This window comes from Eleginops maclovinus, chromosome 9, assembly GCF_036324505.1.
Source record: "Eleginops maclovinus isolate JMC-PN-2008 ecotype Puerto Natales chromosome 9, JC_Emac_rtc_rv5, whole genome shotgun sequence".
Taxonomy (NCBI): Eukaryota; Metazoa; Chordata; class Actinopteri; order Perciformes; family Eleginopidae; genus Eleginops; species Eleginops maclovinus.
This window is the reverse complement of record NC_086357.1, coordinates 23622984-23692097: the sequence shown is the minus strand read 5'-3', so window position 1 is coordinate 23692097 and position 69114 is coordinate 23622984. Positions and strand designations below refer to the sequence as shown.

The 69114-nt window shown below is 41.4% G+C and overlaps 7 protein-coding genes across 12 annotated transcripts; 1 reads left to right on the top strand and 6 right to left on the bottom strand.

The window, feature by feature from the left end:
• Positions 1-13104: 13104 nt before the first annotated feature.
• LOC134869583 (transmembrane protein 275-like) lies at positions 13105-15666 on the bottom strand. Of its 2 annotated transcripts, none has more exons than XM_063891337.1 (2): positions 14727-15666; positions 13105-14387 (listed from the first exon to the last, which is right to left on the bottom strand). In XM_063891337.1, the coding sequence occupies exon 2, from the start codon at positions 14292-14294 to the stop codon at positions 13695-13697; it is 600 nt and encodes a 199-aa protein (XP_063747407.1). In that variant the 5' UTR covers positions 14295-14387; positions 14727-15666; the 3' UTR covers positions 13105-13694. The 2 variants fall into 2 exon arrangements, with proteins under 2 accessions (XP_063747407.1, XP_063747408.1); XM_063891338.1 differs by having other exon boundaries at positions 13105-14318.
• Positions 15667-15871: 205 nt separating this feature from the next.
• On the bottom strand, positions 15872-23615 carry mknk1 (MAPK interacting serine/threonine kinase 1). Its single transcript, XM_063891329.1, has 14 exons — positions 23428-23615; positions 22737-22839; positions 22136-22238; positions 21908-22006; positions 21728-21825; positions 21108-21187; positions 20944-21017; positions 20723-20827; positions 20566-20621; positions 20377-20472; positions 19761-19955; positions 19044-19208; positions 18845-18888; positions 15872-18505 (listed from the first exon to the last, which is right to left on the bottom strand). The coding sequence occupies exons 1-14, from the start codon at positions 23490-23492 to the stop codon at positions 18286-18288; spliced, it is 1503 nt and encodes a 500-aa protein (XP_063747399.1). The 5' UTR covers positions 23493-23615; the 3' UTR covers positions 15872-18285.
• A 437-nt stretch (positions 23616-24052) lies between these two features.
• On the bottom strand, positions 24053-29309 carry mob3c (MOB kinase activator 3C). The gene is made up of 4 exons (XM_063891336.1): positions 29023-29309; positions 26594-27170; positions 25123-25325; positions 24053-24485 (listed from the first exon to the last, which is right to left on the bottom strand). Exons 2-4 carry the CDS (start codon positions 27009-27011, stop codon positions 24456-24458), a joined length of 651 nt encoding a protein of 216 aa, XP_063747406.1. The 5' UTR covers positions 27012-27170; positions 29023-29309; the 3' UTR covers positions 24053-24455.
• Positions 29310-32988: 3679 nt separating this feature from the next.
• On the top strand, positions 32989-47210 carry elovl1b (ELOVL fatty acid elongase 1b). 5 transcript variants are annotated; one of them, XM_063891331.1, is made up of 10 exons: positions 33080-33117; positions 36545-36660; positions 41296-41380; positions 44882-44984; positions 45067-45257; positions 45344-45424; positions 45514-45570; positions 45661-45766; positions 46093-46229; positions 46398-47210. In XM_063891331.1, the coding sequence occupies exons 4-10, from the start codon at positions 44915-44917 to the stop codon at positions 46689-46691; spliced, it is 936 nt and encodes a 311-aa protein (XP_063747401.1). In that variant the 5' UTR covers positions 33080-33117; positions 36545-36660; positions 41296-41380; positions 44882-44914; the 3' UTR covers positions 46692-47210. The 5 variants fall into 5 exon arrangements, with proteins under 5 accessions (XP_063747402.1, XP_063747400.1, XP_063747403.1 ...); XM_063891330.1 differs by lacking the exon at positions 36545-36660 and having other exon boundaries at positions 33010-33117; XM_063891333.1 differs by lacking the exon at positions 41296-41380 and having other exon boundaries at positions 33053-33117.
• A 1850-nt stretch (positions 47211-49060) lies between these two features.
• On the bottom strand, positions 49061-58401 carry zfyve9b (zinc finger, FYVE domain containing 9b). The gene is made up of 16 exons (XM_063890665.1): positions 58219-58401; positions 56144-56850; positions 55953-56052; positions 55677-55873; positions 55489-55600; positions 54265-54387; positions 53945-54100; positions 53096-53320; positions 52931-53013; positions 52749-52853; positions 52509-52659; positions 51901-51981; positions 51489-51651; positions 50823-50928; positions 50555-50734; positions 49061-49719 (listed from the first exon to the last, which is right to left on the bottom strand). Exons 1-16 carry the CDS (start codon positions 58280-58282, stop codon positions 49558-49560), a joined length of 2715 nt encoding a protein of 904 aa, XP_063746735.1. The 5' UTR covers positions 58283-58401; the 3' UTR covers positions 49061-49557.
• A 228-nt stretch (positions 58402-58629) lies between these two features.
• Positions 58630-62540, bottom strand: btf3l4 (basic transcription factor 3-like 4). The gene is made up of 6 exons (XM_063892259.1): positions 62414-62540; positions 61907-61968; positions 60657-60770; positions 60224-60425; positions 59175-59234; positions 58630-58986 (listed from the first exon to the last, which is right to left on the bottom strand). The coding sequence occupies exons 2-6, from the start codon at positions 61958-61960 to the stop codon at positions 58940-58942; spliced, it is 477 nt and encodes a 158-aa protein (XP_063748329.1). The 5' UTR covers positions 61961-61968; positions 62414-62540; the 3' UTR covers positions 58630-58939.
• A 1473-nt stretch (positions 62541-64013) lies between these two features.
• Positions 64014-66997, bottom strand: ptgfr (prostaglandin F receptor (FP)). Its single transcript, XM_063892069.1, has 2 exons — positions 66203-66997; positions 64014-64328 (listed from the first exon to the last, which is right to left on the bottom strand). Exons 1-2 carry the CDS (start codon positions 66995-66997, stop codon positions 64014-64016), a joined length of 1110 nt encoding a protein of 369 aa, XP_063748139.1.
• Between the last annotated feature and the right edge of the window lie 2117 nt (positions 66998-69114).

Genomic DNA, 69114 nt, shown 5'->3' with positions numbered 1-69114 from the left:
GAGGGGACTTTACTGCCAATGTGGATGTACAATAGGCAAAATCTTTATCAGATTTACTTTTTAGGTTTCTAAAAAAAATGTGGTGTTGCTGAAATATGCCAAGCATACAGATCTAAAGGTGACCCTTAACTTAGTGAGAACATTTGTAAGGATAAACAGCCAAAATATTACATTTCTGCCCCATTTGTCCGTCTCCCTGCATTTAATTAAGTGTTATTATTGTGTTGATATGTGGTGAGCTTTTCTGTGATTTGCCTGTGTTTTAATCTTTATATTTTACATTGTGTGATGAGTAACTGTGGTAATTCATTGTCAAGTGAGGCTTTTATGGCACAACCTGCAGCTACTATATTATCATACTTCCATCTGTTATAATTATCACTCCTTCAAAAGAACATCAATCCTGGTGTGTGTGTGAGCTCAGAAGAACGTATGAGAAAAAAGGTGCAAGAATAGGACAAAGAAATGACACAATTTAACCTACAGTATTATGTCTGGGCAAAAGCAACAGCTTGCAAAGAAATCTCTGAAATGGACCGTATCAGAAAGGTTTTCTTTTTGATCATAATGTTCAAAATCCCTCAATTAGAAAGTAAAGAGCACACCAGAGTTTCTGCAGACATGGAATTGGATACCTAATTTATGAGAAATACAGTTTTCAAATGAATTTCTTTATCTCTGTTATTTTTGTTTGACATTTACCTGTTTATTATTTATTAACAGCACAGTGCAGCAGAGGAAATCACGGAGAAGCAGGCACACACATGTTTAGGATTCAACACGTTGTTGAAGACAAATAAATACTATCAAAGGAAACAATGAAAAATATTACTTGTCAATGTATCGGGGGCTCAGAAGTTCCTCAGAGTGACACCTAAACTCCTCTTTTCAGAAACAACGCAAACACTCACACAGAAACAATTCAGTTCAGAAGGAAGTGATGATAAGAGTGGGAGCAGGCGACCTCGATGTGCATCTCACAGTTGAATTCCCCCAGGGTAGAGGGGCTCATCGCCCCTTCTTGTTCCCCCCATCAGCTACACACACACACACACACACACACACACACCCCAGCAATACACACACAGTCTGGGAATGCTGGGGGAAATAGCCCTCATTTATTATTGCCACACTCCCTCGTCTCGTCCCCCTCGGTTCAGCGGGTGCGCCGCCAAAGCACGTCTTCCACCGCCAATGTCACACAATTACCTCTTAACTGCTCAAACAAATAGAGCGACCCAGAGAGTGACATCAAATCAAAACTGTCACAGGTGATTGAGTCTAGTCATCAAGGCAGCCCGCCCGCTACCTGTCAGGAGAGTGAGGGAATGAAGGGAAGAGGGAGAATGTGATAGCAGCTTTATAATAGACCCCTAATAATGTATAAACAGCCCCTCTCTTTTTTCTTCCACTCATATTAAAGTTGGGCACAGAGTGCACGATGCCCTCCTTTTTCAGCCGCTCCGTTCCCTCTCGGGACTCAGGACGAGAGGAATGGCTGTGAATGGAGTAATGATAGGGAAAATGATAGAGGGGAGATTGAAATTTCCATCCTCTGTGAACCATGCCGGCTCTGCTCCTGGAAAGACATTGGCTGCTAATGGGGTTAGATCACACGCATGAGAGTTTGAGTCCTGAGTGATGTTAGCCGGCGATACTACGAAGACAAGAAAACATCACTTTGAAAGAGGGAAACTCCCTAAAGGTTTGGGCATAGAGTCCCCAGTCCCCAACAGGAAGTCACCGATGGATCCAGACCATGTTTTCATGTTTGATTCAGAGGACACAGATAGGCGAATGTCACATCTGAGAAAAAGGAGAAATAAAGAGTGAGAGGGTTGAGCAACAGCAAGCCAAGGGGACATTAGGGACAATGATGATGTTGTCAGTGTCTGATGTAAATTGGAGAATGACACAGTCAACAGACACGGCTGGATGCTCACCCGAGCCATGACACTGACAAATGGAATATTTCAAAGGACTTAATCAGAGGAAATGGGGTTTGGTCTGCAGGTGACACGAGTCCCGCTCCAGCGCTCACAAAAAGAAAACTGATTGCCTGCCACGAAACCCCCAACAACTCTCCATTTCTCCAGCGTACGTCTGTCTCTGAGTCTCACCGTTCCCCTGTCCCCACTCGCCTCAGTCACTCCAGTACAAGTGGAGGGGTTCACCATGAGCATGTAGCTCGATTAGACTCAATCAGAGATGTAGCTGTGAATGCTGTGCCATTAAAGATGATGCAGAACTGCTTCAATGGACTCTGTAGTTCTGTAAGGTTCTTCAGAGCTATAGTCTGTGTTGTTTTTGTTGTTTTGGGACTGCATGAGACTCGATTTAAGCGAGAATCAAGGAAGAATAATCTCTCTGTGAGGCTATGCTTAGGCCCAGAAGTGCTTTGAGCTTAATGCCAATGTCAACAGGCTCACAATGTCAATACCAAAATAAATGTTTCCCATGTTAGCATGCTAAAATGTTCCTATTAGCTCTAAAAACAGCAGAGGATTATGGGATTGTCTGTATTCCACAACAAACCAAAGTAATGGTCAGAGGTTTTGACATGATGATGGTTTTAGATTAAACATTTGGAGAAAAACTACGGCGGCTGAATTGATCCTGAGGAGGAGATGCATTTCTGTACCCGATTGAATGCCAAAACAACCAACAGTTGTATTGTTCACAATCAGAAATTTGAACATGATAGAGGCGATAGAGGAAGTGTCAGTGGATCTTCAATGTTTTTATGATTCTTCTTAGTTTGTCTCAAATTGTGTGGCAGAAAATCCAGTAGATAAACATTTTACTGAATAAGTGAAAACTAAAACAAGCTATGGCGCAACAACTCTTAAACAGAGGATCCCTAAAGTCATTACAATTACTCCTCTATTACTTGAATCTCTGTACAATATTCCATGACAATCCATCCATATTTGTTGAGCTATTTCAGTCTGGAGCCAAGCCATTCCTAGAGCCATGCCTTTAACATGGCTAGAAGTGACTGTGCAGAAGTACTGTAAAGTCAGAACAGATCCACATATATTGTTGTATACTGACATGTACTTTAGAGCACAATGCTAACAGTGTAATAAAGCATGCACAACATCATTGTGTCCCACACACTGCTCGTCTCACTGCGCCGCAGGACACCACACACAGGTAGATCTTCAGTGATAGATCACCCTGCATATTACCCTAGAGAGGTGGGGGCGTCCTGTTCATTGAGAAAGACCAAAAGAGCAGGGGGACAACATTAGCAACAAGAGATGAAGAAATGAATAGAAAACCTCTAGGAAAAACTTTCTGAAGGCTAAGTCTTGAACAGTTAAGTTCTAAAAGATCTTAGAGTTCGGGGACAACAAGCCAAGCAAAACTCTCCTGCTGGTAATTAGCCTGGTTTAAAACAGCCCCCCTGAAAGTAGCAGCAAAACCCCCAAAAACTGAAATCCATCTCCTAACACCTTTGTTTCCGGGCCCGGGCATGGCAGTGCCACCAGAAGCTGGAGGTGATTTGATGCCTGAAGTCCAGTAGCCCCACGCCGGGTATGAATCACAGCAAGGGGCCGCTGCCCTGTCACAGCGGCTGCAGATCAATGATAATTACCACCTTGACACGAGTACGCTTATTACTGAACAGGATCAGGGACAGGGGCCCGGGCTGTGGTGGCCGTAGGGCCCGATCGATACTCCAGGAATAATGGCTCTCTGGGGCCCTAGATTGGACTTTGCCACTAAACAAGCCATTACAGCCACACGCATGACAGCTTAGGTCTAGATATGCGTCCTAACTCTCCTTGTCCTGGAGGCCTCTCTCTTAGAGCCCGCCTCACTATGGCTCCCACATGCCTCAGTACTCAATCTTGTCAGGGACCGTTATGGGCAGGCGAGACACATGCCTCTGGCTTTGAGACGTGTTAACCAGAAGTGAGTGATTGGGGGGAGCATGCTGCTACAACACAATGTGCTCCTGTGCAACACGCCGGTGAAAAGGGGCCTTGCAATGTGACCTGATGATTGCCACCGAGTGTAGAGATCAAACACAGCCGCAGCGGTGTGTGTACACATGAACATTCACACACAAACAACACACAAAAGCGACGCATCAACGCGTCTAAGCGATGCTGATCCGTCTATGGCAGCCCTCATCTTCTTTTCTCTTTGATTTTTTACCATTTCCCTCCTCCAGATCCCTTGTTTTTTTCCCCTCTCCTTTTTTAATCCGGTCATACCTGTAATCGGGCTCTGCGACAGGAAACTTCAGAGAATCAATTAGTCCTCGCCTCATCCGGGAGCCAAGACGATTCCTCTCGACTTGAGCCGCAAACTCCTTCTATCAGGAGTCATTCTGCCTGCCTAACACCCAGACTCCTCTCTCCTGAGCCCGGATAGGTTTGACTCTAAGCCTCTAAAACGTTGACAACCCAAAGCGCCTTTCTCTCGGCAAGCCCTAACCGCCTGCCTCACCCCGGCCTCTTCTCCTCTTTCTCACCGTCGTTGCTGCTAAATAAAGAAGGATTTGTTTTTCCCTCCACGGCAGAACTGTGATAATGATGCCCCGTTACGGCGTTTCATCCTCAATTTAATAAACAGTCCCTTTAAAAAAGAATTCAAACTATGCTAAAACTCGATAAGAGAGGACATAAGAGAAGCTGGTGACTCCGGGCCTTCCTTTGTCCCGGCGAAAGTTAGCCACTGAAGAGGCAGCTTTGTGGACGCTGTTGTTTTTAAATGCCGCCACATGGCACAAAAGGAAATGCAAACCTGGGACTCTTCAGCCGGCTACAGCGGGCCCTCGAGTGGAGACTGGAACAAACAGAACATTGAGGGGTCAGATTTAATCCCCCCGCCCCTGCCTTTTGTATTCAGATTAAAGACTAAGGAGGATTTGCAGGAGCCGGGAGTCTCTTGTTAAAAGACTGTGTTCTCCACTTAACCTGCAATTTACCTGTCACTTAAGCCTGCTGCAGAGATCATCCACACCTCTGCCAGTGAAAGGGGCTGTTATTTTTCCCTCTAAAGAAAGGCTTTATGTTCACTCGAGCATAATGAATTCCCTGACAGATGCTGATTAAAGCAGCAGCAGTTTGTGAGAGATACTTAACACTTTGGAAATAAACAGGAGGAAGATTTTAAACACACACACACACACACACACACACACACACACACAGACACACACACGGATACTTCTAATAAACCAGAAATCACTGCTCGGCCAGTAGATGATGAGGTTGAACTCGGTGTGTATTCTCCAGAGTGCCGTGAAGGAGATGCCTGCAGGACACGGAGCCGAAACACATATTGTGAAGCTTGTTGATTTGATTTGTATTTACCAACCCTCCTCATCTGCTCTACTGACAAATCTCACCAGGAAAACCTGACGTTCTTTTTCCCTCCGTAACCCTCTCACAGAGGCCGGACGTGATTCATGTCTCCCAAACCAAAGTCAGGGGATGAATGAAACTGCCGCCATCATTTCATCCTCTCCTGCGAGTTGTCTTGCCCTCCGCTGGACGGCCATAACGTGGCTTTAAATCTTCCTCCTGAAAAGTCCACAGTGGCAGTAAAGTGGACCATTCGTTTTCACAGCACAGCCATAAGGAGTAATGGGAGTGATGTTGAGACATTATCAGTCACTCAGTGCCTGCCAAAGCTCTGTGAGCTGCCCCTAAAAAAAAAAGCATGTGCAGATGCCCACCACAACTCTTGATGGAGCTTTACACAAGTCTTTGATACGTTCCTTAATCTCCACTAAACTATCCCACTGGTTTTAACACCCTTACGTATTAGCCTATGTCTTATAACTTAAGAGTTTATCGTTATGCGCTAAATTTAGACGGCCTTTTCTTAAGACTCAAGGCAGCTTGGAAGCTGTGTGCATACAGCGTGCAAAATTATAAACCTCCTGAAACGTTCATTGTTTTAGGACTCAGCACCTTGACTGGCCATTGAGCCGTAACAGATTAAAGCAGTTTGCAAGGACAATCATCTGGATGGTGGAGATAATGTTTCACTTTGTTTGTGTGGACATTCAAACCGAAGGAAAGCGAAAGTCTTTCAGTAAGCCCAAAGTTAAGGGCAGGACCAAAAACAGGATCTGCTCAAACCCTCGTCTTGATTTCTTTGTGTTAAAGAAGATCACTTTCATCTGTGCTTTTATTTTTAGCCCATTTCCCCCTTCTTCTTTCTACTGTTCCCTTCTTTACTTCATCCCTTTTTTCCCCCCTCTGTCCTCCCTGGTACCCGTGAGAGTTGCTGTCGCTTTTCTGGAGGAACCCACCTGTCCGCCTGCACATCAAACCCATCCCCGGTGGGCTTCTGTGTTAAATTCCAAACTTAAAACCCATTACTGAGCTATCAGCCCGCTCATAATGCTGTCTAACGACCTCATTTCCCTAAGTGTTAGCCCTGTCAGTCACCAGAGGCCCTGTCAGCAGCCGCCGCTCGTGTCCGAGGGTCCCGGCTGCTCCGAGGCATCACCGCCACCTCGACTCAGCCCGTCCTCATCAAAAACAGGATACACCGCTCGATCTCTGCAAACATGTCAAGGCAAAGTGACTGGGGACACAGGGGGTAAGAGACTTTGGAATGAAAGTGCCGGGTATTTCATTTACCATATCCACTCTATTAGTCAGAGCGGCACAGTCAATCAGGGGCCCGTTCTGATACGAAGAGGAGTCAGGGGAGAGAGAATTGGGACACGGCAAGATGGCTGACGGTCACGGGGTTGGCTATTCCAGCTCAGCCCAAATCAGGAGTTGGCGTATATAAAATGGATTATTACCGTCCGGACCCAAAACGCTTGTCCTTGTTAACCGAGGAGCGGGGAACTGAGCATGTGCGGGGAGGAAAGTGACGAAGGGTTCGAACCTGAATGTGTGTGTGAGTATATTCGTGCCTGTGTGTGTGTGTGTCACCCCCCCCCCTCCCCCCCCCAGGTCTCCCAGCGTACCTTTCTGTGAAATCATTTGGTAAATATGGAAAGGGGCCCCTAGGCCACACAGGCCCGGCCCCTCTTTAGGAGTGGATAATTGACTCCTTTTGCCTCCGTGATAATTCATTGCTTGCATATGCCAGCTAATACATCAGCTGAAAACTGCCATGGCCCTCATCTCCCTTGACACACATACACACACCTACCAGCAGCACCCAGAGGAATGAGCGACTGTGGAGAGCATAAAAAATGGGAATGACAAATGGGAGCACTTCTAGATCTATGAATGAATTATGTCTCCTAAATACCTTGAGCAGAGGCAACTGTCAGCCGGCGTCTATACTAATCTGGGACAAAATATGACCAGCTCCGCATTAAAAAGGAGGGAGCAGGGCTGCTAGAGAATGAGGCGAGAAATGAACGAGCAATCAGGCCATTAAAATGTGCTGTCTGATTCAGCTTTGGTGGACATTTGCACATTTATCATGAGATGGATATATCCTCCCTCCTTTTGTCATTTTAATACGGCTCCCTCCATTGAAATAGATTAGGATTATTCCAACAGGACAGAGATATCATTTGTTTTACAATAGCCGAGTCAGCACTCACAACAGTCATTAGGAATTACATCAAGCGGGGCCGCTTTTTTGAGGGACGCTTTGCAAACTGAAAAGAAGGATAAAATTAATGGCACTTCACTTCAGGAGGTTGGATGTTAAACGCCTGTTCTCGCCGAGACGGAAAGACAAATGGCTCATACGAGACGCCGGGGCAAACCAAATATGAGCCGGGCCTGTGAGCGGGGAGTTCGGCGTGCATGAAACACACCGGGTCACTCACCTGGTGATGATTATATTCACAGAGGAGGTCAAAGACACTGTCACCTTGCTATTGTTCTATCTTCTGAATATCTGGGAGTGAGGTGTATTACCTGTGGGAAATGTCTTTTTCAGGCGGCGGTTCAGAGCCGACCTGGCTGTGGCTCCGGGGCCGCAGGAGGATCGCTGCTTCCCTCTGAAACACAGGGAGCTGCAGGCAGGAGGAGGAAGCAAGGACGCTGGAGCCGGGCACTTTGAGGAGTTATAGGCTGCGCTGCATTCAAGGTCCAAACACCTAGGATGAGGGGAAAGTATAAAATTGAGACAAGTAATAAAAGACATACGCATTACGTTTTAGTGCTTTAAGGTCACACAGGAAAATTTGAATTAAGAGGTTGGACAATGACTAGGAAAGTCTGAATGAGAAAGCCATTATTCTTCCCACAGTGGGGAAATGTACAGCAGATAACCTAGATATAAATGAAAAAGAATAGCCTTGAAAATTAAATCTCAAAATTAAAGATGTTGAAATCCGTAGCGCTGAGCATTTTGAAAGACCTTTTGCATAAACATTCTCATTCAAATTAGTTCCAGGCATGTGTTAAGACACATAAAAACAGAATTCCCCCCTACTGAAAAATACATCTAGGGTTTACAAATATTCTCATTTCAAAAGTTGAAGTCCAGATGCTTACTACTTTACTGGTAAGTTATTTCTCATTGTGTATGTAGATCGAAGGTTTTAACATACAAAGATAAGGGCTGTTTTAACAACATAGGGACGTGGAGCAAAACATACTTTCATTATGAAACAAAAACACAAACGTGAATCAGTTTGTGTTGATGTGATTAGGCCTACTCGTGCAAAGTGCATGTTGGCTCCCAAACAAGTGTAGAAATCAGTTTTTAAGAGCAGAGAAGCTTTCCTCCTTCAGTAGAGGAACTTGAAAACATCCCTCTAGTGTTCAGTGACACTCAAAGAACATGTTGGGGGACTTTACAGTTTTAATGTACATTTGACTATTTAATGCAACAGCCTAGACTGAGACGTTCTCTAACTCTTATAGATCAGGGGTGTCCAAACTTTTTTCACTGAGGGCCACATACAGAAAAACATACAAAGGGATGGGCCCCTCACTAGAGGTGAGCTATATTGCCTCATAATTGAAGTTATACATTTGAAAAATCAATAAAATGTAGGTCAATTATGCTTTGAGCCTATATAACAGCTCTTCATAGGGTTTCATTTATTTAGTTTGTAGTTCCTTAAAAGAGGAGCTTCAGATTGCTTAAAATAAAGAGAAATATGAAGGGTATGTTTCTTATCAACTTAGATTTGTTAGAGCATTTTTTGAACTTTAATTGACTGAATTTATTGGAAATTGGGCTTATCAACACATGAATCCTACTGTGTATTATATGTTTACATATATATTTAAGAAGTACACTATAAGACAAGCCGTATTCCATTATACTTTCTGAACTTGCGAAGGGCCAGTTAAAAATGCCCGCGGTCCACATTTGAACCCCGGGCCATATTTGGACACCCCTGTTATAGATTGTCTCATTTATATCAATGAGGGTCGACTCCATATTGGAATATCTCAGTGTAACGCAGAACAAACAAAACTGCAGCACAAACATCTGCGTGCACAATGACCCGAGTGGTTCAGCCTCATCTTTAAACAGATCACAGAACAGGTGCAATAAAAACTGAACACAATGCAGTTTATGAAAGAACTGGTGGACTGCATTAGTTTTAGCGAGGCGTGGGCCTACTTTGCAAACTGCAGGTGAGTGGGCTTTGTTGTTAGGGCGGCCACATGACGGCAGTTTTCATTATGGGTTAAAGTTTGAAACTTTTCGAGAGTAATGTACTTAATTTCGTCTTAATTTCAGATGTGGTGTGATTTAATGTCATATAAGCCAAAGACTTAATCAAAACAAGTGTCTTTACCTCGACATGAACACGACCATCGTCACCTGGTGTGGAAACACTGTGAATGGCGATACTGCCCTCTAGTGGCAAAACCCGGTAATGGAGACAGTGAAATACTTCAATACATAAATGTTTTTCCTGTTGTAATAATCTTTACTGGTTTCTTTTTTAAATGTGTCTAAGATGTAGAGAATAACCTGAGTGTTAATGCAACTTTCACTGTGTTGAAATTATTAATATTTATATTAAATACAGACTCAAAATGAGTGAAAACAAGAGGATGATACTTAACATGACAAGTTTCTTAACTGATATCCTGTTTTCTTGACTGAGTTATGTTTAAAGTGCCATGCTACAAGATGATATATGTTTGATCAACATTAAAGCAGAAGTGGAATGGAATAAAATAGATGTAGTTTAACTGAGTATTTTTATCTGACAGTTTTAGTTACTTTACAGATTCATAGTATAAGCTAATAAAAAATACAACTCAAATGATAAATATTTTTACTGTAGATTCACTTATTCAGCAGCAGTATATTTAAAGTAATTCAAATAAGCTCCACATTTACCTGCTGGCATAAACACATGAATGCATCAATAACCATAGTCCAGTCATTTCATATCGTTCTGCAAGTACTTTTACTTTTGATACTTAAATTATATTTTGATTAGTTACCTAATTTAGATTTTGAAACTGGAACAGAGTATGTTCACAATTAAGTATTGATGCTTTTACCTAAGTATGAAATCTGAGTACCTTTGCTTAAAAATACTCCATTAGTAGTAGATTTGAATTCACTACTACTGCTATCTTCTTTCCACCAGGTGGAGTTATAAGACTAAGTAACCCAATCTCTGTCTATGGAGCTATATTCTTTTATATGAAGCTACTGAATATTATAATATGTATTATATTATTGTAATAAAAGTGTCAGCTGAAGTGTAATAATTTATTTAGCTGTTGCATGTGATTCCAGTTCATTGTACGCTCTCTGAACACGCTCCTCGTTCTGATGGCAGCTATTTGCATAAAAGTAAAAGAGCCAGCCGCAGCCCTTTGTGATTCATTCAGCTCTCAGTGACACTGATGTGATAATGAGCCCTCAGCCTCACTGTCATTATTAAACTCACAAATCATTACTTTAATGAGTGGGGTGGGTTAAAAAAAAAAAAGAGTGCCTCGCAAATTACAGCTATTTTATGTATTTGTCAGTTATCAATGGCAGTTTTCTCCTAGTCATCATGGAATCTTTACTATAAGGAACAATAAGCAAGATACTGGTGAGGCTCCACACGGTGAAATAGATTCAAGGGATTCTGTCTTCTCTTCAGGAAACATGAAAACACACAATACTTATTTTGTTGTTATTACAATGCATTTGCTATGCCATTGCTCAGATCAAGAACCGTTTTCAAAGTGGCCATATTATGCTTTTGGGGTTTCCCTTTCCTGTAGTGTATTATATAGGTTTTAGTGCATGTAAATGGTCTGCAAAGGGTATACAGTGTAAGATTATTATTGGTAGAAAAAGGTAAAAGATTTTAAGAGCGCTTCATTTGTGTAATTACCATCATGTCTTATCTTTTATGCAAACAAGAAACAGAAATATATACAAAATCATTTGGCTTAAAGTCTAATATAGTGTAGTTATCAAGAATCCTTTCGTTTATAAGATGATATAATTGTCCATGTCCATCATAGCGATATAGTGAATGGATCTGACGGCACTAAAAGTCATATTCAAATCCCATAAATGAGATTGACAACCATCGATGACACCTATTTAATTGGCTGATAACACTCAAACCAGATGACCACAGTAAATCATAACTGGACAACAGAGATCATGTAATGGCTGCTAATTACAGTATATCTCCTGACAGAATTAATATTCAACATCAGTCAGAATCAGAATCCCTTTTTTCGTCCCACAGAGGGGACATTTTCATTTGTACAGCAGAAAGAGCCAAAGACAGCTTAATGTTACACAAAGATACAAAAACATATACAAGAATCACACGATTTACAAAATACACAAAAATAGACCTCTGAAACCATTCTGAGTATAGCAGCCAGATATATACTGCACAGTTATTAACACAACAAGGAGGTATTATAGTCATTGTTGTTATATGTGTGGGGGTCTACCGGGGGCCATGATGGTTATACAATCTGACCGCTGCAGGAAGGAAGGACCTGCGGTATCTCTCCGTGAGACACCGCGGGTGCAGCAGCCTGTCGCTGAAGGAGCTGCACATTGCGGACAGGGTGTCCTGAAGGGGGTGGGACACATTGTCCAGCAGGGAGAACAGCTTGGCTGCCATTCTCCAGTGTCCAGAGGACTCCCCAGGACAGAGCTGGCCTTCCTTTGACACTCCCTGGTCCTCGCGTACTATGAACGGTGAGGTAGTCCAGGATCCAGGAGGTGAGCTGATGATCCACCCGCGAGAGCTGCAGCTTGTCTCCCAGGAGCAGGGGCTGGATGATGTTGAAGGCCCTGGAGAAATCAAAGAACATGATCCTCACAGTGCCCCCAGCCTTCTCCAAGTGCCGGCCGGTAGCTGTTGAAGTCCTTGGGGTGAGAGGTCTTTGGCACTTGTACCACACAGGACGTCTTCCACAGTAGTGGTACCCTCCCTTGCTTCAGGCTCAGGTTGAACAGAAACTCCACAATCCCACACAGCTGGTCTGCACAGGATTTGAGGAGCTCTCTGTGTAAACCAGCCCTGCACTAAATTAATTTCACTTATCCATAATTCGGAGCAGCATGACCTCATTAAAAGTTACTGAAATGAGGTCAGGTTATCAAGACATGTCATCCTCTCTTATAGAAACACTACCAGTCATATGTCTAAGTCTCTGGTTAACCGCAGACATCCACACCGCCTGCTTGCAGCCAGTCTTATAGCAATAATAGCAGGCAGTGTCTGTCCTGTTATCTTTTCCAGTGGGTGTGTTGTCTGCGGGGATCACACTGTGTGTCTTTCTGTGTTTCTGGACATCAGTTATATAATGATGAGTAATCAGGGATCTCGCCTGCGCCAGCAGCTGTTGGTTCAGATGCCAAGTGATGTGCAACGTGTCAGGAAGGAGCTGTTTGCACTGCCGCATCTGGCTTTTCTTAGATAACAAATGCATTATCTCTGCATGACGTGCATCTTCCTTACGTTGCCTGACTTGCATGTGCTATTGCGTGTTTTATGGTGTTGTTAGGGTGCATCCTACACAAAGGGTCTTATCAACTTCTTTAAAGGGTCCCTGTTTTTCTAGAGAAACCTTTGTGATTTTAGCCTTTATTTGCCATTTACATGCACCGAAACCTATATGACACACTAGAGAAAAGGGATAACACCAAAAAAGCTAAAAAGGGCCCCTTTAAACCCTCACCTTGAACAAAAACATTCCATACAACTGATGATCAAATAACATTTCAGCTTTATTTATAAAAAAGAAAGAAGCAGCAAAGCAAACATGTATTGACGTCTGCAGTAACAACGACATCACATGTAATAATTTGTTCTTGAATACCCAACACAGATTACTCACTTATAGCAGCAGATGCAAGCATTAAAAAACATAAATGATAACACTTCTCTTAAAGTGTGTGAAAAAACATGGTGGCTGGTTATTTACCAGTCTTACACAGGAACAGCTTTCATGACTCAGAGACGCTTGGCCGGGCCTTTTCTAACCGCAGTCGATCCACTGGGTGTTTTATAAGAGAAGTACACAAACAGGCACTTGGATTAAGGTATCATCTTTTGTTTCCTGGCAAAGTACATCCTGGGATTTAGCAATAAACATTCAACAACAAACTGGAACACATCACATAAGCTACAATCAGAGAGGTTTAGCACATCATATTTTACTCTGCAGCCTGAGAGCCTTGGACATTCATCAGGGTCTTTTTTTCTGTAGTGCGGCCACCAAACCAGACGTTTCCATCCTGGAAACAGCAAAAAATAAAAGAAGCAAACATCAATGCTCCGAAGAAAGTCCAGGCTATGTAGAGGAAGTGTTCTGCAGCAACTGTGTGGGAGTGCTGAGCTTCCTGTCAGAGGTCAAGGTGCCCTCATCTCCAGTGACACCCTGGTCTGACATCTCGGACATATGTAGCTCACCGGCTCCATCCTGACAGCAGGGCAGAGCGGCGTCTCCCCCGCGGCTGCAGCTGGACTTTTGAGAGGAGCTGGGGGAGTTGGTGGGGCTGAGCTGGACGGCCGTGGTGTCCTGCAGCGTGTGCTCGCTCGTCTCCATCTCAAACGCTGCCGTCCCCATCCTCATCAGCCCCCACTTCTCGACTCCTTTAGCCTTGCGGGTCATGTTTGCCGGGGGCCTCCTGCTGCCCACACAGCACCCTGTGAAAAATGCCAGGGCTATCAATAAAAGCAGAGGTCCGATGATGATTGGGGGGTTTCCTGAAGGGATGAAGGTGCTGAAGGCGAAGGCTCCCACCAGGGTGATGTTGATGCCGGCCAGCATGATGCACAGGCCGCAGGCGCAGCACAGCGCCGGGGAGGGCAGGCTCTGCTGCAGCAGGGCGCGCCGCCTGGGGGTCTTCTTGGGGGCACATGGTTTGGAGGTTTTTTCAGGCAGCACCATGTCTCATGGAGAGATTTCCGAGACCTGTAAAAGATCAGGTAATGACTGAACTCATCCCCTCACAGAGAGATGATGGTGATGATGATGAAGAGGCTGGAAATGGAGGGGAAATGGAAGAGGGTTTGTTAACTTAAAATGTTTATTTTTTTACATTTAATTAGATTTTAAAAGTTATTCCTAAAATGCTACAAAAAATATCTCCATCAATGATTTATTTTCACCCACTAAGACAAGTTTTACACTCTGAAAAAAGAACCAAACATGTCATGCAAGTGGCAATACCACAAAAACAGCAGCTTATATTAGAACACAACAACAGTCAAATCAAAGCACTATTATCCTAACTATTATCCTAAATGTTTCTAATACAAATTGTATTAAGAAAAATGTAAAACAGCAACCTTGTTTTGCACTGCTGTTACTGTCACTTACCTCAGATCAGACCATCATGTTGTGCAGGAGTCTCGGAGATCTCTCCCTCCTGCAGGTGAGCGGCAGAGTGAGATGCTGCTCACACACCACAGCACATTATAATGAGAATGGACCACTTGGGGTGCTGCGGGGCTCTGAAGCAAACCTTCCTAACCAAACGATGGCAGTGAAGTGATGGAAGTGCATGTGTGTCCTGAATAAATCTGTCTGTAGACATTCAAATACACATGGTGGTTTACATGTGTTATTAAACCATGAAACAAAAGGTACATTTGCTGTTAGTTTTGGGCATGTTAAAGATTCAGGTAACCGGATTATTTAATAAAAGTCTTAAAGGGGTCTATTCTGCTTTGGTGGGTTTTTGTTATATAGGTTTTAGTGCATGTAAAGGGTCTGCCAAGGCTAAAGTTCCCTCCAGAGTGAGTTTCTCTCCCACACACTCATCCCCCGTCTGAAACGCCTCCATTGGACTCCTTTTTGCTTACCGTCCGTAACATAGTGACATCCCTTTGTAACAATGGCGCCTCTAGTTGCTAGCGCTCCATCAAATGATCTGGGATAGGATAAGGGGCGAGACATATAAGCGGTGCATGTAAATGGTCTGCAAAGGCTAAAATCCCAACGTTCCCCCCACCCCCTCCTGCATGAAACGCCTCCATTGGAATCCTTTGTTTACTTCTGTTACGTGACATCACTATGTAACACTTGGCTAGCTCAAACACATTGTACGTGACAGGCTAAGGGGCGGGACATCTCTTAGCTGTTGAACAATCAGAACAGAGCCGACCAGCCAACCAATCAGAGCAGACTGGACTCTGGTTTCAGACAGAGGGTGAAAAGGGGTGCTGCAGCACAGGCAGTATGAGAAAGATAAAGAGCTTTTTGAACCTTAGAGCATGGAGACATGTCACAGAAGAGGCACCAAATACAAACATGAACCTGAAAACGACCACAACATGTCCTCTTTAACGAGGGCAGGGCGATTCTACCTCAGTGTTTGTTTAGGTTCAGCCCCTCCTGTCCCTTGAACAGCCTCTCAGCATGTGATACAAAAGGACCCTCACTGAATGAAGCTTTTAACCTCATTCACTCGTATGGAAGACAAAACCCACCTGAAATCCTGCATTTAAAAGGATTTACACACATTATATGTTAAGGATGTTTTTTTTTATTGACAGCATACCAGTGAAATTATGCTCCACACATGTGTATGCATAAGACCCCATAAGAGCTTTGACAAATTTCAATGGGGCTCCATAATTGCACACCAATTACTGCATCTCATTTGATGCGTTACATGTTGATGAGGGGAAACAAACAAGTCCTTTTATGATTCATAATGGGAGGGAGTGAGAGGGGGGTTTAATATGGCAAGTGGTTGTTTAATGTGTGTGAGCAAGCCTCTCTCAATTCCTGCCAGCATATGAAGGACCTTTGTTGCTATAGGGATGGTGTGTCCATGGCAACAATGTTAAACCAGGGGACATGTCGTTAAGCAACGGACGCATAAAGTTAATAAGGTCGGGGAAATAGAGGAGATAAACTACTATCAGGGACTGATTCAATCACACATGGGGTCCATAATGAGAAACAAATAAAAAAGTTAAAATATTTGTATAATATCAGCAACTTGATGGATTCAAGAGAACTTTAAAGTATGGTTAGTCCAGTATTCGTTCCATTGGCACACTCAGAACCAACAACTACAAAATAAAAATATACAAATACTTTTATAAAAATAAATCCTTTTTAACTTTAGTCTGGAATCCTGTCTCTGACTACAACTATTCAAAAACCCTCTTTAAGTCTCTTCAGCTACATAAGACCAAAAACAAATGCATACACATTTCTATTCATTCATACTAAAAACACTTGAAATATCAAATTAAAAAGGAAATAAAGAAAGTACTTTTGGGATGGTGTAACCTTGGTATCCTACAAAACGTGCAAAGATTTGGTGCAGCAAAAAAAAAAAGGAGCCTGAGGTGATGTAGGGGATAACGGAAAAAGATTAGGGCCACGAGAAAAACGACTCTACACATTTGACCAAAAGTTGTTGTTGTTTTAATTCTGAGATTAAAGTCAGAAATATATTTTTCCAACATTCCGAAAATTCTGACTTTTCTCAGAAATCCCACTTAACTTCAGAATTCCCACTTTAATCACAATTCTCAGAACTCAAAGATAAAAAATTCACTCTTAGATTGCAAAAAAGTGTTCACATGTGGCCCTAATCTTATTCCGTAGGGACTAATGTGGATTCAAAGCTGTTAAAACCTCTTTTAACAAAGATGAATATTACTGAAGGTGTCAAGTTCACAGTTTTATACAAAACTAAATTATTGAGGACACGACCTACTGCCTTTCAAATGAACTAAATAACTGACTTGTATTAAAGTACATCAGTGCTACAGGTAGCTTGTGTTGAAGTGAACGCTAGCAAGAATCACTATTTGATCAAAGGGTCTCCTCCAACTTCACCATCCATTACAATACCAAACCTTCTGTAAGCTCTTAGCAGCCTCAACAAGAATGACCTAAAAGGTTAGAAAGGACAAACGCCCATCTCCAGAGACAGACAGCCTCCTCTAAGTAAAGTCATTTTCATCACTTAAACCACATACATCGAAACACATACACTGACATGCTCTAAAAACATGACTGAGAACTCGTCCCTTTCCTCCAGTGACGAAGCAATAAGTAGCACATACATAAAACATTAACCAGTTGGACAACAAGAACAATAAAATCTATAAAAATGTGTGTGGCAGCCGGGTGTGGTTAGAGCGCCGGCTGCTGGGGTGAGGGGAGTGGCTCGGCGGAGACCAGACAGCTGATCGGAATCAGGTAATCAGGCATTTAATATAAAGCATGTCGGTAACCTGGTTCTGATCTGTCTTGCAGTAGGCTGGGTCCTGGGAAGACGACACACCCCGTCCTGGCCTTGCCCGTCCTAAAAATACCGCGGAGCTGGCTGTTGTGTGCACATTTCTCGAACAATAAACGCTGTTGTTTTTGCCCAACCCCGAACGCTTCCGTCTCTTACCTTTTGTTTGAGCCATCCCGCTCACAATGAGATAATAATATTGCATTAGGACACAACTGTGCTGAACGCAGGTAATGCCTGTTGTTAACGATATGTTCTGATAAATATTAAATACAAACTGCTGGCATTTAGTGTGTTTCCTGCTGTGTGGGTAAGCGTCATCATTATTCAATAGAAAAAAAACGAACTCTGTTAAGACTAACTGTGAAAATAAACACTACTCCCAAATGAGACAGTCTAAACGCAGGCAGCTTAAGATGTTTCCTGGACTAATCTCAGGAGTTACACCTATGTTTTCAATTAAGAGGTGGCAGCCGGTGATTAATTGTCCCCTTGGTGCTCAAGCTCTGTCTAGGTGATAAGATTACTGGCCATGTGAAAGAGCTGAAACACCAAGAACAGTTAGTCACTTCTAAAGCTGTGTGGCTGATCATAAAAGGCTCCAGGTGGAAGCACAAACGGGAGCAGGTAGAGGGTAAACTCAGGCAGAAAATGCGATGACATCATGGTCCTTCAGGCCGGGATGTCGTCCGATGCGGCCGCGAAGTCGGTGCTGCGCAGGGCGTTGGTCTGCGCCCGTCTGCGGGCCAGTCTGGAGTTGGAAGGAGGAGAAAGCCTCATGGAGCAAACGATGACGCCGGCATCCTCCTGCTGCTCGTCGTGCTGCGATAGCTGCCGGTTGAAGGCGATGGCTTCTGCTGCGAACTGAGTCAGGTCTTTGGTGCTGCTGTTCCTGGAGGAAGGCAGGGGAGGAGAGGATTTTAGAGACAGTTAGGTCTTCCTGTCTTTTTGAATTTCATCAACCACTCAGAAGTTTTTACACCAAACTCACAAGCTTTACAGTCCGATCAAAAAATAGGAAGACAGTAGTTTTTAAGTCTACACAACCTTGTGCGCTGCGAGTACATACACTTCCAGTTCAAAGTCATTAAAAGCACCTCTTAAAACATTTGATAATCTCTGTACTGGCGAAATGGACATACCTTTTTCAAACATAATGAAAAAGGAAGGGGGTTTTAATCCAAACATGTTTGATGGATTGTGTGACTTGACTTTAAAGAGTCTGTCTTACCTCTGCAGGACATGAGGAGTTGGAAGACTTCTCTCTGGAGCGTTCTGTAAACAAACAAGATGAATAATTGACATGAAATTATTCAAAACAGAAAAAGAATAGCATTGGATGAAGGACACAGTGTTCTTGTATCAGGAGGCAGTATTAGAATACTAAGTATGAAACGGCTGATCAAGTGCATGGATGTAACATTACTCACCCCCTGCACCCAGGGGTGCTTGAGGACCTGAGCAGCACTGAGGCGCAGAGTGGCATCCCGGACCAGCAGCTGGGATATGAGATCCTTGGCCCCCTCCGTGATGTGATCCCACTCCTTGTCTGGAAATTCATACTTGCCCTGCTGGATGCTCTCAAACAGGTGACTCTGAGGAGAGAATATGACGCAACATCCTGAAAAACTGCTCAGAGATTGCTGGTTTTGTTGCTCGTGTGGTGAAACAGAACAGCAACATTCGGACCATCATTAGAGTGCCTGCACGCAAGTGGTGCTGACTCAATAATGAAGAAAGATTAAACCCAGTATAAATACTTATCATGTGATACATAGGCAGTCACACCTAAATCCAGCCATACAGATGCTTACTGTTAATAATGGTTTAAAGAATACCCTTAGATTAGACTAGACTTAGAGGCATGTCGACTGTGATAAGGAAAATGTTGGGCAACTCAGCCCGACTGCAGCATGCAGATATTATTTATAGCGGATACACTATCTTGAGCTAGCTATATCATATGCATACTGCACCCCATGCCCATAACAAGTTTCTAGGAACCAAGGTGATCTTAAAATGTCTGCTTTTTTTGTGTCTAACAGTCAGTTCAGTTTCCTATCACACAAGACTTCAGTGGCCAGTTAACTCCATCAGAAGTGAACTGTAGGAGTGTCAGATGCAAGTGTGTACTGAGCCTTGCATACCTGGCAGGTTCTGCAGGTTTCTCCCCGGTCCCAGCCACAGTCTGAGCCGCAGTGTCCTGTGAAGGGGGGGCTGCCACTCAGCAGGATGTAGAGGATGACCCCGAGACTCCAGAGGTCGCAGCGTTTGTCGTAGAAGGAGGCCTCATCAGTGAAAACCTCCACTACTTCTGGAGCCATGTACTCTGCTGAGCCACACTAAGGGAGGACAGAAGTAAAAAGAAACAGGGTCTCACTAAAAAATCTATCAGACGACTGAAGCTGATTTAGAACGCTACTGTTCCAGACATCAGTAACATCAGAAATGTTGATCACTCCACTTTTAAGATCTTTACACCTGGTTCCTGTCATATATATATTATATATTGTTTATATATCTGGAGGAAAGTAACAGAAACCTGCTTTATCTCTCACTTCTGGAATTGCCTTGTTGCTTAATGTGCTATAAATGCACTTGCCTAGATTTAACTAAGATTTACTGTGTGTGTGTGTGTGTGTGTGTGTGTGTGTGTGTGTGTGTGTGTGTGTGTGTGTGTGTGTGTGTGTGTGTGTGTGTGTGTGTGTGTGTGTGTGTGTGTGTGTGTGTGTGAGAGAGATTAATTCAAATCTAGACAGTTACCGGTGTGGTGAGCTCTGGAGTCGTGATGGGCGTACAGGCACTGCTGAGCTTCACTCCACTTCCCAAGTCAAAATCACAGATCTTTACCGGGGACACCTGGGAGGAAGAAAACATGATAATCTTACCTCTAGACCACCAGCAACAACTACTGTCCTTCTGATAGCTGCCTATCCTTTAAAAGCCACTTACCCGATCGGTGTATTCACAAAGGATGTTCTCTAGCTTAAGGTCTCGGTGGGCAATGCCTGCAGAAGAGAACATTGTTACCATGACAAAATCAAAAAAAATAAGTCTGCAGCTCGTCTTTTTGGACTTCCACAAGAAAGCTGATTGGATGTCGACTAACCTTTAGTGTGTAGGAAGTCTAGAGCTTGGGCGATGTCCCTGACAACCTTACTGGCCTCCAGCTCATCAAAGTACTTCCTGTTCTGGATGTGTGTCAGAATGGAGCCTTAATGAAGAGAACAGAACAGAACAGAAGAGAAGAGAAGCAGTGTGTTTTAAATAAAACATCTGAAAGAGGAAGAGTGCAAAGATGTAATTGTTGAGCTACTTTTTTACACTTACCACCACGCAGCTTTTCAAACACCAAATAAAAGCAGGAGTTGTCTTCAAAGAACTGGATCAATTCCAAAATGTTGCTGATAAAGATATGAACAAATATTAGAATACGTTTCATTCTGTGTTGATTTGTAATGTAGGTTAAAAATGGTTTTATAAAAAGAGCTCACTTGTTTCCTTGACACTGGTAGAGGGTCTCCACTTCTCGAAAGACTCTGCTGCGACTGTGCCCTGCACTCTTTTCTATGATCTTTGAAATAAAAAACATAACAGAAGAAAAGAGATGTGTAAAAGTCTAAGCATTTCTGGAATCCCTTGCATGAATTACTTTATTTTATATAGCATAGAGTCTACTGTGCAATTCTATACAATGGTATTTTGTCATCCTGTTTTACCACATTAATTACTTTATATATTTCTATATAACTTAATAACTTCATCTCAGACATGGTTTTAACTGTATGCCGATATTGCTGTATACATTGGTATGAAAGGTTATAGTACCAAGGAAATTGGCCTAAGTGTGTACGGATGTGTGAGATGATCTTATCTTATTATTTACCTAAAATATTCCTAACATTAGATCCCTTTTCCACAAGATTCAGGTACAACGCAAGCCATAATTTGATCAAAGGTGCTGTTAATATGGAAGAGCAGGACACATCCATAACACAATAAAGCACAGGACAACAAAAAACAGAAACAGCATTTTAAGAGCCGTCTCAGAATTTCCTGAATCATAAAGATAAAAAAATCCTCCTTTTGTTACAAACAGAATGTCCTTACTCACCTTCACAGCATACTCGTGTCCATTCTGCAGACTTATGCATCCCTGAACTTTAGCATACGCTCCCTGACCCAGCACCTCATCTGTCAGTTTGTAGAGAGCTGAAGAAAAAGTCACATATGAGACTGCAGAAGGGGTTTGTGTCATGTTCTTTATGAGTTACAATATTATCAGCTTCTTTACCATCAAAAGTGCCCGTGGAGCTGTCTGTCGCTCTGGTTCTTTTCTTCTTCTTTCTTTTAGCTGCATCTGGGATATTCACTGGCTGGCTTTTTTCAATTTCTGTAGCAACACAAAAGAAGTACAAGCAAATTAGTTAAAAAAAACAGCACCAACTTTGCCAGTGTGTTACTGTATGCACCATTAGTTTCAGTAGTTCCAGAGCCATACTGAACCATAGAGCTGTTGTACCTGCTGGGCCCTGGGAAAGGGGCTGTCTCTCCTCTGAAACGACCCCATTCTCCTGAGTTGCCTCGCAGCTCTGCCCCACTTGGCCCACAGCCAGGGAGTTGCCCTGTCACAGAGAGAAGGAGGCCGCATGATAGGTGGAAGAGAGGGAGGGGAAAGTGCCAGAGAAGCCAGAGAGAGTGATACAGTGGAGAAATATGCAAAACAATACATTATTCTCTGACTCTGTTTTCAGTGTTAAACTGTAAAGAATTTTCCATTAACACACCTTCTCTTGCAAAAGTGACCTACTGTCATTATCGGACAAATAACTATTACAACTATTTAATCTTATCTTTTCACCTGTGGCAACCTGCCAAAACAGTGGGCTGTTAGACGAAAATACAGGAAGCAACATGACTGGCATTATCTCACCCTGGATATTACCAGAGGCGGTAATTCTGTATGATTCATAGAGAGTGATGAAACTTAAAAACTTCTGTAAAGATTACTGTGATAACCTTGTGTGTGAACAACCTCCTGGTAGTTCCTTTGTATCTATGACACGTTTAAAGGAAGTTAAATATTGAGAAATCACCAGTATTCAAAGCTGAAAGGGTCTTACCTGGAGAGAGTGCTGGAAGGTTTGCAACTCTGTCATCATGCTGTGCCTCACCATATCTGCCAACTGAGAGCACATCACAAATGCCAAGTTAGTCTGGAACAGCCTACATCAGCAAAGAAAAAGATACACAGTGTTCATGATAAAAGTAGTTTAAAACTGGTAGGAAGTCAAATAAAGTGTTCATTGCAAAAGCGAAAAACAGTTTCCCCTTTCTGGTATCATGTTGGGTTTGTTTGCTGGCGGTGAGAGAGTAACCGCATAACGTTAAGGTGTGTTGGCTTTATTCTTCTAACCAGTAAAAAGTATGTATGAATCCTACGTGATAAAACGTAGAAGTAATAGGAGTTAGATATTAAGCTTACTGTTTATGTCCTAAAACTGAGTAACGTACGTTAGTTAGCATTTGTTAAACTACTTAACATTAGCACTGTTGTTACAGATATATAGACACCCACAATAAGAGGAAACAATGGGTAAAACATTAACAATAACACCTGGTAAGCTAGAGTTAGCATTTACGGCTGACTCTTTGTTTAACCTGGTGTTATTGTCGTTAGCCCCGGGCTAGCTATCAGGTGCTTTAGCTAGGTTTTCATAGGGATTTATGCTCATTCACTAGTTTGTATTTTTTTTTAAACTGTTGGGTCTCGTTAAAACAAAAAAACATGAATGTAATAAAAACCATTCTAACCTGCACTCTCTGTCCAAACCAGCCGAATCCCGTCTGTCAAAGCTTCTCACAGCTGATGTAAGCATCCATCGCTAGCTGACATCCACCAAGCACACAGCGGTGACGCGCAGGGCGGGAAATAACATAAACAGATGTATATGCCCCGCCCCCTTCTGGACAACCCTCTCATCCCATTGGTCACAAACAAGGCTTTCACTTCTACGTCACCTCGCTTGACTGTCCGCCGCACCCCGATCCACGTAGTGAGTTCTTTTAATACATCAGTGACGTAATGGGGAGTTTTTGTGCATGATGTGGCATTTATTTACAAATGCAGAGGTTTGGCAGGTCAGCAGTACTTAGGAATAAAGGCTCATGCCACAAACCAACAACCTTTCATCATTATTATTTTTTTATAGTTTATACTTGTCTTTACTTATATGGTAACATTTTTGGTTTGAGTCTAAACCAGAAACTACACCATTCAATGAATTATGAGACTACAGTATAGAATTATACCTTTATGTTATATTTTCACTTTCACAGTTATGATAGTCTGAAAACCAAATCATAACCCAATGTTTTGTACACATTTTCTGGTGATGTTAAAAAAAATGTTTAAAAAAATTTGCAAAACAATGGACTATTTTAAACTGCTTTATGTTCAAACATAACAAAAAAAAAAGAAAACATCACATAATATACAAACATTCATTCAACAAAACAAGATCCAACACTGTATTTAAAAAGGTGAAACATCAATATACATGCACAGGACGGAAACACAATTGATACAGGAAATGTATTATAAACCAACACAAAGTCCTAAAATGATGGCATCAAACACCACAATACTGGAAGTAAAAATCTCTGGATACAAGCCCACCATGTGGAGACGGCTGGAAGTAAGTGGATAATCCGAGTAGCATAAAAACTGCTCATACTTTATGTAAAATTGTTCTTTGTTTTGAGATTTTTTGATGCAGACGATTTCTCACGGGGCTCAGATAACATGTTAATGTAAACTCATTTTGTCCATTTGGTTTTGTTTAGTTGCATATCTTCTCTGTCATCTCCTTCTGAAAAGAAAAGAAAAAGACATGTTTAACACATCACATTAACACTGTATAAGAAGATGAATGATTGTTATGAAGTACAATATACACTTTCAATTAACATTATTTGTAATCGTGATAAAGAAATGTGTTTTCAGCTATTAGAGCAAAAACGGAAAGATGTGCATTACATAAAAGACACATCTTTTCAGTTGTGTGCTATATCAATTTCTCATGCCTGTTGCACTCTGAGATGGGAATTACACAGCCCATGCTCCATAATGACGATAACGGAAGCCTTTTATTGAAGCTTAGAGCATAATTATCTACTCAAATGTGATGCAGTTTGCTTTGTTGTAAAAAAGAAACCAATACACAAACTGCCTTATTACATGACTGCTACATTTCCCTTCAAATTAAACCATTTGCTGTAAAGCACGTTACATTTTTTATTAAGAACAAATCTGGGCACAGTCGGTGTTAAATGCAACTTTACTGTAATTGAAGCACTTGTAGTCTATGTGTCTTAGACCAAAACAAGTGTATTGTAATTATTTTGGCTGCATTAGGATAAAACTAAACATCACTAAAGAAGCTGCACATCGTCTTTAGCGTTTGCAGTGTGGCAATTAAGACAGTGAAGGTTGCTCCATTGTCTCACCAGCGGCTCCAGCTCAGAGTGATCGATGAGGTTGAACTCTGAGATGAAGTAGTAGTAGTGCTTGTAGCAGGTATTGATGTGGGCTTCTGCGCCCATGCTGCAGATGCTGTCAAAGTGATGGATGTAAACATGCACAAACACCCGGAAGAGGCGGCTCAGGATCTTCTTGCACACCTGCTGGAAGTTCTTGGGGAAAGGAACACCTGGTGTGAAGAAAGGAGAAACGTGTTACATACCTTAGAAAATGAATGTAAATCAAAAATGCAATTTCTGTAAGTTAGCAGATGTTATATATTGTAAGTTTTATGATTCCCTTCAACAGCACCAGTCATAGATTGCTAGGCAGTGTCTTAATGAAATCTGACTTTCATGGACAATGTATTCACGTGACAAGAAATGATCCTGACCTATTTTCCAGTACTGGCTTGATACATAGTGGATACAAAAAGAGAACAGATGGCACCTGTAACTTATATTCTATTGCAACTTTGTCTTTAAAATCTATAAATACACATTTGTCACTTGCATGAGGCCCCAGTTAATCATGCAGGTGACACAGAAAACTGATTAAAGCATCTTTTAGCTGAAACACAGTTTTTTATATCAACTGTAGTTGGTAGTGCTGCAGTTACTGTGTAGCTCGGCTTATTTGCCAAAACAAGATTTTTATTTGGTTAGCAGAAAATGAACCCACAAATGAAATGACACCTGGAGGAAATTCCTACTGAATGATTACTTGGACACAAGTCTATTTTCTACCACTTCGACATGTTACATAATACAGACATCTACTGAATAAAATATTCACCTTGCCTAAAAAGAACCTCATTTAATGATCACTTTGTAAGGATTGGTGTGTCATGAAGCCACTAAAGCCACTATGTTTTCCCAGCAGTGAAAAACGAAAACAAATCCTTTAAGTTATCTCATGTGTGGAACGGCTGCGGGTTCACCAGACGAAACAAGTCAGACAGCCATTGTTCTGCTTTACTATCCACTCACTTTCTCTCCCTATTTATTCCTGGTATGGCTCATGAATTGTGCACAAACACACTGGGTGAATTCTAGGGAAACACCCTTGTAAAATCGCGCATATACCATAGGCAAACCCATTTACACAGTTGGGCAATTTTGACTTCTTTTTTTACTTGATTTCTAATTGATGGAAAGTAGGGCAAACCAGGACTCCGTGAGGAAAGTCGTGCGAACTCCATGCAGAGACGCTTCTGATTCTCTCCTCCAATAAATGTTGATTGTCAAATCTGGTGCTGAGATAAAATACCACCAGATGCACACATGCAATCTCCTCTAAATGTCAACCTCATTGTTTAATTAACCTCTGCTTGAACTCTATCGTCCCCTGTGTGATGTTAATAAAGGGGGAACAGTATTGATGCAGTGCCGGCTGCAATCAGTCATGTATTATGTTACACACTCAATAATAGCCTTCATTTGTAGACTCCTCACACACCTACTCTGGTGGGGAAGATGTCTTCATTATTGATGAGCGACTCTATCCAGTCCATCAGCAGGTTCATGTACTTGAGTGCGGGCAGCTTGGTGGGTTTCTTGTAGTCGTGGCCGTCCTGCCACCTGTACTCGTACCTCAGCCCGCCGGACATGATGGGGCACGTGCGCTCGGAGCAGTACTCGCTCACCGTGCCATAGATCAGGTTGATCCTATTGAAGAAATCCACCACATGAACCGCGATCCAGTCGCTGATGTTCTCTCCCTCCGGCAGCTGGACCACTTTTCGCAGGTCTAGGCCGGACTTCAGGGAGGCCTGGGCCTTCTTGTAGAGTTCAAAGCGCTGGGTGCCCGGTTCAAACCTCTTCCTGGGCCTGAACGTCTTGTCTTTGCTGAACACTTGTCCAAGGCACAACGCCATTGACTCCCCTGAGATAAGGGGAGAATGAGCTCTCCAGAATAACAAGCAGTTTTGAGTTGGATAAAGTGTGACGTTCCTGAGATATGGAAACCAGACTCGGAAATCAGGTCACGGCAGGTCAGCGTCTGTCATGAAAAGATAGCTGGGAGCTCTTGTTTTCTGTGAAGAACAACAACAAAAAGAAGAGTCAGAGGCCTGTCAATCCATCGCTGCAGGTCAGAGTGACCACAAATTGCGTATAACCGAAACAACAAAGGTCTAAATACAAAGCAAACATATCATTGTCAGATTGTTTTTAAAGAGGCCATACAAACCGTAGGTGTGACATCATACAATTTCCAAACTTTTTCAGGTATCAGATCATTTGAATGAGACATCTGCCTATGACCCCCATCACATTTGCCCTTATTACCTCCACTGCTCTGTGTGAACACAATGACCTTATCATAAGATTTTCAGTGGAACCCTTTGATCAAAATAGCAAAGGTTTCAATCAGTTGTGGTAAAAAAAATCAGGCCACTAAGATCAAGCATAATCCAGAAGATGAATGGCATGCTGCGATTCACTAAACCATTTCTAAAGAGCATCGTGAGAGAAAAAAAAGTCCACAGTTAATGCTCGCTCTGCTCGGACACAGAAACTAAAAGATGATAATAAAGAAACTAAAAGTTTGATGTGTTACCAATGGAAAGCACAATGTGAGTTCCCCCTCTTGGGAATGTTTTTTGTTATATAAACAACCAACACAGTGTTGAAAAGGGATTTCGTTTTTTTCTGATAGCTATTTATCAACTGGCATATAAGACACACAGACGAGGAGCAGGCCCTTACTGAATGTTATATGTTTCACAGCCTTTATTGTTGTGATAGGAAAAGATAATGCTTGCATTTAAATACTAACTGGGAGGTTATTATAGGAAAATAAGGTGGGCGGTTTGTTAGTAATAAAGTTTGGGTCAAAAGGTTACATTTAATTATGTTATACTCCACTCAGTTATGTGTTTCCATTCAGTCATTTGGAGTACTCTATCACATTTTGTTCCACAAATTTGACACTGCAGTCACATTCAAGTAAATGTGGTTGCAACATGATACTATATCCGCATTTGTGTCCTGCTTTTCTGCTGCCGGTCTCAGTGTTTCCTGTGTGTTGTTTCTCTGGGTCTCAGATAAGCAGAAGTTTCTGTTTCTGCTTTATCATCTGTGCTAGATCAAGCAACAATGACACAGTGGTTTGTTGTGGATTTCTTTTGACTTCATTCCCCCCAAAAAAACTCCACAAACTCCTCCAACACACTCCTCACATGTCTAGCTTATGGCTTTAATTGGTTAAAGGTTGACAGTTAATTTATTGGTATTACAAAAGAGTTGTGCAATGAAAAGTCTGTTTGTGCATCAAAGACAAAACAAAACTAAAACTGTTCCCTTACCATTGGGCTCTGGTTACTCTTATTATTTGAAGAAAACAGTGGTGATTTCTAAAGCAAGCAGCATTTGATATATGAGAAGAGTACTTTTTCTTTCCACTAGCTTTCAGAGTGTCTGATCCCAGTTGAATACTCACCACTGGGGGATCATGAATACGTGGTCATGAGATAGCTCTTAATGTGTGCATAACAAAAGAGCTTCTGGGGAGGGATCTTAGTTACAGTGTCATTCAGCACTCCTTTCAGGCAGGCACAGTTTCAGACAGAAAATTAAACCTGGACACTTTTTGTACTGAAAACATAATAGGTTTGTGCAAAAATTGACAGCATGTGTGACTTCTTTTTGTCACGTATCTCCCTGCATGCCTCAACAACCTCTCATTAAAGCATGTCTGATCACGCACTGTTGGCATACTTTCATGTGTTGTTCAGGAATTTGCTTCTGCAGAAAGAACCCAAACCCTCTCAAGAAAACCAGAAATGCAAATGATAAAGAAGAAAAAGTTACGGGTAAGGAGAAACAAAGGAAGAGGCAGATCAAAAACAAGTGATTACAGAATGGAAAAAGCTGTCTACACTGTACCTGGCTTGAGTCCTACATCTGAGGAATGTGGTGGGAAGTTCAGGGAGGATTCAGGCACCGGAGCCCTGGACTTTAGACTCCCTGCAGGACAGTTCCAGCTGATCTGCCCCCTTCGAGCTCCTCTGGATCCTCTCCCTCTCCGCAGGCCACTAGCAGACCGAGAGGCTCCAACTTCACTCACAGACAAGAGTGAAAAAGTTGTTTGGCTTCTCTTCCTGCAGATGATGTCACATCCTGACTTTGCCTTCTGGGCTCTGTCCGCCTGTGTGTGGGTGTGTGTGTTGAGGACCTATAAATTGAAAGAATAGAAGGGCTGGAAAAGCCCCCCAACTCAGCCCCTCCTGTTTTCCATTTCTTTTCTTTTTTCTTCTCATCCTGTAGACGAGAGCAGCAAGTCCCACTAAAGTCCAGCCCTCTGCAAAAGGTCCTGAGAAAACCACCCCTACACTGAAGCCACATATAGGACAGAACGAAAGGAATGATCCCACAAATATTTCTGGATGTTTGGCAGTCGATGTTGCTCTTTTTTGTAAAGACTCAAAAACATGTCATTAAAATTCATGGCCTTTTTAAGATATTGTCATTTTACCTTAAAAAGAGAAACACTCTAGTCTCCAAAATACATAAACCAAAAATGCATTTAAATCCTGAACAGCAAATGCATGTTTGACTACAATTGGTGTATTTCTTGCTGCCCTGGGGCCTTAGTGTTTTTATGACAGCTGCCCTGAATGTCCCCTTTGTCTCCAAGGTGAATAGATGCCACACAAATGAAGAGGGTGTATGTTTCTTTGCAGTGTAAAAATACCAAACCTGCAAAAAGAAGCTGGCTAGGGTCTTGGTGGATGACATAGGTTTATCTCTAGAACGGCATGAAAAGCCAGCAGTGCAAGCACCTACTCGGTAGAGCTGCATTTGGAATCACAGCTGGGTTTTTTTTGTTGCTGGATTAAAATACTCTAACAAGGTTCAGTGTGTACTGAACATTCCAATGTGTTTCATTGAGCTGCAGCAAACAAATCAGTAGTATTTGAATTAAGGTAGTTTGTCTTCATTTGAGATTTTATGACTTCTGTATGCTATACAGTAGATGATCTAGGATGTCATTACATCCAAGATGCATTGGTTTTTAGGATCTTAGAAAATGTTGTATGATTTGCGTCTTATATTGATTGCAGTTTTCTTGGTTTAGAAGCTGTAGAGAAGCGAGAAAGTGAAAAGTGTATTGCTGTATATGTTTCATAACATAAATCACGTCTAAAGTGTGATAGGAAGACTTTAAACCCAACTGCCTGATGCTGATACAAACTTTTTTATATTTTTTAAATATACACATACATGTTAATATGTGTATTTTTTATTTGAGTTTTTTGTAGTTAAATTTGCATCACTATTCATCACATTATTCTTTACTTACTGTAACTTGATAAAAAGTGTCATGGGAAAAAGAAAGTGGTACAAAGCTGCAGTAACCCCACATATCCACTTGGGGTCACAGTGACTGTTTATGAGACTTTTATACTCAGCCCAGCAGGTAGATAGATGATAGATAGACAGTTATACTCTTGATTGATCCCGAATTGGATTTAAAAACTGATTGAATATTGTTTATCAATGTGGCTTAATATTACATATCTGCACAATACAGTTTTGTTGTCTGTAAAGAAAAGTAAAAGATGTTTCATAAAAGTATAGCCTTAAGACAAGCAACATTCACTCCAAGGCTAAGTGTTGGATAAGGCAACTCAATTATAGGTATTAAAGCTATTTCTTTCTTAAAAACGATCTTCGTCATACAATAATGTGTGAGCTAACCAAAATATCTGACTTCTGCATACCACATATACTATGCAAATCAAGACTTAAAAAAACGTTCTAACAGTGACAGCATTAACAGGAAGCATCCATGACACATACGTCCTGCTGCTGCCTTTGCTCTACTTGTGTTGCTGCAATTACCCCAAGATCTGTCACAGGAGGAAGTGCAACAAGTCAGTTATTCTTTCCCTTTTGATTGTCACTCAAAAAGCATTCTGTCAGTCCAAACCAACACGGTTAGTGAAACCGTTGTAGTTGTAGATCTGGGATAGTACGCCTTTATATCAAACTGTTAACGTGTTCTTCACAATCAGTTCTCATCTGAGTTCAAACAAAGTAGAAAAAAGACAAACATATATTTAAGGTAGATTGAATTAGACTCCTTCCAAGCATTACTGTCAATTTAGATTTAGTTTTGGTGACCACAAAAAGACATTGTTTTGTGTATTTCTGTGTTGTAATCTTATCAGTATGATTTAACTGTTTAAACAGATGGTTAAGTTGTTCATCAGGCTTATCATTTCTCCAACAGGATTCTGGTACTGTAAAAGAGAGACTAGTGCTTAAAGGAGGAATATTTACAACCATACAGCTGGATTATTTATGATCAGGCAGGCAAAGCAGGTGTCTGATGCTACCAACTCAGTACAGATCCTCCTTTCTCTCTGTTTTATCATTGTGTACTTATTATAATGCCTCCTCAGGAGAACTTCCTCCACATTATTTGAGTTTGCATCTCATTTTAAAGGGTAATGGGTGTTGGATCACTCATTAGATCATACTGAGCAGAGTCTACAATGTGTGTCAAATGTCTTGTCGGTGCTGTTTGACAGACATGCACGCGCAGATCTTCATCTTTATTGGGGATCATATTCTGTCCTCTATCGATTCAAAGCCTGAATAACAGTGTGGTATAAATAATCTTGTTGTTTTTTCATTATACATTGTGCCTGGTGGAAGATAAAGGCTGTAAAATATAATACAAGGTTAGGGAAATTATCTTTGGTGTGCTTTAAGTGTATTATTTTGTTGCAAATATTAAGATTATGGATAGTGTTTTAAGTGATAGTTTAGGTATATATGTGTTTTTTCCTGCCTCTTTGCTCTTTTTACACCATAGACCAAAAATGGGAGTGTATATAATCAATTTCATAGGCCAGAGTTTAAACAGATCCCTTATCAGAAGGAGCATTATAAACATTTATTTTTGTCTGCATAAGCATCAGCTGTAAAGTAAAAGCTGAACCTGTTGAACTAAGAATGCAAATGATTGATTTAATAATGCAGATGAATTTGCGTCTTGGACACAAGAGATACAGTACAGTATATACACATACAACGTTGACATCAAGGATACACAGATTCACAAATAGAGTGAAACAAAAGCATGACAAATAATATATTACTAAGCAAAATTTACTAAAAAGTCAGATTTCAAGTAAGGTATTTGTCAAATACAATTTGCATTGTTTTGCCCTCTCGTTATATTTATTACTGGTGCCATATTGTAACTAAAGTGTGCTAAATGTGCTTTGGAGTCAGTCCAATTTTTCTTGTGAATGTGAAATGTTCCATAAAGTTAATTGTATAAACAAGAAAAACTCATCTGTATCCATCCCATCAATGTGGAAGTATATGCAAATATTTGAAGTTGAATTGTTTGTCCATCATACATCAGACCAAACCATTCTGAAATACTAGGGTGATCAAGGTTTCAAGGTTTCAAGTTTCAAGGTTTTATTGGTCATATGCACAGCATATACAACGTATATGTTGGCAATGAAAATCTTATGTCCCATGCTCCTCCAACAACTCAACATGCATGGTGCAAAAAGAGAGAAGAATATTTACAATAACAACAATAAAGATTTAAGGATGTGAAATATATACATATGTGGAATACATTGAAAGTATTTAAACACTTTACACTGTTGAATGTGGAGGTATGGACAGATGCATATATACGTATAACAGATGTATATGGCAGATATGCATAATATATAGATATGTGTACTACAAACAGATATGTATGGCAGACGTGTATAATATATATATCAATTTGTTTCTCCATGGATTTATTGGTAATGATTGACATTGGATACAGGCAGTTGGTTACGTCCTTATTAGGCGACCAGCTTTCAGCAGTACAGATGACTCCACCTTTTTCCCAGCTCCATCAAGTGGGCTGAGAGTAGAGGACGATTTAAGCGGTAAGGAAGAGGAAGCAGAGCTTACTTCATACACTACCTTCGACACTTTACCGCACCTTTATTTCAAGTGAGTACTTTATATAACAGTTTCGTTCACAGATTTAACACAGATAGGAGCGAAATATGTGTGTTTATTCATTTTTGCACGTTGCCAATTTACGTTTCGTCAAATTGAGTTACCTTCATTCAAATGGGGGAATTGTGGTAGATTAAAAAAGATTATGTGTGTGTGCAGATTTTTTTAGCGAGTTAAAGATAAAGAGAGTCACATCCGGACTTATTTCTTCTGTCGTGCCCAAATGTGTCTCCATTGTGTGGTTAAATATTACATTTGCATACAATATTTGAAGTAGTCATTTTGGGTAATAGCGGTGTCGTCCTGTTTTCTGCCCGCTTCACATCAGTTGCACCTGTGCTGCTGACAAAGAGCTCATTGACAGCCGGGCCATTGTTCCCCTGCACTTTGAAGGCAGTAAATGGGCTATTTTTTGTAGATTGTGTCTGTCAAACACGGATGTAGAGATACAGAGAAGACATTGAGGCGAGTCTGTTGGTAGGTTGTCGATCAAAAATGAGGTTCACCTGCTAGCGAAACATTAAACCTGTTTCTAACGGTTCACTAACGAGCCTGACAGCACAGTTTCCTGCTTTCAGTAGCTCCAGTTTGCGACTGTATGATCAGAATATAGTAAAATATGTTTTAAGATAGGTGTATTCATCTTTTCTAAGTGTGTGTTTGAAATGTTTTGCTAGCTTAGGAAGAGTTTTTACTGTGCTACTACGATTAACGCGGTTAGCATCCACCAAGCAGCATGTCAACGGTTACTTTGAGTTGACTGTTGATAGTTGGGCAGACTGGGGACAGCTGCAACACGTTTCGCATCTGACTTTTGAGACTACTTGCTCTTGAAAAACTCATGTTTTATAAATTAAACTTACACATGTGTGTGCTTATTACCCATACCAGTTAAAGATGAATATGACAGAGGGTCCACAATATACTTTTGAATGGAAGAAAGTTTAAAACGTGTTTAAAATACATTAAATTCCACTTTAACTTTTTGTCTTCATGAGCATAGTATTCTTAAAATGGGTATTGGTTTACAATAATATTATAATTGTATTTATTTATATATATATATATTATTTTATTTTTTAATTCTACTGTTACAATATTAATACAGACAGTTTTTCCATCAAACAAACAAAATTAATATATTAATTATTATTTATTTATACAACAATGAAACGGCATTATTTATTGTAAAACTGCAACAGTTTTTCGTCCCACATTCTATCCTCTATATTTACCTCTCAATAACCTTTCATTGCCAAAAAAAGCAATATAAACCTGTATTTTGGTTAAAAATATCCTTTTAAATCACACCAAAATTACTTAAAGCTGTTCTATCATGACATGGCTCATAAGTTATGGACTTGTTGCAACCCACTCTGTCAGCCATGAGGTAACACCATGTGCTAGGCTATGCTTCCAATGTCACTTAGAAGTCAACAAACCAAGGATAAAAGCAAAGTGACTTTGGATCAATTCATACAAACGGTCAGGACCGTATCGCAAAATTACACTTATGAAAACAAATGACTTTAAAACTACTATTTTCAATAAATGCAGCAGCTCATGTGTCTGATGTTGTCTTGGTGGCAGGAGAGCTTTAGTGTAGTACCAGTGTCCCCAGACTCCCCGAGGACTAAACCTTTGGCAATGTGATTTTGAATACCACTCATAAGCGAGTTTGGGAGGCAATTAACATTTTTCGTTTTCATTATCAATATAGAATATTTTAGAGTTTAATCGAATAATTGTTTGGTCTGAGGTTTTGATTCAAAAAATTGTGAAAAATGTCCATTCCGGTTTCTCAAAGTCCCAGGCGATGTATTTAATGTCATGTTTTGTCAGTCAAACCCCAAATATATTAAATTGAATATGATATAAAACAGAGAAAAGCAACACATCTCAATATAAGAGGCAGAACACATTTAAAGCACACAAAATATAACGTTAAATATGAATCAATTATCAGAGCAGTTGCTCATTATGTCTCTGTCGATTGACCAATCATTGTGGCCAGAAAGTAAATATGGACATTGTTATCTATCCTTGTATAAAGATAATGTTTCTTCATAACTACTTTGATAATTTTCTGATCAGTCTAGATTACGGGAAGCTACAGCTTGAGTCATACTTGGTGTTTGATTTCATCATCCTAGGAGAAAAGACAGAACCAATTGCATCCAGATCTCCTTTATGCAATACACAATGTGGAAAGAATACTGAAATTGAAGCTTTATAGTACACAAGAAAGTAGTGCTGCAGTTAGAGCCAAAGCATGTCGACACCTGAGCTTGTTTCTTGATAGCTCTTGTGTTTCTTGAATGTCTCATACAGGCTAACCCTCATTGATGCTTCGATTTTCCTATGATGGCCTACTGTAGGGTATGGATCACTAACACTGTGTAGACATGTAAACATTAGCCGTAGCTAAACACAGTGGGATGGAGACGACAAAGAGGCTCAAGGTCAAGCAGCCCAGGTGTACCTACCCACTGATAGTAATGTAAACAGTGCAGCAGCATCGTGACTGGTAACGCTCCAACCTTGCATGTTGTTATCACTTCATCAGCTTCCAATGTCAACACCTTCTCCAAAGGACTCGTTTAGTTTCAGCGAGGGGGAAAGACATGGGAACCGTTTGCAGGCCGAGTGCGGTGTGTTTAGTATGACTGCTGCAGTCATACTTTATGCCACAGTGTCCTCCTGTTAGGTCACTGAGCAGCTAGTACGTACGTTGCTACAGTAGGAAGTGGAAAAATGTTGTTCATTCACGTTTTCCTCTACAAATAGTCTGGTGTTAAATGGTTCTTTGTCCCCTCTCTGTGACGCTAGTTCACTGAAGCAAAAAGTGTGATGGTGTTCCAGAAAAACGGACAGTTTATGACCTTGGCAGTTTATCGCCTCAGTGTATTTACATAGTTTTTACTGTAATGCTATGGACCTGCATGAACTGTATTACCTTTTAACCATATCATTTTAAGAAGCCGGCTGGCTAACAGGCACTTTTACAAAACATCAAATGAATGTTGTCACTTATCTCCGACCATTTTGGCTTTATGCGTCGAATAATCCTTTAGAATAGTCAGTTAGTCAAATTTAAGCTATTTGAGGACTCCAGTAATTGCATTTTCCTCCCATGTTAATGGATAGAAACTATTTAAGTGATGCTACATGCTCCAAATGACAGTGAGAGGGTAATGTTTGATCAATGAACAACAAAGTAGTTCCTTGCTCATATTTGAGGAAACATTTGCAATTCATGCTTTGAGGTTTGAGCTGTTTCTTGCTGTGTAGAAGTGTACTTACCTGACCTTTAGCGTGCATCCAGGCTGGTGTTCTGAAGTGTTTAGTTAAGGATCCTGTTATCTGTTGCAGATACATTTGCAGGGTTAAGATTGAGGCTGTTTTTTTGTTCATACAGTACAAAGCTTTTCTAGAGGAAGAAGAGTACACAGTGACCACAGACCACTGTTCAGAAGTGCTCGGTTTTTAATCCACACCGAGCGAAGCCGTAACAGACCGTAACAACAACAAGAGGTAAAGGTTTTGTAATACATTACACTTGTTTTTCAAGGACATATATATAAATGAAATGTCAACATTTCATCAAACTAAAACACAACAGAAGTTAGACATAGTATTGGTTATGCACACGTTTAGTTTAATACTAGTTGTTCTTGTTTTTTTCTTCAAAGTGGCACGATGGCCTCGGCTGTTATTACCGCTGTTGGTTTTGATCAGCATTGCTGAAAAAGTGGCAACACCTTTAGGTTTGTTTTTAGTTTCATCAATAATGTTCCTTCTTATTCTTGTTCTGTGGTTATAACTTTTTGCCTGCTTGCTTAAATCTGTTAGCCTGGAAGAGATTTCATAGATAGTGTTTTGTTAAACAGCGGCATCATAATTTCATTGGAAAAGTAGGCCAAAGGTCAGCTTGTAAAAACATATTACTGTTCAGGGGATGTTGGCCCAACTGCCTATTGCCTCGCCTTTCTTTAGTAATATTACGCCTATTGACGCCTATTCCAGTTGTTTATTTACTACGGCTTTAGCACATGTGCATGTTCTGTGTCATACTACGGCATCTTAGGTATTACTAGACGGACATGAAGTGTCATTCCAGTCGTGGTTAAGCCTTGCATGGTCACAATTCTCAGCTTGGTAACCTGGCCTGTTTTTGCCTCATTAATCAAGTCTGGAGTTGTTTTGTCAATGAGTGTTAGCTTTGTCTCTCGTGAGACACACACGGAACATGCACAAGGACACTCCCTTGAGTCAGCAAGAAAACCCTTTAAGGGGGGAAACGATCTAATACATTTAAAGTGGTGGCTGGATGTTTATGTGAAAAGATAATAAAATGAGACAATGCTAAAATGTAGCTTAGTACTGTAGCACGGATAGAAAACCAGAAAGCAGCACGCTGGCATATTGCTTCATATGTTAACCATTAAAATGTTTTGAAAACTTGCTTTTTTAATTGTTGGAGTTATCTTGTTTCAATTAAGGTGCTAAAAGTATTTGTTTTGACTAAATACAAATCCCTAGCTTTGTTTTGTTTGACCTGAGAACAGTTTTTAATGTATCAAAGTTATTTACATTTCTCAAGATTTAAGATTACGGTTGTAGTTGCTTAGAAGGGACGGAGGTGTTGGGATCCTCCTTAAGATTTTCCTCTGGGATGATAGGTTTGTTTGGAAATTCCTCTCAGATTACCAACCAAGATATCCTGCGCAGAGATCCAGTCAGAACTTGTAGATTTTCACACACTCTGGAGCACTGCCTCCTTAGCTGCTATCGGTTTCCTCTTACATCTTGCATCTTTTTTTTTGTAGGTTTAACCATTGCTGTAGAGTGAAAATGTTGATAAAGATGATCTAACTGTTTTTGTATTTGTATTTATGTGCAAGAGAACTAAAGGTCAAGTGTTCCGCAAACTGTGATGGTGGCTGTTGTCGCCCTCACAGTTTGCAGAACACCTTTTAGCTCAGTTTAGACATAGAGTAGTTTACATGGTTGTTTGTGTGAACACAGTTTTCTTGTGCAATGAGGGCCTGTTGCAAACACTTCAGGCTATTTGCATTTGCGTTCATTAAAATGGTTCATCTGGTTTAGCTGTTAGTTCATTACTAATCTGAACAAAATGCTGTGCCCTGCTTCACTGTGGAAATGTCCTGTGTAAGGTTGCCATGCACTATTGTTGTCTGTGGGAAGCTCCAGAAATGTGAGCCGTTGAAACCTGCACAGAGAAAGGGAGGGAGGGGCGTGAAGAGAATAAGACCTGTGTTAAACAGCCGGCCCTGTCCGAATACCTGCAGGCAGTGCTTATGCTCCCCCACTCCCACCTAAACACAGACCCCCACCCTGGTGTAAACATCTCGGTGTCCAGGCACGTTCAGAAACATTCCTGTGCAGGGGGGGGATATTAAGCCTTTGTCTTTTTAAGTTGGTTAACTTCTGTTGTTAAAATGGCAGCTCTGAGTTCTGCATGGGTCAGACTAGTTTGCATTTTATGTCCTTAATCATTTGTCATAGGGCTAGTTTACTTCATCATCCTCATTTGCATATTGCGGAGTCCTCTCATAGCTATTCTGCAAATATGTCATAGGGCATACCTACTCATGAGCCAGTCATGTTTGGAATTAGTTATGTTTTTAGGTGGCAAAGCAGCAGAACGAGGCTGGAATAGCTTGAGCTGTAGCCCGTTATCTTTCCACATACATTACAGTTATGTGAAGCATATTTGGAGGCAGGTCCCCTGACTCCCAGCTGATATTCTGTCCATAGTGTGCAGGAAGTGCATTCTGACTAATGCATTTGTTTTATCTCGAGTGAGGTTGTGATCCTGCTGGATGGTTTAGGATATGTAACACTATTCCACTAGAGCTGATTGTGTCCTTTCAACTTGACATTCCCTCAATTTCCAGATTGCTGCCTTTCAATTCTTTCGGCTGACTTGTTTGAAAGTTATGAGCACAGAAAAAGACAATAATAAGCATTTACATAACCGGACAGAACAAACCTCTGCTGTCCAGCATGTGGTTATCCAGAACAAAACGCTCATATCTTGGTGTACCTCATCAATCCTCACTTTGCTCTGCCATTTTTACAATCATTTGTGCTGCCATTCATCGTCATGTTTTTTTGGACCTTGTTTCCCATGTTTACAACTATTAGAGCTTTTCACGCTGCATAGCTTGACCTGAGCTTTGTGCTTTGGCAGAACAGTCCGACTCCTCACACTGCTGTGTGACACGCTGATGGAAACTTAGGGAGAGACACACACATTCCTGCTTTACATTTTCCAAGGAAACACATTGTTCTTTGGGATTTTGCTGTTCTAATCCAAGTTCAGAATTAAGCCTTGGCAGTCGTATGTCAAACACACTTGAAATCCTTCAGTCATTTTCGCTTTTTCTTTCTCCCTATTGCTTATTCTGCCTAAGTGTTTATATCCTATTTTGGAAATCTGTTTACACATTGCGTGTGAGTGTGTGTGTGTGCAGGGCTTGTTTATAACACATGTGAAGTCTAATGAATTTAAGTATCTTTTCATTTAAAACCTTGTTATGTGTTGTTTTTAGCAACCTGAGAATACAGTCAGAATGCTATAGTTTTGTCACAAAACTGACTGATTTGTGGTACCATTTCAATACTTTGATAAAGCCTTTGGCAAATGCATCCAACAGTCACAAGGGGGACTAGTAAGCTGCTTTCCCCCCTTGTTCATTTGATTTTGTCCCTCCAAAAAAGTCCTTAACTTTTGTTTACTTCATAACTTTATCAGAGACAAGTGGATCTATGTAGTTGTTAGGTGTTTCTCTGTTTGCAGGAGGGGTTAACATGTGCTGTTGTGCCTCCATGTGGATGGCAGAAGTGGATCAGAACAGTTGACACTTCATTTGGTGACACCAGCTCTTATGCAGCACTTTCAGATGAACAGCGGAGTTCCACAAGTTTCCACAAAACAAAATCCATCAGACAATACGCTTTTATTTTTTTGTTCGATATTTAACACTTTCAGCTTTTCATTCACTTTCAAATACTCTGAGACTAGAGTTTATGCTGCTGTTACATTTCACTGATCAGCCTACTGTATGAGACTGGGAGAGGGAACGCTGCCTCCTAGATGGACGACAGTGTGCGGCTGGATATCAGAAACTCAAAATATTTACCTCGCTGCTCTGTTGGCTTTCTCCTTGGAGCGACTAAGATCAGCAGTGAGATCAGAGATAGTGATTCCCTTTTTAAGGAGGGCAAAACCTCCTTTCACAACACACTTAGAATCATTTTAAGCATTATTGTGTGAGTCATGTCTGCCCTTTGCAGCAATCATTTGGTCTGCCATTAGTTTTACCATCCAACCCTGAGCAAACATCAAGATTTTATGACCGTTTATGGTGCTACCTATCTCCAATGGATCCAACAGGTACCAGGAAACTATAAATGTCAGAATCGGAATACCTTTATCAGTCCCTCAGAGGGGACTGTACGCTTACAGTTTAATATATTTGAAGCATGTCTAACAAGTGCAAAATGGAAAGACATACGGCTTCTCCTCACTTGTTATTGTCTCCGACAGAGAGAGAGATGGAAGCTAGTTCTGCTTTATGGGTGTAGGTCGGGTAGAGAGCCAATAAAGGCGCAACAATGGCCCCCTTCATGATAACAGAGTCTCCTCTGATTTCTCGCCCACTGCCTGTGAATAATATTATCAGCCCACCCCTGAGCGACCACTGACAGCGCGACTGGACAGTCGTGTGTGTGTGTTTTTATGTGTGTGTTTCAGTAGGAGGGTAAAGGGTGTGTGTAGGGGGGACATGTTTAATTCAGGCTGGTGGTTACACAGTGGCATTTTTATTTTGAGGTTTTTTGTAGTGTGGGTTTAAATAGGGGCCGTCTCACTCTGACCCCAGTTGTACTCTGTGTGCTCGCTCGCTCGCTCACACACTCTCGCTCGCCCTCCCTCTCCTTCTGTGAGCTAGTTATTCATCCAGTGTGTGAGTCAGGGAGGGTGGGGATTCGGAAGACTGCTGTACCAGTCACACTTTGTCAGTTTCTCATTCCCTAACCCCCATCTCTCTCTCTCCCCCTCTCTCTCTGTTTCTCTCTCTGTATCTACCCCTGCTCTGCTGTTTTCTCTCTTTGCTGTTGCCTGCCGGCTCGCCCTCACAGTTTAGGGAGAGGCTTTGCCGTCCTTGTGGAAGAGCGATCCATATTGGATTTTGATGATTGAAGGGGGAAATCTAGTCTCAAAAAGGTAAGTTGCCATAAGTTTCATAGACGCTGAGCTAACATGCGTGCCAACGTGCTCCAGGGTTTTTGTCTTTTTAATCGGGGAAGATTTCTGTTCTGTGTTTGAGGATCTCAGGCTGTTCTTGTTAATATGACCTTTTTATGGCAGATACTTTACAGTGTTTGACTAATGGGTTCCTGTCTCCTGATTTTTGTTTGGTTCATCATTAACTCGTACCTCGTGAACTCGCTTTTCCATCCCTATGATTCATTGACATGGTTCTCAGGGGAAAGGTTTTCCCCTCCCATTCCTCTGGCTTGTATCTCTTTTGGAGATGCAAACCAGCCACTTCGGAGCCAAGGCTGCCTTATATTGAACTGGTGTTTTTTTGTGGTGGCAGGCTTATAAAATATTATCCCTTTTTTTTAAATCAACTTTTGTTTTAGTGTGATCACAAGACAGCACTGGTGTAGCTGTGGGCTGTAACTCCTGAACATTCCCCCTGAAAGAGGACAAAAGAAGTGGCCTAAAGGTCATCGCTTGGAGGTACGACGGTGCCTAAGTGGTCATGTGTCTGCAGCCAAATTGCTTCCCCTCTGTCATGGGAATAAAACAGCAGACACTTTGTGGCCCCCTCCCACAGTTGTGAGGGAGTTGCTGTCCTTGTGGAAATACTTTTAGTATTGCTGATTCAACTAAACGACGTTCAGATAATACAGTTCAGTGGATCAGTTTATACTGTCGGTTGTTCTTGTAAAGATGTATGGTTTCACAGAGCTGGAATAAAAGGGCCGTCATTTCCATTTTTTACAAACTTCTATCTTACTCTTGGACCTAGAATTCAAATGTGTCCTTTTTTTCTTCTTGTGTTCATGATCATAAGACTGTTCACCTGACTTTAATCAGTTCATGATTGGTCAGTATTCTCCACTGAGTCACATGTTGCATGTTCCCACAGTAGTGTGAACATGAAAACAGAGATTTGGATAACATGCATTCATAAAGCAAATCCTATATATGTTATTGTAGGATGTATTAATCCTGTGCCCTGCCACAGTGTCCACACCATTATTTAATTTGGAAAAGTGGCTTCTGGTGCAAACAAAACAAATCAGATTTCTCAAGTAAACAAATCTACCCTTACCTAATCAAATTACCAACACAACTAAGGGAATTTTGGCTTTAAGAACTATCATTTCTATGGCAAAACTACAGATTATGAACTCAAATGAATGCCATGTGATGCAGTGAATCTGCCACTACACAATTTAAAGTCGCTGAACATCCCCTCTTACCTGATCAGAGATTCATCTGCTTGATTTAACTGTTCAGCATTTTTCCTCAGAACAAGACAGTCTGCACAACAGACATGGTGGCTTCTTTGCTAAAAAGTGAGGCGCCTTCTGAAACGTCATATAGCTGATCTGTTATACCACACCTTCATTTGCTTGGTGGGTGATAACGCTGGGCCCTGCAAGGAGACAAAACTCCAGTTGTGTGTGGGCGTAGGAAAGTCACCGGTGCAGAGGTGTGAACTAATGTTTGAGAAGATCGACCACAAAGATACCATGCTGTGATGTTGACATAGCTTTGTGGTTAACAATTGAACAATCTGCACGGGGTATCTGCAAAAGAAAGTCCAGTTTGATGTATAAATACTCTGTTTACACTGTAGATGTGTGCTGTTCAGTGTTTTAACTTTGACTCAAGGCACAAAATATAACCAAAAGATAAAAGTGTCTCTTAGGAGTCCCTTAAAACATCCAGTAGATGGAGTGAAGCAGCCTTAGAAATAAGTGCAATCACATTTCCTGTTTCACATCCTGCGATCGCAGTTTTTAAAAAAAGAAGCAAAATGGCATGCCTCAACATAGATCATTATTGTTAAAGTAAATATGTGTAGCCTACACCTCAAATGTTTTATAAAACTGTATCTTCTCTTGCTGTTTACCTGAACTGCACCTTTGTGAGCCCTGCTCCCTTCCCTTCATTCCACAGCTTTAACTATTAGCTGCTAATTATATTGATTTAAGGCGGTCTGTTCTTCAGGCCTTAGGCAGTGAAAACTCAGAGCTTTGTAGATTGTATAACAATAGCTCGGTGAGGGAGGAGACCGCACCCTGCATGTCCCTAACTTGTTGAATATGCTTCAAAGTTTACATTTGATATGGTGAGCCTGTGTCAACAAACACATGCAGGTCTGAAAAGCACTGAGCAGCATTCATGAGAGCACATGTAGGTGAACAGTGCGCTTTGGCAGTTCTCTAAAAACGAGAAGCAACACTTTCTGGTTTTAGGGAACTTGGATATCGATGTCCTGATTCTGCAGTGTTCAGGAAAGGTCCTTTTGTTTGCTCCCAGTTTGGGTCATTTGAGGAGAGCAGTGTGTGTGTCTGTTTTTTGGCATGACTTTTGCACACAGTTATTAAGTTAGGTGCCGCCTTCCTGTGGGATAAGGGATTCCCTCCTTGTTCTTTTCAGCACCTCCTCTCTGATATGAGGCCATGTCTGATGAATGGTTGGAGCAAAGCATCCTGGGATTTGCGTAAGGAGTGTTTGTTCGGGAAGAGACGAGCTACTCAGTCTCTGTAATTGTATTTTCAGTCCTGCTGAATCAGAAATTGTCTCAAAATGCTTCTCCTTGTTGCCATTCATTGGTCACGAGTGTTTAACAGGAAGACCCGTGAGCGACCCCTACTAATTATGACTGTCCCTAGTTTTTGTTGAAATCTGATTGGTTCATTGTGACTGCATTGTAGTTTTTGATTTACATGAGTGTCTGAGTCAGCATGTACAGGCGAGCGTGTGAAATACTTTCAGCTCTCTTTTTTTTACTGACTCTACATGTTTTAGTACAGCAGTTGGCAGTATACTGTGACTTTTTCAAACCAGCAAGTCTTGATTTTATTTTCGCTGCGACTTGCTTATACAAACTGAGAAGGCAGGTATCGGCAAGAAATCCTAGAGTGTCGTCACATTGTCAATCTCAAAGTCCCAGTACTTCCCTGAGGAACACCCAGACAATAAGACGTCCTTTTTATTTGGTTTACCATCTCTGTTATTCATTATTGAAGGACAATACCTATACCTGGAAATGTCACTATCCAGGAAGAGTAAACCACTTTCATAAGGAAGTAAGATTCCAGCATGGAACATAAATGATAACGGTTCATTGACCTCGATATAAAACATGATGAGGTTAAGAACAAATCTGATGTAAAATGTAGCAGGCTCTGCAGGCAGTGTCAAAAAGGCTAACAAATGTTGCTTTTTATAAAATAGAAAATGAATATGCTACATTGACAAACTAAATAATGTACAATTCCTGTCCAAAACACAATCGGACCTAACAGTAGTTTTTAGATACACTACCTGTGAGTTTGTTGTACATTTAATTGAATGAAAAATTCCAATATCTCAGTGAAAGTTCAATATTTTGATGACTTTCATGGGAGCGAGGAACCACTGATGCTGTGTTTGACAATATAAAAGTAACAATAAGCTTCTCTGTGTTTGTTCTTGCAGGTAATTGGGTAACGACAATACAAGACGGCAAAGATGCTTCGACAGATTCAGGAGTTTGGCTCACATGCCATGGACATCTACGACTACCTCTTGGCAGGAGCTGGTAATTGATTTCCCCGACTAAACACAAAAGGATCACCTTTTTTATGTTTGTTATCTAACTTCGTCTATTTTTCTGCCTCTAGATCCTCGAATACAGAAATATCCGCTGATGCAGAATCCCATTGCAATGTCTGCTATACTGCTGTGTTACCTTTCCTTTGTGATGTACCTTGGACCTCGCATAATGGCCAATCGAAAGCCCTTCCAGCTAAAGGAGGCCATGATAGTCTACAACTTCTCACTAGTGGCACTGTCGATATTAATCGTCTACGAAGTAAGACACTAGTACTTGAAGGAACTTTTTATTGTTCTGAGCTAGGACTACAAATTAAATGAATAAATTGTCTTGTTTTTTTTTAGTTCCTGATGTCTGGTTGGACCACAACGTATACCTGGCGATGTGACCCAGTTGATACCTCCGACAGTCCTGAAGCACTTCGAGTAAGTCCCTTCTGAATACTCAGTCGAGTGTAGATTAAATATAATGTGGAATGATTATTTTTTAACCGACTCTTTATTCTCCTCACCAGATGGTCCGAGTGGCCTGGCTGTTCTGGTTCTCTAAGATTATCGAGCTCATGGACACAGTGAGTTCAGCCTTTTCACTTGACCGCCCTACTGTGAGGTTTAGCTCCCCATTGATTGGCTCTAACTAATCAATACCCTCTCTCTGTCAGCTTTTCTTCGTGTTGCGGAAAAAACATGGCCAGGTGACCTTCCTGCACATATTCCACCACTCGTTCATGCCCTGGACCTGGTGGTGGGGGATCGTCTACGCTCCTGGTGGGTACACATTAACCAAGTCTTGACTTTGACAAAGGTTTTGGAAATGATTTATGGAGTTGAAATAACAGGTGGGGGATAATGGCACCATTACTTCATCCTGACAGCAGCAGCACTGTCCTCAATTTGGCCTCTGCTCTTGTCTGGTTAAAGACACACTTTTTTAAATCCTACCCATTGGGCCTTTTAGAGAAACCTTATCCAAGCTATCTTTTTTAATTACTGAGTTCTGTTTTAGTGTCTGACCTTGAAAGAAAACTCAAGAATGTGCTGTAGAGGCCAGATAGATTTTACTCAGCCTAACGCTGTTTGTGATTTTTCCCCAGGTGGAATGGGATCTTTTCATGCCATGGTGAACTCCTCCGTCCACGTCATCATGTATTTCTACTACGGCCTTGCTGCTGCTGGACCTCGCTTCCAGAAGTTTTTGTGGTGGAAGAAATACATGACCGCCATTCAGCTGGTACGTACACTCTTCACTTTACTTACTCAATTTGTAACTTTGTTTAATCTTTACTTGTAGGCTTGTAGGATCAAGCATGATGTAGCTTAAATAAATGTGTTTGAGAGTTGCTGGTAAGGCATGGATGGATGGATGGATAATGTTTGACTCCTGATTTCTTCCCCATAGACCCAGTTTGTCCTGGTGTCTCTCCACGCTACCCAGTATTACTTCATGGACAGCTGTGACTACCAGTTCCCCATGATCCTCCACCTCATTTGGATGTATGGCACCTTCTTCTTCGTGCTCTTCTCCAACTTCTGGATCCAGGCTTACGTGAAGGGAAAGCGGTTGCCAAAACAAGACGTTAAGCAGAGCGCGAACGGCACCGCTGTCTACGCCAACGGCAAACACCACGAGAACGGAATCAACGTCTCGAATCGGCAAGAGAACGGCAGCAGTCACAAGATGAAGAAGGCCTAGGAGAAGGAAACCCCTAAGCCATATGACCATGTTAACCTGTTAAACCTACTACGGATTCCAAAGATAGTTTTGGCTGTTTCTTTTCCTGTTCTTAGTTTCATGTGCAACAAAAGGGGAAGTGACATGGTCAATGATTTCCACAGTTGGGGTCCCACATTTTGAGTGGTTCCTTTAGTTTGTTTTTAAGTTGGGAAACCATTTATGGAACAAAATGTATGAAGAGAAGATGTTTTATCATCCAAATGTTATCTTCACTGATGTTGCAACAACCTCTTAGTTAAGTGTCACACTGGTGGCCTTGCACCTCACTTGCCTTCACCACTTTTCTGACCCTCACATTGTCCTGACCCCCCCTGTGGACAGACGACTGTACAGTTTCTATCAAACTTGAAAATACTTTTTGTAAATAGTTTTACAGCAAAAAAAACCAACTAATTGTATTGGTATGCTTTAGACTTTCTAAATGTTGTTATATTGTGTATTTAAAATTTAAATGCCAATAAATACAATTTTAAATGATCTTGTTTTTCTAATGATTATCTCGCAGAAAGCTATTTAGTGTATGTGTGACTCGGTGGTCAGAGCTTTGGGGAAAGACTCTGACATTGTGTTGCAACAAAGAAGAAAAGTATTTGCGTTGCTTGCTTGTGCCTCTTGTCTCGGCCATTCCAATAATGCAGAGAGAGTGGGAGGTGAACAAGAGCACCATTCTTCGTTATTGGAAAGATTCATAGTAAGAGGCAGAGAGAAAGCATCCGGAGCTACACCAACCCAACACAACCGCCAGCGGGTTCATCGGGCTCAGGAGTGCTGTCGTACAAGCACTCGGAGGAAGTGTGTTCCCTACTCAAATGGATGCCAGCTTAATAAACCACTTACCCAGTACATCTCTTTTTATAAACTGGAGCAAGCAGCTTTTTTCCTTTATTGCATCATTCGGTCCCCACACTGTAAATCAGCTCAGATTGCAATTGCATTATGAAACTGAGCTTGTGGGCAGGAAATGAATGCATTAGATATCGAAAGGCATTTTCCCTGTCATGTTTGAAAAAGGGGTGAGCAAAACATTGTAAACATCTAAAGATAAGTTCGACACCAGTGCAGAGTTCAAAGATAAATGTAGTGAAATATACCTCTGATTCAATCAGAACTGAACAATATAGTTGGATTGGACTGCACATGAATGGTCTACCTAATAAAGTCACATTAGTTTGTAATGAATTAGATGTAGTGAAGATAAACCAAAAGTACTATATTTACTTTAAAGAGGCCCTATTATGATCACTGCCAGGCTCATATTTGTATGTTGTGCCTCTCCTGTGACAAGTCTCCATGCTTTAATGTTCAAAAAGCTCTTTATTTTTCTCATACTGCCTGTGCTGCAGCACCTCTTTTCACTCCCCGTCTGAAACCAGAGCCCAGTCTGCTCTGATTGGTTAGCTAGCCGGATCTGATGCCGTTAGCCAACTGCTTAGAGATGTACCGCCCCTTAGCCTATAACAGGGGTGTCCAAACCCCTGTTAATACCGAAAAATATAAGGAGAGCTGGGCCACTGATAGAGGTGAATATTGTCTCAATAGTTAAGTTATAAGTTAGCAAAACAAATCAAATGTAGGTAAATAATGCGCGATACTTGAAAACGCGTTCAGAAAAAACTTGCTAACTTAAGCCTACATCCCGTCTCTCCAGGGCCGGCCTTTCCTACAGGTCATCAAATTGGTGGGGGGCGTCCTCTAGTGGCGCCCTTAAACACACATCTTTCTCTTAACCAGGGCCGGGCCTGCCTCTCTCTAGGGTTTCATTTATTTTGTTGGCAGCCTCAGATTGCTGATAAGAGTAAATAGGAAGGATAAATTTCAAGCTTGTTATAGAAATAAGTTATTGGGCTTTTTTTCAACTTAGATTTGTTAGAAAATGTTTTCAATTTTAAATGACTGAATTTATTAGGAAATTGGGCTCATTAATATATTTGAACATATATATTTGAGTAGTGCAATATAAGACGAGCAAGAGTTTAATTTGTGGGCCATATTGCATTATACTTTTAGAATTTGCAGAGGGCCGATTCAAAATGGCCTGCTGGCCACATTTGGCCCCCGGGCCGTAGTTTGGACACCCCTGGCCTATAACGTACAATGTGTACGAGGGATTTCCAATTGAGCAGTTTACATATTTTTAGGATTTTAACCTTTGCAGACCATTTACATGCACACAAAACTACATAGCTCACTACAGGAAATGGAAAAGCCCAAAAGCAAAACAGAGCTTCTTTAAATGAAGTATTACGTGGCATAAAATGGCAATACTACAGTTAAGTATTGGGATAAATGTGTTGAGTAGTTTGCTGAATGAACAGGCAGTTACTCGGTCATTGTTGCATGTTTAATTCCAGGCCAACATTACATTTCATGAGCAGTCAATTAAAATACATCCAGTATGAAAACATTCTTTAGGCATTCATTCAGTGCATCAAATCGCTACAGAGCTACTACTTATTGTTCTTCAAGTCATTCTCTTTTTCTCTTTGCTTTAAGGTCGTGGGGCTGAATCCAGCGTCCACTTTAAAGGTATTTGAATTGTGAATGATATCAAGCTATGAGGTTGCTACTACTGCACCGTGTACAGTGATCTGATGGTCCATCATGCGTACCCTGATTGTCTGGGGTGGGATCAGAAAACCACTAAGAGTCAGACCACGCCTCTCTACTCGTGAGTGGATGAGATGGATGCAGACCGTGGATGTGGTCTGGTTCGCCCTTTGGATGCTTTTTATTGCCCTGAACCTCGAAGGCGGCACAGATGAGAAAGTGCCGGAGCTGTGGTCAGGGTTTTTAAAAAGATGAAACAGTGGTGGGTGTGTGAGCTCTAAGTGATGTTCTCCAGGATGTAAAATATAAGCTCCATCACGAAGGGCTCGTCGCCTCTCTTGCGCCCCCTGCTGTGTATGACGGGGATCAGCACGCTATCCAGGGCGTTCAGGTACCGAGGGGGGAGCGGCTGCCCATTGCTCCCCGCCACAAATCCCACCTGAAGTTACAAAACAGACCTCTAATCAGTCTAAATATACACACACCCTGGAGCTCGGATTATAAACTTTACAGTTCTGCAATGTGTGAGTCATATTCTCCATGTCTTCACCACCAAAGAAAGACCAGTAAGAGTTTTTATAAGTGAATGAATATTGAATATATCTTACATATGATGTGAATGTCTTACAGTTAATAAAATAATTGATAAATAACATGTAATTTAATGTGAATTTTAAGGTTGCTCTGGCTTTATTTTATGCATTTTAAGGCAGATGATTTTACCCAAAACATAATTTCCATACGTACGTTTAGGACAAATGCGAACAATGCCTGAACATAGTCTCCACATAATTTAAGGCACTAATGTATAAACCAAAAATGTATATTTCTGGCTATCTAAGTTTAGGAATATTAATTTTAATTAGTAACAATTCAACTATATCTCTGTTTTGCTTTGTCTTTGCCTGCCTTACTTATATGTTTTACACTGACATCAATAATATAAATTAATCAACAAAATGATACATTTAAATGTGTTATTTTGAGGTAGCTTAACCTCGTCAAATGAAAGCCAGAGTGCAGATACTGCGGCTTGATTTTAGGCTCTCTTCTGGAGTTCTGCAGATGTTTCACTTGTTTTCACATAAATTTTACATTTCTATACCATTATAATTTTTCAATGGCAGACCACATGTCAAAAAGTCAAATTTCTATCTGAACTTCATTCTTAACAAATATGTCTCTGCATGTTTGGCTTTGTATGGAAGTATTCACGAAGCAACCTTTTTATCTTAGTAACAATAAGCTGCTGTGACCCTTAACATCTTTCTGACCTCTTGAGACTCGAAGGCGACCCTCAGCCCCAGCTTGGCCATCCCGTCCTCTTTCAACAGTTTGAGGTGTGGGCACAGAGCCAGGCAGAACGCCCGGGCGATCCGCTCCGTTAGCCGGTCGTGTTCAGCAGACTCACCCGCTCCTCTTTTGGGAAGATCCCCCCGCTGCAGGTAGAACACCTGCACACATCAGACAGACATGTAAAGAGAGCAGCAGGCGGTTTCGGGTTGATCTATGTTCATACTTTAAGCAGAGGATTAAATGTACTTCGGTCCAGCGAATGATCTTCCCGTTTTCTTTATATTCCGACTTCTGGAACATCTTAACACTGCTGATGGACTCCATGGATTTCCCATCGATGGGACTGATAACACTGGAGGAGACAAACACACATCACCAGGTATTGACAACATTGACCAGACATTCAAATGCAGTGGTATATTGCTTGGTTGTTTTAAAGCCTGACTATCTTTATATATACTCTGAGGTGAAAGGAAGAACTTTTACTAAAGTTGTGAAACCAGAAAGTCATGCATTCAAAAAGCTTCTCAATTAATAGCATAAAAATATACTTAATTAATTCTAAAACGTGCTAACTTAATATAAAGTCCAAGTGTTGCAGCTGGTGAAGGAGGAGTTTATTTTGTATTAGACTGTCAGGAAGCCAAGGAATGATTTAGTCTATCTTAACCCATAATAATGGATTTGTTTATTATATTATATTTGTTGAATCAGGTTTTTAAAAGTAATTAAAGTAACCTAAGTTAGTAAAAGTGTAGTAAAAAGTTAAATGTTGACCTCAAATTGTATTTAAGTGCAGTACTTGAGTAAATGTACTTAGTTACATTCACCACTGGTAATAAGTGTTCTTCTATTTATGTATAAAAGCTTCATTCTGCCCCATGAACATCAGACACATGGACAAACACTCACCCCTTATTCACAGTGCACTTCTCCTCAACCCACTGCACGAGCACCAGCTCCTGGCTCTCTGATTGGTCGAGACGTCCGCAGGTGACGGTGTAGTCCTTCAACTCCCGCATCGCCCTGCGCAGCTCCGCCATGGTTTCCACGGTGATCTGCACCATCAGCCCATCTGGGGAGAGTGGACAGCGAAACAGGAGAAACAGACGCACACACACATTCATACACTCACATGCAGCAACACGAACACACGCCTAGACACACAGTCTGTTAAAATGTACACAGACACACACATGACAACATCAACACATTCTGAATAAAGCAGCTGTGATGAAGGATAGCTCACATGCACTACTGTTGATCAAAACAGAGTAAATAATGAATTTCCTGAACCTGACTCCCCTCTGAGCGGACAGCTTACCTTCTACGATGCTGGATTTGGCGAGGTATCCTGCCGACGCTTTCAGAGCACTACTGAATATAAAAAAGCAGGAGCCAGTAACTGCAATAAAAACGAAAGAGAACATGTTTAGAGAAAACTATAAAGCTACAGTCTCGGTACATTTGTTTTTACATTATTCACATTAAAACCTGTGTAGTGCCATCTTGTGTTACTTAAGGGAACTTCATTTAGTTTGGTGGACCAAAATCCCACAAATAACTCTGTATGTTTTGCACATTAGTGTCTAAAGCTACCTCTTTCAATATCTGCACAGCTCTCCAATTTACATCCCAATACTACACATATTTTATTTATTTTTTAGAGTATTAAGTCATATTATACTGTACTCAGTTTTTTGTATATTTGTATTTCATGTCAATATTTAAATATCTACAAATCAGAAATGCGCCATGTCGCAAGATATCATATCGCAATACATATCGTAGAATCACAATACTATCGCATCGTGGCTTAAGTATCGCGATAGTATCGTATCATGGGGACCCTGGTGATTCCCACCCCTTATATATTGTATCATGAAGTCCAGCCCTTGATATCTTGCTGTCTCTCACAGTATGCTGTCCTACCTTTGCGAGGCTGGTTGTGGATGCTGATGGCCTGGGTCTGGTACTGGCCGTCCTCTGCTTGCACACAGATGAGGTGAGAGTCTGCGGTCTCATTGAAGCACGCCCCGATGGCCAGCACATGCTCATTGGACTTATTCAAAGCCTTCATCAGCTAAGGAGAGAGAAAGATGATCATTGATTAAAAGAAAAGTACATAAAGATCTTTAATAACTGTGTGATGCATTAAAGGTTTACTCTCACCTCATTATAGCCAGTGGTTGGTATCTTTATGTTGGTCTTCTGAGCCTCTAGATCCACAGTGAGCCCCGGCACCATCGGTAGGCTGTAACGGTAATTCCTAAAATCCTGAAACAAGACAAGAGAAACGTTAAAGTTAAACTGACGGTGAAGGTGGGATAGGTTTGACAAACTGTCATACTCACCACTAACAGTTTCATTATAGTGTGGCCAATTTCTCCAAACAAGGGCTTCCTAAAGCGCACGCTGTACAGTGGACACGGGTAAACTGCAACAAGAAATATAATGTTTAACTGAAGAAAAATTCTGTAGCATTTCAGATGCAACATGTCCTACCAGGCCTGACTTACATCTGTATTCGGCCCCCAATCGCAGCATGAGGCGCAGAGGAAAAGCTTTGGCCCAGGTCAGCTCTGCTCGGTGAACCAGCAGGCCGAAGAGATAGGGCTGGTTTGGCAGAGGTAGACCCTGCAGGGACTGGAGAGTAGCTCGGACGTACAGGAAGCCCGCGTGCTCCGTGCTGCCCAGGAAACTGCTGCCCAACAAAGACAGCGACAGGTGTTTCACAACCTTTCCTGCAGAACAACAGTGGGAAGGAAACATGTGTAATTATAGCAGGAAAAACCCCTAATGACCATTTCAGATTCGAAAAATGGGCAAAGATCTATATAAAACATCCATACTACTAATGCACTGAGGTAGAGACTTCATTTAAAATTTAGCCAAGTCAAAAAAACACACAAATAGGCCCCAAGAAACACAAATATAAAGCCTAATAATAAATAAAGCACTTGTAAATAATAAATCAAGAACAACTAGAGGTGGAATAGAAAGACATTCATATTTTAAATTGCCCTGAGGATGAATGCAAAGTTTATAGTTGAAGATTGTTCTGCTTGATGTTCGATGTTATAAGAAAAACTGGATTTTCCAAGCTCAGTGAAAAAAGAAATCTGGAACCTGCCACATTATCCAATCATTGAAGCGTGTTCAATAACAGCCCCCACACTGAAAGAACAAACCAAGCTTTGAGGGGGTTAGAAAACCAGTAAGGCCTTTTAAATAAATAAAGCCCAGTGTGTATCACAGCTTATAGAGACAGAGAGAGAGAGGGCCACCCACCCTCCCTCAGCATACAGCTGAAAATAACGAGTTATCTCCAGTAATACTAAGACTGTATAACTGTGTGTGTGCCTGACCTGTGAGGGTGTCCCGGTACAGCTGGATGAAGTGGCTGAAAATGTCTTTGGGGAAGCTCTTCTCTTCAGGCAGGCACTGCAGCAGCACCACCACCTCCACCTGGCCCACAGCGTGCATCCCCTTAGTCGTCACACACCAGCACTTCCTGTTCACATCTGTCACACAACCAAGGCATAATCTCAGAGGTAAACAAGGACAGTGTTTTACTTCACAATACATTCAGTCGCACTGTTTTGTAGGATAGCAGCAGTGTGTAAAATGTGTTGCAATCGAGTCATTCTCTGAGCACTTCAACAATAGAAAGAACAATCTAACGTACAGTTGACCAGTTTGACCATAGCTAGCAGGTTGGCGTTGAGGACAAACACCAGGGGCTTTGGTCTGCCGCTCTCCAGCTCCTGAATGAGCAGCGTCTCAGAGGGCTGCTCCTCCACAGTGTAATCTGAAGAAAGACAAAGTAACACCGCCATTAAACAAAAGACTCTTCTACAACTGCTCAATTTGATGACCTTGAAATATGCTCAACTTTAGTTTTCTTGGTATCAGCATTTCTGTAAAGTGTGCATGGTGCAAAGCTGAAAGGAGAGGCACAAACAGAAGGGGAGTCCCATGCACATCAGGAAGCAAAAGGCAAGGTGAAAATGTGAGTGACAATGTGTTGACAAAAAGGAAGAGTCTCAAATAGCTACAGAATAATGCTTTTTAAAAAACCCATGTCTGTTCTGAATAGAAGAAGTGATTACTGTATTTATGTTTCTAAAATTCCCACGACTACTCCCTATAGGGCTGCCACAGTAAACATAATGTGAACCCTGTTTAGCCTGGTTAAACAGGGGCGTTTAAAAACAATAGCATTAATAAAAGCTACCAGTCCTTGCATCGTTATTACAGCCAGGCTTAGACAATGGTTTGTTGCTAGCTGGCACAAGGAAGTATTTCTCCTGACATTGTATGCAAATAAAAGAGCTTACCTAATGACTTCCAGACTCATGTTTGAAAATAAACTCATTGCTGGGAAAGGATTAATAACCATTGTCTAAGCCTGGCCCTGTTAAGAGGCATGGACTGTTAGCTTTTATTAATGCTATATGCTGTTTAACCAGGCTGAACAGGGTCTACATAATGTTTGCTGTGGAAGCCCAGTAGGGAGTAGTCATAGGAATAATCTAAATCTAAATCACTACTTTATTCACAGCAGACATGCCTTTCATTCAGGTTGTTCTGCTTTTGCTGTCACTTCATTTTGATGCTTTACTCTGCTCTTCCTTTTGGCAACACATTGTCAGCTCCTCAACATCAGAGACTAACTTTTCACCTTGCCTTCTTCTTCCCGATTTGCATGGGACTCCCTTATGTTTGGGCCTTTCCTTTCATCTTTGCACCATGCACACTTTCAGGAAATGCTGATACCAAGGAAAAGGCCTAAAAGATATTCCACGGTCATGAAATTACAAGCATCTGCGTTTCATAAGCAAATAAATCTTCACAGTCATTTTGCTAAATCGTTCACTCTGCCGCTCAAATTGGATGGAAGCTGTCTCACCTCCTTTGACCCCGGTGGAGGTGAGGATGGGGGGCAGGCCGTCCAGAGGGATGAGGTTTGAAGAGCTACTCACTAAAGCTGTGGTGCCCCAGCCATAAGGACCACAGGCCTCCTAGAGGAAGAAGGAGAAAAAGCAGTAAGACCTTTATTCTTCTCAAAACAATGTGTTATGTTTTGGGTGGTCCTACATTGATATTAGTCCCATTTGGTCTCAAGGCTCTCCTGATCTGTGGTGAACCAACAGGACTTCTCGAAGGCCCGCCCAGCGCTCGTCTCATCAGTGGAGAAAACCCTCGTACCGGTGTGGTCGGGGCAGACTCCGACTGCTTAATAGGGAGAATTTCATCTGCAAACCACACCCTCCTTTTCCCCCTTGGAGGTGTCCCTGAGGAGAGAAGAATTACTTTTGCAAATTGTCAATAAAACTGAGCTTTAATTGACAATAAAAATTAAGCTGTGCTCACTTTTGAGGAGGGTTGAGTGACAGGAAACACAAACTCGTCCCTCCTTTCCATCCAGATGTGTGAGTCTGAACTTCACATTGGAGCAAACTGCACAAAAAACCTGACGATACACACATGACACACAACATACATTTCACACATCAAGTACATGTCACGAGTTAAGTCTAATTTGAATCCTACACTTTCCTCACCTTCCCACAGGCTCTGCAGTGATGCCTCCTCTTGGTAAACGTAAACTTGATGCCACACTTCATGCAGACCTGCGCCTGAGCATCGGGGACCCACACTGGAGCAATCTCCCCGAGCACGGTGCCTCGATCCTTGGACAAAATGCCAATAGGGCTCAGCTGGGAATCATTGTCGGGATCCAGAGGAGAAGCTGCACATTCCCCCATTGCTCCCTCCCCACTGCTGCTCGTCTCATCTCCTCCATCAGATTTGACCTTGGTCTCCGGTCTCTCCTCCACCTCCTTCTCCTCAACCACAGAGTCCTCCTTAGATGGGAGAGCCGTCATCTTCTCTTCCTCATCGGCAACCTCTTCCTCTTCCTCCTGGTCCTCCTCTGGCCATGCAGCCTCGGCAGGGCTCAGCACCAGGGGGCTGGGAGTCTCCCCGAAGCAGCTCTCACCCCATGTGGAGATGGAGGTCACAGTGCAGCTGCCCTCCTCCAGCTGGGAGGGAGAAGCGGTGTCGGCAGGAGGTTCGGATGGTTTCTGCACACATGGACTGAAGCTGCTCCTCACCGATGCTTCTGAAGAGGTCTTAGAGGGAGATTCTGCTCTAATTTGGCCACAACCCAGCCCCGGTTTGGACACATCTCCATCTTTGAGCACCAGCAGGCAGGGTCTGTTCAGCCAGTGGTGCTTGGTGTCCTGGAGAGACGGATTGTCTCCTTCATCTGTTTCAAGGGGGAGCATGATGATGATATCAAGACCACTAAATGTCTCTTTTGCCTTTTTCTGTCAAGCACACACACTTACACACACCATGAGTGCATGCTTATTAATAATGTGCATTAGACGGGAAATGTTCACATGTGCTAAGTGGCCATTTAACAGCATGTGTTAATATATTTTTTCACCCCGAAAACACCTTTCAGCTTTCAATCATCAGTAAAGGCAGCATGAGCACTCCTTCGCCCTTGATGTGTATTTGAGCTCACAACAGAGGAAAACGTGTGGTTAACAAAAGAGGTTTGTTACGGACTAAATATTGATGTAAAAACAATACATTTGTTTGTTGTTTATATGTCATCACTGCTATAGTTCTCCAGAAGGCCAAAAGTTCAACAGAGGCTTTGTTCCCACATATCACACAGGATTTACATACAGGGTTTTTACTGGCTTGCAGGTGTTCATGCTTGAACCATAAGCCCATTTGTTAAGTGGCTGTCATGGATAAACCAAAGACAAATGCACATAATACAATTAAATGGTTTGCACATTTCAGCCTGGATGGTTTCCAAATCATCACTTGCACATCATGCTTTATCTAGTAAGGAACTACTGTAAATATAGTCAAATGTGCGATTTAATTCTGAATGACTGCGTTCCTCCATTTAAAGGCAAATACCTTCTCTGATTGAAGCCAATTACTGTTCTTACACTCTTCTGTCTTACGTCATAACCATTACTGTTAATTACTAGCACACAAGAGGGGAGTTAATGTGTCCATAGCTGGTGTTTCATTGAGCACCAAGTGATTCATGACTCAGGACCCTGTAAGAGGAGAAAAACTCGATAACTGGCTGTTCTGGTTTATAGTGAATGGAAATGATCTTATTCTCTAGATTAAATTGCTTTGCAGTCCCCGCACATAGACATTAAGGCGGTTCGTGTGGTTCCTGCTGAGGGCAATAGAGTGGATATTTCCCGGTAACACGGTGCACGGATCCGGATGAGCGGAGCGATGATCGCATCCCGGGACAGTGACGCATGCAGCACACGTGTACAATGTTTAATCCGCTCGCAGGCACCGAGGCCGGCAGCAATGCGACACTCACCCCGTTACATCAGAGCAGGACACCTCAGTGGGAGCCGCTGTTTACTGTCTGCAGACAGCGCGTTAAGGTGCGCAACACTGGATATGTGCGCAACACACAGACACACACACAGATGATGCGGACTATGCGCGCTGCCAAATGCTGTATCAGCGATTTTCTGTGACAAACACAGACGCGCATGCAGTATCATCACATTGTAAAGCACAGGCTATGAGTGGGGGAGTAAATCATCCACTCCCCGCTGCAGTGGAATGCATTTCTTACCCTCAGTTATTCCTCCCAAAAGGCTTTCATTCTCGTCATCCCGCGCAGAGAAGAACTTGAGCATTTTATCCGGTTACATGAGAGAGCCGAGCAGCACGGATTCAATCAGCAGTGCCTTGCTCACAAGCGGAGGATGGGGTGATATTGCCTCTCTTCCCCCTTCTCTGTGATCTCCCTCCTCCCCTGTGTCTCTCTGCAGCTCTTTGAAGAAACTCAAGAGGTGTGCAGAAACGTCCCTCCCCAGTTTGCTGTCTGCACAGCCTGCAGGACAGAATACAGGCCAAGACAACTGAGATATAATGTCAGATGATGGGATGTGAAAAGCCAGGCTGCATGCATAATGGTTATATGATTACATTAGTAGATCCATGCAAACCTGAAAAATGATCAATGACCACAGCACCATATAAAAAATGTTAATCACTTTTATTTTGTTTCATAAACAAAAAAGTCTTAAGACTCACTTTACTGACCACTGTAATCCTGAACATGACTGACAGTGTGGTGAAGGGGTTTAACCAGAAGGGAGTATTTCATTTTTATTTTTTATAAGCGCGCAAGCCAGTCTGACTATGGACATCAGTGGGCCATCGTAAAATAGAAAAGTCTCTGGTTTTTGGGGAAACTGGGGGTAGTGTCTGATATGTCTGTATAGACTTAAAAACACAGGAGAAGGTTCTTCATTGCAGTCCAGCCCGAGTGCACATGAACTTCACGTGCGTCAGTTCGCTTCGTTCTTTGATGCTTCATCAAAGTTCTCCACCAGATCTGCAGAAAGACGACACATTGTGAATTATGACACGTTAGGAAACTGTTTTTTACTTTCCAAAATGAGTTTTTCCAAGGATTACAGCAGAAAACCTACACACTGAACACAGTGGGTATTTTTTATTGACTACATAATAGACTTATGAGACCTGCTGTTAATTTACTTTCAAACGTCTGCTGGTTCATACCTGGAACATCATCGTCCTCTTCCTCGATGTCCTCTGCTTTTGGAGCCTTGCTGTCGAGAGCTGAGATGAAATAAAACATATAATAGATTTAGCTTTTGAAAAATCTCATGCAGATTTTCAATATTTTTTGAAAAAGTCTGGTTACATTTTATACATTTGTTATTTTCAGCAATAAAAAGAGACAACATTTATTAACCTTACTAATTCACTCTGTGCGACAAAGCCTGATATATCTTCTTCCTCTGAGCCACAAACCTTTATAGTTTTATTAACTATACAAACTCATCAATACGCCACAACGTTACAGCGGGTGACATGAAGCTGCATCATCACCAACATGTGACCTTTAGTTTATTTTGATCATTAAATTAAAACATGTATCCACCACAAATTCACTTTCTACACCAGTTTCTGTAAAGATTGAAACACTGCTGCTTGAGGTCATGCAACCCTTAATTCTCCACTCCCAATTTCTGCTGTAAAATACAGTAAGTCAGCTCCAAAGAAGGACATGTTTACTTGTTTATCAACTAACAATATTTTATTTATGTTTCAATTATGCCTGACTTTAGAGATCATATTCTTTCATATCTTTTGTCAATGTACAAATGGATTGAATTCGATTGGTACAAGCCACCTGCTTTAAAGTGGCCATGAATTCAGACAACCACCTTGATTGGACACAGATGGCAGGTGAGCTTGTAATAAGGTTTTATTGGAAGATAACAAACTGGTTGCTCTGCAGAGAAAGGCCAATAATTTGTCTTTTTTTCCCTGTCAATTGTCTGCAGAAGAGCCTGAGCGACAAACCTAATAAAATTGTTTGCGTTTCACGTGTTCAGTAGTACATTTTTCTTACTAATACTTCTTAAAATCCTCAAGTGCAACCAGAATGTTATTATGCTAGTTTAAAATAGAGTTTTCACAATGATATTGAAAGTTTCCCCCGAAAGGATGTGACTCATCTTAGTCAAACCTCCCTAAATCATCTTCCTCTTTCACAGCGATGGTAGAGGGTCAGAGGTCAGTGAAGGTCGAGGCAGACCCACCTTGCCGAGGGAACTGTTCTGCCAGTTTGCGCAGACTGCTGAGGCTGTCGGCTCCCAGCTGACTGAGGATGCCGGGGAGCATCTCTGTCAGCTGTTTGGTTTCAGCGTGACCCGTTATGGCGAAGGTGTTGGCGGAAAGGGAGGCCTGAACTTTGGGGTTGTTGAAGTGGATCACTGTCCCGTCATCCTTGATCATATTCACCTGAGAAGAGACCATGCAGTTTTCACATTTACCGCTAAAAGTGTTTGTTCCATACTGATCTGTGAAGTTCATCTATGCCAAGTAAATGTTTAGGAAATACTCGACAAAGAAAGTGTGGAAAAACCTGAAATCAGTGTCGTTTACAGCCACAGAGAAAAGAAAGCCTCCATTAATTGAATAGGTAAGATAACATCCAGGGTTTGCTTATGCTGAAGATCCACACCAATTTACCTCCTCAATTCCAGCAATATTGTTGACAGCCAACTTCTTCAATGAACTCTGAAGCTTTTTGTCATCAGCTGTTGCCGTTCTGTGAACCACCTTCTTCTTCCTGCGCGCAGATCCCTAAAATCAAAGTAGATGCAAGACTCCTTAATGACAGCCACCAGAAGAGAGCTATGACTTACAATGGTGACCGCGTTAGGTGGAAAAAAGGAAAGGCTACAAGGCAACATCACCTTGGTTGTTTACATAAATATTTCCCCCAAAGCTCTCAATTCAATTTAAATATGATGAATTCACAATGTTAGTCTATAGCCAGACCTATTTTTAAACTGATATGGATATAGTTATCTGAGTTTAAAGAAATGTAATATTGGTCCATCTGCTGATTCATTGATCTCCAGTGGACAAACTATGTACCATTAATGTACAGATTGTTTAAAGATGTTACAGAATAGTGTAAATATGCCCTTATCAATTTCCCAAAATAATATCTATAAAACTACAGCTTTTGTTCGACTATCAGATAAATCCAAATGAGATGAATCTATAGGTGCTCAGTCATGCTTTAGGTAAAACAGATTAAAAAAAATAAAAGTCAAAATAAAATCAAGTTCACACAACGTTTAAGACTAGGATATTAAAGTCACAGGTTCAGTGTTTGAATCTAAGGACTGTTTTAGTTCTACATCATTTATTTGCAGTATTCATCCTAATATTATCATTGTTATTTTAAAGATTCACATGTCTCCAAACTTCACGCTTCCAGTTTTCCTGCAGCTGAACAGCATCATTCATTAGTATAAGAGGCAAACAGACGTGATGTACAGCATCATATCACAGATATTCACGTTCAACCCGACACACGTCAACAAAATGTGTCTCTCAAAGTCATTCATTTGATTTTAATGAGGCTCTTAGTTGAATTTATGGGCTGGAAAATAGGTTTTTGATAGACTTATAGTGTTGTATTAATTTCAAGTTTCCTCTGCTGTGCATGCACCCATTCTGATTTAGTTTTGAACATGTAACCCGTCACCTCCAGAACAGAGCCAATCTAACAGTGAATTTTATAAATACAACAAACACACTGTTCTCTAAAAAACACAGAACAACATTATTTCATGGAAAGATGCAGTGTGAGTTTTGGTGAGTGTAGTTTATTTGACATAATGAAAAGCAGAGCAATTACCTACAATCACACACCTTTTCATAATCCCAATCATAACAATAAAACACTTCCTGAATTGTAAACTCACCTTTCCTCCTATCCGCACTTGGGCTTGAAGTTTTGCTAGTTTTTCTTGATTCATGTTTTGACCTGCAGAAAATGAAAATTGAAGGCAACGTGTTGAAGACAAATGAATGTGAAGTGAAACCAGCTAAACAACTAGCATGCTGCTGTGTTCACTGACGAGTGTGAGATACAACAACAACATGAGCCAACCAGAAAAAAACCCTGAACAATACAGAACAACATACAGTAACACAAACACATGTTTACTGTCAATAGGTAAACCAATAATAATAAAGCCTTAAAGAGACATTTGAATGAAAGCTCGCTGCAATATTAACAACACACACTAGCTAAACATGCAGCTGCAGAGATGACAACACAGGGCCACACACTGAACACACACACACACACACACTGGACACACAGCTTGTCACGGTTCGGTTCGGCCCGACAGCTCTGCTCCGAACACACCCACACACTTCACATGGACCCCCACTTGACACACACGTCAACAATTATGGTGCCAAACCTGGTCAAATGTCCACACAGGCATGCGGTTCTGAAAGATGGAGGTTACGAGGAAGAGATTACGTCACGAATCATACGGATTTTTTCTTCTTCTACATGTGTAAACAGCTGGAGGGATTCGATGCAGTGCTGCCACCTACTGGACATAGTTATGTATTACACCAACAAACGCCACAGCCATAATGAGGCGATGATGAGAGGAGAAGCTTCCCTCTAGACTTGAAATGTGTCTGTTGAACATGAAAAAAATGCCTTTTCACAAATAATGAGAACAAATGTTAAATTGAGTGAAAATACATATTATTTTAAATGAAAGCTATTGTAAATGGTTACATTAAATGAGTGTTTATTTTATGCAAGTGTAGTCAATTAAACTTTTCAGTCACTAATTGATGAAATATCAAGCGTAATTTACAGATGCACAATCCTAAAATGTATTTGTTTTCTGCTTTATTTTAATATTCACAGCATCCATTGTGTCACCATTTTACTGTATTTTACATAATACAATTGACATTTAACAATTATGATTGATAATAAATGAACAATGAACTGCACTCCGACATTTCACAGACCTTATCATGATAAAATGTTTTTGTTGGTAAATAATTATAACATTATACTATAAAAAACACCTGTAAAAAACACTTAAAATAGGTTCAATTTGCTCTGTAATATTAATGATTTCTTTTTCATGTTCCACCTTTATTAAATGGTTCGCACAAGAAAAACATTTCATGAAAGATGACATGCTACAAAAGTACTTTTGCAGAGAGATACATTAAAAGTAATGTACACATTAAATACAAGCTGACCACTGATGATCCTGCTCAGATACATAGATAAATAAATGCCACAAACATGTAATCAGGGTGTGCTATTTACACTTAAATCACTTAGATCAAATACAAAATGCTGCTGAGAAGAAGTAACCCTTAATCGTCCCACACAGGGGAAATATACATCCTGCATTTGACCCATCCTAGTGATAGGAGCAGTGGGCATTTGTACAGCACCCAGTTTCAGTGTAAGGAACGGTACCTTGCTCAGAGACACCTCGGTAGCACTTGGTCTTTCAGGGATTTGAACTGGTGACCTTCTGGTTCCCTAGCTAAATCCCTACGGATACCACCACCGCTTTACAGCTCAGTTATCTTACTTTTTTTCACATTCTGCTGCAGTCATTTGTTTTCCACATTCACCATATGTTCACATTTGAATCGTAATCCATTATAAACTTACCATTTATATGTGTGGTCGAAAGAAAACAGTGCCATGTGCACAGTTGGCTACATTTCACCAGCATTATGATTCAAAAACAATATTGTTTTCCAAAGAAAAAGTGAAATAACAAACAAATCTTACGGTGACAGCAATTTTTGAGCACTGTGAACATTTGAGATAACCCTAACCCACGTTTCACAATAAAGCACACTACTGCCAGGTCATGGTGACTATACTAAAACTCAAAAGAGAACATGAAAACTTTATACTTGTTGTTTACGTCATAACTTTGACTGTTTGTATTCCAACATAGTTCTGCATGTCCTCACAGCTTCTCACTGTATTTTCCCCTCAGATCAAAGCACTGTGACCTGGGTTCAGGTGATGTATTTGATCGCAGTTTCTGGCACAGGTAACCTACTGAGGAAGCGTGAGTCAGAGGGGCCAGCTCCCGAGTTGCTGGTCTCCATCGAGCTGTGGAGCCGGCTTCGCTGCCAGCGATGAAGGTTATGAGAGTTTGAGCCCCAGCAGGAGTGGAACAACATGAAGATTTTCCTCAGAACGGCCTTCCTCAGCAGGATGTAGACCCAGGGGTCCAGGATCTGGTTCCAAGTGGCCATACGAACCACTATCAGGAGACTGAAAGATGCAGGCTCGTCATTGGACTTAATGCTCATCATGATGACATGGATCTGGGAAATGATGGAAAGTGACAAATAAGACATAGATAGACAACTGTACAATGTATCATTTAATTTAAGTCATGTCCTTCTCCATCTCTTATATAAAGAAGACATATTAAGCTCATTTTCACGTTCATATTAGTATTTTGTGCCTCTACTGTGACATGTTCAAAACGCTCTTTATTTTTCTCATACTGCCTGTGCTGCTGCACCTCTTTTCACCCTCTGTCTGAAACCAGAGCCCAGGCTGCTATGATTGGTTAGCTGGCCGGCTCTGTTGTCTGTTGTCTGTTAGCTGGCCGGCTCTGTGTCTGTGTCTGTTAGCTGGCCGGCTCTTTGTCAACCTCTCAGAGATGTCCTGCCCCTTAGCCTATCACGAACAATGTGTTGGAGTGCTAGCCGACAGAAGTGCTCATGTTACATATTGATGTCATTATGCCACAGAAGTAAACAAAGGACTCGAATAGAAGCGATTCAGGTAAATCTAATCATTTAGATTTAGTGATATATGAAAGCAGTAATTACGTGTTTCAACTCGTCCTTTGGAAACTGATGGTTTTTACTCATTTGAGTCTTTTATCTTCTACAAATATATCATGATGTACAACAAGATTTTGAACTCAATAAATGTAAGTTAAAGTAAATGTAAGTAAATTTGCTATGATCCAAATGTACAGGACGTATAGCATGTTTTACAATACCCTAATAGAAAAAATGTACGGACATTTCGTTGTTCATATTTCCATCTATGGAGAAAAACATGCAAAAAATATGTTAAGTATTTTAGCAGGCGAGGAGTATGGCATGTAATGAGTGACGGATGTAAATCACAGTGTACTTTTGGAGCAGTGCTGGGAAAGCATGAAGAATGTAGGGAGTGTTATGAAGAGCATGTTTGTAAAGAAGGAGATGGAGATAGAAACACACAACTTTTTCAACCAGGAGCAAAAAGTTCTTTTTATGTGGGGGGAATAAAGCAGATATCCAGACACACTGCAGCAGTATCCAAGCATTTGAGCCTTGGTGTGATAAAGTAATGGAGGAGAGCTTCAGTGGCAAAGAATGAGGGGGATGGACAGATAAGAGGAAGCAGAAAAACTACCATATCTCTTCGTCACACATCGGATAATAAAACCTGCCATGCCAGTATCTCACTTCAAAACCCATTTTACTGTAGCTGTCACTTTACACCTACCAATGCTCAGAATCCTTGACAGACACACTGGCAAGTAGGAGATGTGGTTTGAACATTAGAAAAATAATGGCATGTGGGGAAATAAGTGTAATGATAGCTGTGCAAAAGGTTACTAATTGTGACAAATTCATATATTAGTGGAGTTCCAAACAAACTGCAAGGTTTAAGTTGAGTATTTTTTGTTGAGAAGTATATTTGACAGGAACAAAGCAGATGAATAAACCTTGAGGAGTTTCTATCTAGGCAAGATTCTATTATCATCTGTAGTCCCAGGACAGATGTTGGCCATTTCCTGTAGTGTGTAACATGGGTTTTTGTGCATGTAAATGGTCTGCAAACGGTAAAATCCCAAAGTGTCCTCCAGAGAGATTCCTTTATTTACATAGTGACATCACAATGTAACACTTCTATTGGCTAGTGCTCCAACACATTCTACATGATATGCTAAGCGACAGGACATCTCTAAGCGGTCGTCCAATCCCACCAGAGCCGGCCAGCTAACCAATCAGAGCAGACTGGGCTCTGGTTTCAGACAGATGGTGAAAAGAGGTGCTGCAGCACAGGCAGTACGAGAAAAATAAAGAGCTTTTTGAACATTAAAGCATGGAGACATGTCCCGGTAGAGGCATAACATACAAATATGAACCTGAAATGTTTTCTTTAAAAGTCTACTGAGGAGAATTCTTACCAGTAACGGACCCCAGCACACGCAGGACACCAACATGATAGCCAGCAGCTGGCAGATCATCTCGATGTGGTAGGACGTGCCTCTGCAGTGGTTCTTGCGGCGCAGTCTGGCCTGCAGCAGAGTGCAGCTGGTCAGTGCATTACACACAATGGAGAGCAGCAGGGCCATCAGCCCCAGCATGGAGAACAGCAGAGGCAGTAGCACATCCAGCCAGTCTTTGGGTTCCTCCATTTGGAAGAAGCACCAGCTCCTGGATCTCTGAACCCTGTATGGCCTCAACAGCAGCACTGGCAGCAACGCCACCAGAGCAGCCAGCAGCCAGGTGAGTCCCAGCAGCCGTTTCATATGACGGGAGGCTAATGCTGTGGAGTGGAAGATAGGCCTGGTGACTCCGAGGCAGCGCTCCACTGCCATGGCGCTCCCCAGGAACAAGGGGCTCAGTCCGAAGAACACCATGCACGCCCCGAAGACACTGCACACGATGTGGTGGGGGTCAAACGTCTCCCATTTCTTGTGGAAGCTGTACACAATGAGCACCAGGGAGCCGTTGATGAGGTGACCCAGCAGGTCGGTGACCACCAGGCTGCTGGCGAACAGCAGGAAGGATGCCTTGGACTTGATCCGGATGCGGCTGTAAGAGGTGATTAAGATGAAGAGGGCGAGGCTGTTGGAGAGGACGCCCACTGTCATGGAGATGGCAGAGGCGGTGATAGAAAGCTCCTTCTGGCTGCAGGTGCTGTTGCTTGGTCTGACATCTGACCTGCAACCTGCCTCTGAGCTCCCATTGGCTGACATGGTGGAAGTTAAATCTGGAGAGGGGGATAACTGGTAGTTTGGATGCATCTTTTCATTTGTAGGATTGGATTTAAACTTCAGATGCTTTAAAAATGCATGCAAATGTGTTACTGGTGAGATATCACTCCAAAATCAACGCATACTTTCTCTGATTCAGAGCACTAGCCAGCTTCATTATAATAGGGTGGTGTTTTTTTTACATTTTAGTACACAGCTCACATGCAGTTTTGGGTCTGACCTTGGGTGCAGTGAACGCTACTTTTATCAATACTAGTGATCAGAATAAACATCATATTTTGGTAAATGTTCACATTCTCAATAGCCAATAACTTTTGTAAATGACAGCTTCTGGTGAACATCGACCTCACTTCCTTACCTTTCTTCTGTTTTGATCTTTTGTTCAAACGCCTCGTCCCCCTCTGTGTCTTTTATCAAAGTCAATAAAGCGACGTGTAATCAGCCCGGCAGTAAATGCCATTGAATCCCGAGCCGTCTCTCCTCAATAATCCTGTCGAGTTGGCGATCTGTGCAACTTGTTCCTTCTGCGCTTCGCTGGAGCCAGACCCGTGAAGGCAGACAGCTTCAGTGTGCGAGGTGTCACTTCATAACTCTCCCACCTTGGAGGCTGTACACATCTGTGGCACCCTACAGACAATGTTATTTTGTGTTTTTTTTCCCTAATGTGGACAGGCATGAAAATGACGTCTTTCCAAAATACGCACGCCGTTATTTCTTGCAATTACGCACAGTTTCCCTACTTTAAAGTACGTGTGGGGGCGAAATTCATCAAAAACACGCCTATTCCTCGAGGGCTACACATTTCATATAGTTTTCTGTTAAAATACTTATCTTTGAGGCTTTAAGTATGAATTATCTTGTGTCAATATTTTCCTTATGTAGGCCTATGTGTTATTGCTCCAACTCCTGCTGCTTGTGTCAGCATGGCAGAAAAAGCTTGTTCAATAATTTCCCATCATGTCCTAGAAGTGCAGGCTGTGTCTGTGACAATGAAATCACCTGCAGCTGACTGACAGTCTTATGTTTCTGTTCCAAAAGGAGTGTTGAAGAGTAAGGAATTATTTTGTCCGAAAAGATAAAACACGACTAAAAAATGCTGTTTTTTGTACAAAATGTAATCACTTTGAGGAAATGCTTTTTTATTTTGTATTTATTCATGAAATATTTATTTCCCATCAGTCATGTGTTCCATCACCTCGTGGATATTTCCTTTTGCAGCAACCTCAAGTAGGAAAACAGTGAGGAAGAAAATGACACTGTCAATTTGAAACAGATTCATGATTCATTATCCAGCACTGAACCTTTGATGACCATAATAGTATAGGCCGAGAAACAACATGTTTGTCTGAGGTTCTCAAAATAAAAAAAAACTATTATGTGATGTTAGGAAAACATCTGAGCCAGGCTTGGATTATATTGTGCTGTCTGGGGACAGGCATGCTTTGAATAAGATGCAGTTTTTTTCCCAGAGTTATTTTGTTGTCCGGTGGGTTAATGCAGTCCATTTTCATCGACTGTCTGTTTTTATTATTCCTGATTTTGAATGCTTAAGAAAGTCCTCTCTTTCAAAGACGTGGTGTGTACGTTGCTAGGTGTTGGTGTTTTAAAAACTAATATTTTTACTGAATCAGATTTACAGCTACTGTCTGTACAACCTCTCAAGCTACTGCAATTTCCTTTGTACAACATACAGCAAATCCAGGTTTTGTTTTCATTATTTAACGCTCGTGTGGGTCTTTAGCTCACTGAGTAAAAAAGCAGACATGGACTCAAACCAACAAGGAAGAGCGTCACCAAATATATGAAAGACACATGAAAGGAAACTAAAGTGCTCCAAAAGGGAAAAGTGTGAGAGGCCAAACAAAAGACCCTCTGACCTGAGAGCAGCACAGAGAGTCTCTCACCCAGCAGGTAGAACATTTATTGATTTATAAGAGGGCTGGCAATTTTACACTCTGAAAAGGGAGCATTCAGCAATTGCTCAAGGATTTCAATTATAAGTCATTACACAACAGAGGGACTTTGGTATATTTATTTTCATTATTCTGTGGTAGCATCTTAGCAATGCAATAGTGCTATAGGATAGTTTACCTGAAAAA

Excerpts from the sequence above, each read along its gene's own strand:
- elovl1b (XM_063891332.1), top strand. The coding sequence starts at position 44,915 with ATGCTTCGACAGATTCAGGAGTTTGGCTCACATGCCATGGACATCTAC. Across the intron at positions 45,425-45,513 it reads ACAGTCCTGAAGCACTTCGA|ATGGTCCGAGTGGCCTGGCT; the intron begins GTAAGTCCCTTC and ends TCTCCTCACCAG. Across the intron at positions 45,571-45,660 it reads TTATCGAGCTCATGGACACA|CTTTTCTTCGTGTTGCGGAA; the intron begins GTGAGTTCAGCC and ends TCTCTCTGTCAG.
- btf3l4 (XM_063892259.1), bottom strand. The coding sequence starts at position 61,960 with ATGAATCAAGAAAAACTAGCAAAACTTCAAGCCCAAGTGCGGATAGGA. Across the intron at positions 60,771-61,906 it reads AAGTGCGGATAGGAGGAAAG|GGATCTGCGCGCAGGAAGAA; the intron begins GTGAGTTTACAA and ends CTTTGATTTTAG. Across the intron at positions 58,987-59,174 it reads AGAGGACGATGATGTTCCAG|ATCTGGTGGAGAACTTTGAT; the intron begins GTATGAACCAGC and ends GTCTTTCTGCAG.
- mob3c (XM_063891336.1), bottom strand. The coding sequence starts at position 27,011 with ATGGCGTTGTGCCTTGGACAAGTGTTCAGCAAAGACAAGACGTTCAGG. Across the intron at positions 25,326-26,593 it reads CATCTTCCCCACCAGAGTAG|GTGTTCCTTTCCCCAAGAAC; the intron begins GTGTGTGAGGAG and ends TCTTCACACCAG. Across the intron at positions 24,486-25,122 it reads ACTCTGAGCTGGAGCCGCTG|AAGGAGATGACAGAGAAGAT; the intron begins GTGAGACAATGG and ends TTTTCTTTTCAG.
- zfyve9b (XM_063890665.1), bottom strand. The coding sequence starts at position 58,282 with ATGCTCAAGTTCTTCTCTGCGCGGGATGACGAGAATGAAAGCCTTTTG. Across the intron at positions 54,101-54,264 it reads TATGGTCAAACTGGTCAACT|ATGTGAACAGGAAGTGCTGG; the intron begins GTACGTTAGATT and ends GTTGTGTGACAG. Across the intron at positions 51,982-52,508 it reads CCACAACCAGCCTCGCAAAG|TTACTGGCTCCTGCTTTTTT; the intron begins GTAGGACAGCAT and ends TTTTTATTGCAG.
- LOC134869583 (XM_063891337.1), bottom strand. The coding sequence starts at position 14,294 with ATGGTGCTGCCTGAAAAAACCTCCAAACCATGTGCCCCCAAGAAGACC.
- mknk1 (XM_063891329.1), bottom strand. The coding sequence starts at position 23,492 with ATGCTTACATCAGCTGTGAGAAGCTTTGACAGACGGGATTCGGCTGGT. Across the intron at positions 20,622-20,722 it reads AGACTTCCTACACACTAAAG|GCATTGCCCACCGAGACCTT; the intron begins GTTAGTCGACAT and ends TCTCTTCTGCAG. Across the intron at positions 18,889-19,043 it reads AGCACCCCTGGGTGCAGGGG|AACGCTCCAGAGAGAAGTCT; the intron begins GTGAGTAATGTT and ends GTTTGTTTACAG.
- ptgfr (XM_063892069.1), bottom strand. The coding sequence starts at position 66,997 with ATGTCAGCCAATGGGAGCTCAGAGGCAGGTTGCAGGTCAGATGTCAGA. Across the intron at positions 64,329-66,202 it reads TGTGCTGGGGTCCGTTACTG|ATCCATGTCATCATGATGAG; the intron begins GTAAGAATTCTC and ends ATCATTTCCCAG.